General features: G+C 43.6%; 1 protein-coding gene across 1 annotated transcript; it reads right to left on the reverse strand.

Moving 5' to 3' along the window:
* Positions 1 to 559: 559 nt before the first annotated feature.
* Positions 560 to 50,680, reverse strand: LOC147426741 (uncharacterized). The gene is made up of 10 exons (XM_086497976.1): positions 50,521 to 50,680; positions 50,300 to 50,429; positions 3,840 to 3,978; positions 3,553 to 3,765; positions 3,329 to 3,467; positions 2,818 to 2,968; positions 2,619 to 2,725; positions 1,160 to 1,257; positions 973 to 1,042; positions 560 to 885 (listed from the first exon to the last, which is right to left on the reverse strand). Exons 1-10 carry the CDS (start codon positions 50,611 to 50,613, stop codon positions 796 to 798), a joined length of 1,230 nt encoding a protein of 409 aa, XP_086354102.1. The 5' UTR covers positions 50,614 to 50,680; the 3' UTR covers positions 560 to 795.
* Between the last annotated feature and the right edge of the window lie 21,409 nt (positions 50,681 to 72,089).

The following is a 72,089-nucleotide window of genomic DNA, read 5'->3' on the forward strand; positions in this document are numbered from 1 at the left end:
CCAAGCACATCATCAAAGAAGGTCCCACTAATGCAATAAAAAACATAACCAATTACATTGATAAGTCTAAAATGATACTTGGCACCGACACATCTAAAATTGTCATTACTATGGCCAGCCTACAATCAACGAGGGAGTCCTATCACCTTGACGACCACCAATCTGATGCCATGTCTTCATATTTTATTGCCACTTATCTCATCGCAGCATTTTTCTGGTGTTTAGCCCCGCCCATCTCTTTCCTTAACACGTAAGGGGTATGCATACACATCGCTTTCAACATCATTAAAGATCAATGGGATCTCCTTTGAAATAATTTAAAACCTTCTGCACACGATTAAGCAGCTGTATGATACTTGAAGGTAATAAGTCCTTTTAAAAGTTTGCACCCCTTATCTAGCACAATCTTAGTTGCACGTCACATGCCTTCAACAGAAAATGCCAATCAATTTCCCTTTGATCGTGCCGAGTACAAATCAACTGCTAGGCAATGCCATCAACAGAAGATGAAATCTAATGAAGAGGAAAATTGCTTCTCTCTGCACTTAGTGAATTGAAGGAAACGAAAAGAATAATTCCTCTACTATTGAAAACAGCTCGGTGTCAAAAAGGCACTGGAGTCTCAAGGATAGCACAGGCACTTAGAATACTTCTCTCGAACAAAATTCTTTGCTGATCAGCACACACTTGCATTTTGGGAAATACAACACATACGCATGCCTTGATACCATCCGCGAGTCCTCTGACCTCAAGGCAGCTCTAGGCCCAAAGATGTAATGCCAGAATCCCAAAGACCTAATGCATAGCTGCTACCAAGGCTTGAGGAATATCATTCCCAGCGGCTCTCGAGTTTTGGACCATTTTCACGACGTTACTGACATTATCCTGCCAATCCAGATTCATCATAAGCATCATCAACACCATAGGATAAATCACAATCCACAAGGAACCCTTCGAAATAACAAAGCTTACTCTCCAAACTCCTAGCTTTGAGTAGAGCTCTCTCCATTGAGCTACTCCAAAGACCCTTTCAGTGCACCGACTACAGTTGCCAAAAGATGATAAATTAGCAAACAAATCAATTAATGTTGGAATGTAGACACAAAGAAGCCCCTCACAATGAACAGCAACAAAGAGTTGGGCATGAGCAGGGTATCACCTTATTACTGCAACCTGCCGCATTTGATCCATCTTGGCATCAAGCAATTTTGAGCTTATTCCTCGCACAATCCAATACTCAACTTCTTCTTGCGGTATCTTTCAGTGTTCACAATTTAAAGACATCAGAAGAGCCATTGGTAATAACCAAAACAAAATCATTAGAAGGGCAGTGAGCAACTAGGCAACCCACAGCTAACAGACCAATCACAAAATACACAACCACAAGATAGCCAAATTCAAGGAGACTCACCAATGGTTTAGACCACCTCTTTAACAGTGGACAAAAAGCCGCATGACAATACCAACAATTCTTTAATGAAAAATCACACAGACTCAAAGAAATTCAGTATTAATTCAAAAAGCTTTTGGCACAGCCCTCAAGTCTTGGCATAGCATAACCCCAACAACCTGAGAGTTTATAAGAATTAAGGGGTAACATGTGAGGGATCATAGATGATATTATAGACCGAGCCAGGGAGGAAGAAGGTAAACACATACCCTCTTCGTGAGATCAAAAAAAGAACCTAAAATTATGGACTGTAAGAGGAGCTAAAACATCTGCAGAAACACAAAGTCAACACACAAATAGATAAAAACAAAACATTAGTTAGTTCAAAATGGCAGCCAAAAAAAAAAAGGTAAGCCTACTTGAATGAAAAATTTCAACAAGAACTCAACTTTAAAGACATCTACAACAAGGAGCGCAAAGACTTCATTCCTACATTCAGACACAAGATGAAAGAGAAAACTTCTACATCCTAATACAAATTTACCCAGCTGGAAAGACAACCAAATTAAACACGAGCTTGAAAAGTTGGCAATGCCCTTCACTTCACTGCTTGTCTGAGCAGAAAGAAGAAGCATAGCCTGGACAATAGCTATGGCATCCCCACTCACGTCATCAATGTCCAAGAGTAGGTGCATGTGCAGGTTTGTATAGAGTTAGTTCATGATTAGAACATACTCTATGAAGCCAATGCACGGATTAGCTCACCATTGACTTGCACCACAGCATCGATGTGTCAAATGTCCAAGAGTAAGTGCAGGCGCAGGTGCAGGTACAGGTACAGGTTTGTATAGAGTTAGTTCATAATTAGAACGTACTCTATAAAGCCAATGAGCGAATTAGCTCACTATTGACTCGCACCACGCCATTGCACCCCCTTGCTCTGTTCTATTTCTCATACCACCCTATGCAAGAACAGATTCATGCGAGTCCCCAAGACTTCTGGACGGTTTTTGGCAAAGTGAACCGAACCGAATGCTGCTCTTGATTACATATAAACAATATTGCCCCACTCAGTTCTTTACCAAAAAAGACTATATGCAAGGCTCATTTTAATTACTCCCATTCAACAAATCATGTTCCAAAATCACACAGAAACAATGGCATCAAAACCAGTAGGACACCAAGATTGTGTATCTGTTACTGTTTAAAGAGCAAGAATGAGCATTACCTTGAGAGTGTCTTGTACATGAGCATATGGTATTTCTTGCATTTGTGAAGCCAAATCACCCAATGACATCAGCCTCATCTTTGTAACACTCTCTTCATGAGAAATCCCTGGTGTGAGCAGAGGAGCCAAGAGAGCATCAATAAACCTGCGCTTGTCAAACCCTTGGTTTAAGTCACATTAGTTAAGAGTTACAAAATACCATAATTTGTCAAAAGAGAGGGATTTGCAGCTTGAAACTCAAGATATGAATCAAGTCGCCGTGTCAGAAAGATTTCAAGCAACGCATAAACAGATGCATACTTCGCATCTTGTTGAAGTTGGCGGACAGCCGGCAATTCCAACAGATCACACTGCAGCATCCAGCCAACCACAACATGATATCACAAGTTCACAACAACTTGAAGCACAAAAATTTGTGAAGTGTCAAAAAGTAAGCGAACTCTTGTTAATCTCCAAAATTCTGTTCATTTTTGTCATGCTTTCTACATACAGAAAATTCCACATTGATATAATCTTATAACATAATCTTATAACAGTTGCATTGTCCTAGCCTGTCAGATTCTCTTAAGCATCATAACCTGTGCACATGCAGGTACACTGTCTTCTAAGCCTCACACTTTCTCATAAATTGAATAGCCGTAACGTTCTATAGAGATATTGTTAATAATTCACAAATGTTATGATTCCAGCGTCCCAACAAAGCAGAATACCTGAAACATGTCAGGGGCTTTGACAAATTCAATAATTGCCCGCACTGCTTCCTCCTTGGCCTCACTTAATGTATGGGGATCTTCTTCTGCAAACGTTTCCAGGTACTTCATAAGAAAAGTAAACGACTCTTTTGTTGAGCTGCAAAAGGCATGAGTAATGAGAGGAAAATTAAAAGGACACTTAAATAAAACCTTTTCATATAAAGTGCAGGTAAATATGGTACCCTTTGACATCTTTTAAGATATTCGTCATTCCATGGTAAAGTTCTCGCCTTTCAGTTGCTCCTATGTTCCATTCCTTCAGGAAAGTGTCAATTCGCTTGAAGGAGGGAATAATCAACTCACTCACTTTGCCATTGATTGCCAACTTGAGAGCCCTCTTGTAAATCAAAAATTTACCATAAGGATTGCCAATGATATTGTAAAGGCTAAATAATCTGCAGAACAACTCTGGATTCAATAAAAACTCCCGAAGCTGGCAATGACTGTGATAAAATTAAACCTGCTTTACATTTTCAACTGAACCGCTGGCTTATCATTTGGATTGGCTGTAAGCTTTGTTGCAATTTGGTCTGCCATTGCTAAGGCCTCATCCGGGCTGCGAGCTTTGGACACAAGATTGCAAATTACAGCAAAAACGCACTCAAGATCTGCAATAAAAGGAATCAGAAGTCAAAAAAACGTACAGACATTATTCCCTACTTCCTCAATCCACCGATTATAAAACAATTGCTTAAACTAGCACCTGGCCCCCTACTGGCAGCTTCTTAAATTTATTCAATTCCTCCCAAGATTCTGAAAGATTCCCATACATTCCACTCAAGGATTAACTACCTTATCAGAAGGGAGCAACAGATTTGAACTTTCACCATCTATAGGTAAATCTTTAGAGCCGGTCCCATAACCACTCCAGCAGGCACGTCAAGTGCTCGTCCTAGCCACCTATGACAAAAACAAATAGTAGAAATCTGCCTCCGCCTGAGCATCCCTGCCCATCGCCCTTCCTCTCCGCGCTTTGCCCGTCGCCCTACCCCTGCTCGTCTCCCTGTCACCGGCACCTGTCTGCTCTGCGTGCCCCCTCCCCATCTGCCCACTCGTCTGCCCATCACCCTCAACCTGCTCATCTACCGGTCGCCTCGCCCATACACCCTCCTTGTTTCACTGTCACATCGCTGGACACAATTTCCCCTCGTATCTTAGTTGATTCCTTCTGATTCCCGATTTTATTTGATTGGGCCCCCCCTAATAGCACCTGGCACATGTATCAATAACTAAGGGGATCTTCAATTTTTAAAATAAGATGGTAGCATAAGCAAGTATTCCTAACATATTGTTGCATACCATTCAATTAGCACGCTTAAACACTTCTTGACTCCTCTCAACCATGCGAATAAGTCACAAAATTTAAAACTTAAACTTCTGCATCTTACATCCACGCAGCAGAGAGCTCTCAGCTAGCAACTACTGAATACTTGATAGTTAGAGCATATATAAGAATAATGAGACAGACTGAGGAAGAGAATATGAGAGAGAGAGAGAGAGAGAGAGAGAGAGAGAGAGAGGCGAGTTCCTCTCCCACGCAAACCCTGCTTATGGAAGAGCAGACCAAGAGAGAGTGTGCAAGAACAAACCAGCTTTCAAAAGAGATGGTGTGTGTGTGTGTGTAAACTGCCAAATGTCTTCGCTTTCCTCTTCTAACTAGGAATAAGAAAGTATGGACATGTGTCCACTTGCCCAGCTGCCATTGTCTATGTGAGGAGGCACCCTGGCTGAAAATGCCCTTTTCTTGGCTGTAGATAAGTCGCCCAGTCCAAGTGTGGTCGCATGTGCACTTGCCTTGCATGTGTGGCCACCTACCATGCATCTAGCCAAGCGTCCACCTGCCTTGCATGAGCCACATGTGAGTATCCACCAACTTGCTAAGTGCGACAGGGGGACCTATATGATCTTAAACTAAGCCTAGACATCCTCTTACTATACGAATTCCAGTGCCGATCCACTTCTCGTCTGCGGGTGAAACTACCGTTCACATTGGCCATACAATGTCTGACCATTTGCAACTTCAAAAAGAGGGTCTCAAAAATAAAACAAAAATCATTGCAAAGAAACCAACAACTAAGGTTAGCAGTTGCCACATCCTCATGACATAGTTAACAGTTGCCACGTCCTCGTGACAGAAGCCCAAAAATCGACGTCCCCTATGACTATGCTTGCAGGTCTATTGGCACTTCTTTTACAACAAGGAGTTGTTTTCACACTCAGTTCGAGACCTCCACACAGTATCTTTACCCTGTATCGGCAGAGTACAACATTTTGCTACACTGCATCTTACCGTGGAGATTTCTCGGAGGTTGGGACACCCTAGACTGTTGCTACACTCGCGAAGTTCGCCGGAGTCCTTCAATGGACATTGCAAGGACATCTTATCATTAGCCTCACATCTTCGGCTTCACGCGGTTTGTTCAGCATCAAGTGCTAAGAGGGGGTGTTAGATCTACACCAGTCTGCTGCTTCACATAGGTCTACGGCATACTTGTACTAGCCCTAGTATGTCTCCGGGCTAGCCACCCATGTATAGGTTGCACTTGTCCAGTCGCCGAGGTTTGGAGCGACCGTCCGCCCAGTATGGATTCCTTTGGGCACTCATATATATGGGGCCAAAGGGGTACCCATTAGATCATATAGATTGACTTTGTACTGGTTTTATGCTCTGGTAGTCAATGGGGGGTTGATCGCCCCCTCTTCCACACACCAGCGTCTCTCTCTCTCTCTCTCTCTCTCTCTCTCTCTCTCTCTCTCTCAGAGGCACGCACACACTTGCCACGAGCCATCTTCACGCGATACTCACGGTCACTGTCATGAGTGTGCAAGTGCACCTTCTGTACCAATTTTGCATCCACAAATTGTGTGAGCTTCCATTATCAAGGAGTACGGTCACGTCGTGACCATTGATCTTTCCAAGAAAAGAGAGAAGATCATGTTAATCAAACACTTTGGTACTAAAAGTACAATTAGTGCATGAACTATGTACTAAGTGATGGATTTCAACTTGAGAAACATCATAGTTACCTAAGATCTCGTGAATTTGAACTGAAGGGCAACCTTGCGGTTTCTTGGGCTTCTTCTAGGGACAGTCTTTAATTTGGTGGCCCGTCTAGCCACACCCGAAGCAAGCCTCCTTTTTCATTGCATCAGCAATAGTAGCATTCTTGGCTTTCTTCTTCTCTTGGGAAGGTCTCAACAGTGATTTGGACCCTTGCTAGAATCAAGGTCGCTTCCTCGAGATGCCCTCACCGGATTGGTGATCTGAACTTCTTTTCTTCTCATAATTCACTCTATTTATCAAATGGAACATCTTGGCCTTTGCCACAGCATTCTCGACGTCAGTCGGGGCTTTATCTTTTAACAAGGCCCAACGGGAGTCCTCATGTAAACCTATGCACAGCATGCGTGGAATCCACCTTGCAGAAGGTGAGCGCTTCCTTGAAAGCCGTTGTATACTTATCAAAAGACAGAGTTTTCATCAAAAGACTCAGTAATTTTGCATAAGCTTTCAAAGGGTCCATTTTGGCAAAATCTTTCTTGAACTTCACACAAAAATCGACCCACATCGTAGGCTTCTGTGTCATATCACGCCACGAGATAAGCGCCTTACTACGCAGATAGAGAGCAATCATCTGAATCCTCCGTTCATCGTGTTGCCCATGGAGATCAAAATACGTGGTCCACTGATGAAGCCAATTATTTATGGCCAACTTCGTACACTCCTCCTCTTCCCCTGAGAAATTGGTGGTTTTGTACACAATCATGGCGGTTGGACCACCTTGTGAGCACCCAAAAGCAGCAATCTGTGTCCGCAATTCCTGGAGATGGGTACCTTTCTTAAAAAGAAAGGAGCCGCATTTAAAGAAAGGAGCCGCATTTTCAAGAGCCGCAAAACGAGCATTAACCCTAGCACAACCCCTTCAAGAGAGGACAAGCGAATGTTCGTCTAAACATTGGTGTTTTCCAAGGGATATACGCTCGTCAAGACTCTCGGAAGTACCAGTGATCCATGTGTACAGAGCATGGTGAATGGAATTTGAATGTTACCTCGTGCTTCTTCATGTCGTGCATCAGAGCTAAAGGGATCCATAACAAAATCCGGTAAAAGACTTGAAATTTCATGCGAAAACAAGTCTCTTTCGCACTTTTCGATCGCGAAGGGGAGAGAAAACGGTTTTCAAGTTCTAGAAATGTTGGGTTAAAGGCCTAAATAACCCCTTTTTGTACATTTTTATATTTTGTCCAGGTTCAAATTGAACCTGGACACATTTTTTAAAGGTCGCTTATAATAAAAGTGAAAAAACCCAAAACTCACTTATTGAGTTTTCCCGAAAAACGTGAGCTCTCTCTCTTTCCCTTTTCGTTCTGCTAGCGCTTCCCTTCTGCAACACAGTGCTTCCGCTTCAAGCCTCAAGGCCTGCACATCTTCGCGTGCTCTATCACTTGCACACACCGCCGCGCGCTCAACAACTGTATCAGAGCCAGATTAGGGTTTCAGAAGCTTTGCGCAGGTGGCTGGACAGCAGGCGAAAGGCTTCTCTCGCGTCAAATTTCCGCTTTCATCGCGAAGCCCCTTGCTTCCGGGTCACCTAGGGTGATTAGGGTTCCCTAAACAACCTAAAACAAGCTGAAATTAGGTCAAAACAGGTAAAAACCAGAAAATTACAGGTCAAAACAGCAAAACGCAAGTGTTCTAAATCGATCCCGTGAATGCCCCTTGCTTTTCCCACTCAAAACAAGTCCATTTGATGCAAATTGATGCGCCATAACAGTAAATTTGCAGAAAATTCAGCATTGGACTGTTTTTATGTACACAAATTGAGGTTTATGTACGCCTTTTGTGGGTTTATGCAAGTACGCATTGGGGATACTTGTTAATTGCTGAAATTTTCAGCACATTGTATGCAACCTGCGGTACATTGTGATCAATGAAAATTTTTAGATTTTGTGTAGACACTTTCTGCTGCATTTTTATCCGTGCAAATGGCCTCTACTTCCTCGTCGTCTAATGCAAAGAGCTTGATGGAAATTAAGCGATTTGACGGTACAGGTTTCGACCTATGGCAGGACAGGATGCGAGGGATTTTGTTCCTCAGGGATTGTGAGGACGCCCTTTTGGCTGTAAAGGTTGAGGATATGCCGGATGAGGATTGGGCCAAGCTCAACAAGAGGGCAAAGGCCTACATCAAAATGGCTGTGACCGATGACATTCTGGTGGACATAAAGGGCTTGGACAGTGCACATGCAATTTGGCATAAGTTGAAGGCCACTTATGAGAATGCGAGCCTTGTGAATCAGGTGCATTTGATACGCAAACTGATGAACATGATGCTTGACGAAGCCAAGTCGGCTTCTGAGCACTGAAGTGCTTTCACCAGTGTTATAAGTCAGCTACAGGATACTGGGCTTCAACCTTTTGATGACAAGTTGAAAGCCATATTTTTGTTGATGACTTTGCCAGACTCTTGGGAAACGCTTGTGGTTTCTTTGAGTAATAGCCCCAACCTCACATATGATGGAGTGCGAGGCTCCATCTTAAATGAGGAAATTAGACGCAAGTCTAGTGGTGGGGAAGGTGGCAGTTCTGTTTACAATGCGAGAGGCAGAAGTCAGAAGCAAAATACAGGTACCAAGACTCAAAACAGGAGCAAAAGCAAGTCTAGGGATAAGGATGTGACTTGTTACCAGTGTGGCAGAAAAGACCATAAGAAGCCAGATTGCAGGTATTTCAAGAAAGAGCAGGAAAGAAAGAAGGAATCACAAGAGAAGAAGAAGACAGAGGATAAGAAAGGGGAAAAATCAGCAGGTACCTCCTCCAAGGATTCGGAGACTGTCAATGTATCCTCTAGTGTGGTTATCACAGAGTTATCCGACAGTGAGGAGATCTTGGTTGCAACTTCATACCCCTCAGATTTTGTTGTAGCAAATGCAGAAGACATGCTTATCTCACGTAGAGATGTCATTGATGCATTGCTAAGTGCAAATGATGGCCTTACACAGTCTTGGATAGTAGATTCCGGTGCCTCATTTCATGTGACTCCATCTGTGGAGTGTTTTGCTTCTTATCATGCAGGCAAGTATGGCAAGGTTTACCTTGGGGATAACCATGCTTGTGACATTGAAGGAATGGGCACTGTGCGCTTGGCATTAAACAATGGCCAAGAGTTTATGCTTAAAGATGTAAGGTATGTACCAAGCATCAAGAAGAGTCTATTGTCTGTTGGCCAGATGGATGCACATCGTTGTACAACCATTTTTGCTAGGGGTTCATGGAAGTTGCTTAAGGGATCAATCCTCATTGTCAAGGGATGCAAGAGTGGTACATTGTACTATTTACATGGCAAAGCTTTGCCTGGCAAGTTTCTTGCTGTGGCCGAAGTTGCTTCTCATTTGGAGTTGTGGCACAAAAGACTTGGCCATATGAGCCAGAAGGGACTTGATGTGCTCTCCTCTTTGAAGAGGGTTGATGTAAAGGGCACCAAGTTAGATTTTTGTAATGATTGTTTGTATGGTAAACAAAAGAAGTCTTCTTATTATTCTGGTGTCTCGCGCAAAGCTAATGCTCTTGATTTAATTCACTCCGATGTATGTTCAATGCCTGTTGAGTCTTTTGGTGGTGCATCATACTTTGTTACATTCATTGATGATTGCACTAGGAAAGGCTGGGCATATTTGTTAAAGAATAAGAATGAGACATTTAATGCATTTAAGAGGTTTCATGCTTTTGTGACCACGTAAAAGGGTAGTAAGCTTAAATGTCTGAGATCTGACAATGGGGGGAAGTACATGTCTGCTGAATTTCAGCGTTATTGCAAAGAATATGGGATTAAAAGGGAGTTGACAGCCCCTTATAATCCATCTTCTAATGGTGTGGCTGAGAGGTATATCCGTACTTTATGTGAGAGTGCGTTGCATGTTGTCCACGGCTAATCTCCCTCATGGGTTTTGGGGAGAGGCTTTGAAAACTGCAGTTCATGTACGCAATCGCTCTCCTAACAGTACACTAAAAAATGACATTCCAGAGGAGGTTTGGTCTGGCAAACCTGCCTCTTATGATCATTTGAGAGTGTTTGGCTGCGAGGCTTTTGTCCATGTTCGTAACGACTTGAGGACAAAGCTAGATGCCAAGTCCATCCAAGGACTCTTCCTAGGTTATGGGGAAGAGGGTGAAATGGGCTACAGGATATGGTTGCCTAAGTTTAAGAGGGTAGTACGAAGCCGAGATGTAGTGTTCAATGAGGCTAAATCGCTGAAAAATGCTACGTCTTCTGAAATTGACAAGAAATAGGTCAAATTTCAGCCTCTCTTGCCACCTATTGATGTTGAAAAAGAGCCTCAGGATGCATTACCGCAAGCTGAAATTGATAATCGGCCGGTTAACCTTGAGCCAGAAGAGGTAGGACATGATTTAGATGCTCCAAATGAGGATGGACAGCCACCTGTCATGGCTGAAAATGATTTTCAACAGCATGAGCAAGCTGAAAATGAGTTGCCTCCTGATGTAGAACCTGTGCCTGAGAATGTAGATCATTGGGTACGCACGTCTACTCGTGTCAGAAGGTTGATACAACGCTTTGAGCCCTCTTTGCATCATGTTATGTTGACAGATGAGGGAGAGCCTCTTACGTATAAAGAGGCAAAATCATGTGAGTTAAGCAGTAAGTGGGAGCTTGCGATGCAAGAGGAAATCAAATCTTTGCATGCAAACAATACTTGGGATCTTGTGCCATTGCCTAAAGGAAGAAAGGCTCTTCCTAACAAATGGGTTTACAAGGTCAAATGTGTTGATGGAAAGCCCAAGTATAAAGCAAGGTTAGTTGCCAAAGGGTATGCACAGAAAGAGGGGATTGACTTTCAAGATTTCTTTTCTCCTGTTGTAAAGCTTACGACATTGCGTGTCCTTTTTGCTCTCGCTGCAGTGCTTGACTTAGAATTGAATCAAATGGATGTAAAAACAGCTTTTCTTCATGGTGACATTGATGAAGATATCTACATGAAGCAAACTGAGGGTTTTGTAGTTCCTGATAGAAAGGAACTTGTATGCAAACTAAGAAGGGCACTGTTTGGCTTGAGGCAGTCATCACGTCAGTGGTACAAAAAGTTTGATACTTTTATGCTGTCTCAAGGCTTTAAACGCAGCCATTCAGACCATTGTTTGTATACAAAGAAGGATAATGATGGAAGTCCTATAATCCTTGTGCTATATGTAGATGATATGTTGATTGCTGGGAAGCATAAGTCTACCATTGATGCTCTTAAACGTCATCTGAATTCAGCTTTTGCAATGAAGGATTTAGGTGATGCTGAGCACATCTTGGGCATGAGAATCAAGAGAGATAGAAAGCTGAAATTTCTCTTCTTATCTCAAGAAAAGTACATTACTAAAGTACTTGACAGGTTTAACATGGTTGAAGCTAAGTCACTTGGAGTACCTTTACCTCCACACACAAAACTTAGCAAAGCCGATTGCCCAAAGGATGACGTGGCAATGAATGCTATGAAGGGAATCCCTTATGCATCAGCTTGTGGTTCTCTTATGTATGCTATGGTTGCCACTCGTCCTGACATTGCCCATGCGGTGGGAGTTGTTAGTAGATACATGTCCAATCCCGGCAAATCACATTGGGAAGCTGTAAAATGCATTCTGAGATACTTGTCAGGTACACAATCTAGGTGTATATGCTATGGCAAAAGTGACCTGAAGTTGCAGGGCTATTGTGATGCAGATATGGCAGGTGACTTGGATACCAGGAAGTCCACTAGTGGCTATGTGTTTGCTATTGCTGGTGGTGCTGTCTCTTGGTGTTCACGACTGCAGAAAATTGTGGCATTGAGTACTACTGAGGCTGAATATATTTTAGCCACAGAGGCTTCTAAAGAGGCCATATGGTTGGGCAGACTTGTCAAAGAGCTTGGTATGCCTGCTAGTACTCGTCTCTTGGGATGTGATAGCAAAAGTGTTGTCTATTTGGCCAAGAATGCCATGTTTCATGCACGGACAAAGCACATTGATGTGCGATACCACTTCATACGACAGATATTGGAGGATGGTCTAGTCGCCTTGACTAAGATTCACACACAGGATAACCCTGCAGATGTTCTCACCAAGAGTCTTGCTAAGGCTCAACATGAGCATTGCATACAGCTGGTGGGAGTTGGTTAACTTAAAGGCGTCATTTATGCCTTTAAGTGGGAGGTTGTTGGGTTAAAGGCCTAAATAACCCCTTTTTGTACATTTTTATACTTTATGAACCTGGACACATTTTTTAAAGGTCACTTATAATAAAAGTGGGAAAACCCAAAACTCACTTATTGAGTTTTCCCCAAAAACGTGAGCTCTCTCTCTCTCTCCCTCTTCGTTCTGCTAGCGCTTCCCTTCTGCAGCACAGTGCCTCTGCTTCAAGCCTCAAGGCCTGCACATCTTCGTGTGCTCTATCACTTGCACACACCGCCGCGCGCTCAACAAGAAAAACCTTCTCTATTTTAGAGAGAGAAAATGATTAAAAAATCAATGTTAGCAAGAAACAAATCCGCTCTCTAGAAAGAAAGAAGAATCTAAAATGCAACAGAAGGATTTTAAGGATTTAGCTTAGATCTAGTACTTCGCACAAACACAAGTGAAATGAACGAGGAGATAGGATCTCCCGGCTACACAGACCGCCTACAGATACGAGTCGGACGAACCACCCGACCATAGCCACCATCCGACAGCTCCCTCGTCCTGGGGCCAACGTCCGAGGACGTAGGCGTGCACCTATAAGACCGAGCGTCCCATACCACCCGGCCTCACCTCCTCGAGGTGACCTCATGCACTCCTAGCCTCACGGGCTAACCACTGGCACTCTACCAATGGGGTCGATAACCGTAAATGAGGCCTTGGCATCCCTTTTGTAATAATGGCCGACCACACTGGCCGTGTTCACACTACGTCCGCCCGGACAGTGGACGCCCATCCCGACGGCATCTGGGCTAGATCCCCTCTCCTGTGAGCGGGACATAACATACTTCCCCCCTTAAGAACCATTGATGTCCTCATCAATGAAGTGGGGATACTGAGCCTTCAAAGCTCTAACAAGTTCCTAAGTAGCAAACCTTTCAGATTGACCCTTCCATTTAATTAAGTACTCGTCATAAGCCTTTTGGCGCGAATGACGGGTATGATGATCCAAAACTGCTTCTGGTTCTCGAGAAATATACTCAGCTTGCATATCTTGCCACACATTTTCCTCGATAGGCACCACAACGTCGGCTTCGCCCAATCTCGCTTTAAGGTGGCTAACATGAAATACTGGATGTACACTAACAGCCGAAGGAAGAGCCAGCTTATAGGCAACTTGGCCAATTTTCTTTGTGATCAAGAACGGACCACAATATCTAGCTGAAAGCTTATAATGCTTTCCTGTTCGCATAGTCTTGGAATCCTTGGGTATCTTCAGATAAACCCATTGTCCCACATCTAGAGTCCTTGGAGATCTCTTTTGATTAGCATAAGTGGTGACTCGATCACGAGCCATTCTTATGCTATCCTTGGCCAATTCGAGCATTTCCTGCATGTCATACAAGAAATCAGGAGCTTGGCGTTCCTTGACTTTCTCTAAGCCAATAGCAATCGGGGATTTAGGCTCAAATCCATACATCAGCATGAACGGGCTAAATCCAGTAGCAGAATGCTTGCTACTATTATAGGCAAACTCTAACTGTGGAAGATACCTTTCCCAGTCAGACTGCCTATGAGAGACATAGGCTCTCAACAAGTCCTCTAACGTCTGATTCATCCTCTCAGTTTATCCGTCGGACTCAGGATGGTCAGAAGACGACATACTCAACTTCGTCTGAAGGTGAGCAAAGACATCTCGCCAAAATCGGCCAGTGAACTTAGTATCTCGATCACTGACGATATCTTCTGGGAGACCATACAACTTATAAAGCTGATCGACAAATAAAACCGCTAACTCATGGCTTTTTACTGTCGACTTCGTTGGTATAAACTTCGCCATTTTTGTGAGTCTATCGACCACAACCCAAATAGCGTCATTGCCCTGACTAGTATTAGGCAAACCAACGATGAAGTCCATGGAAATACTTTGCCACTTGGCATCTGGAATTTCCAATGGGTGTAGCAGGCCAGCTTTCCTAAGGCGCTCTGCCTTATTGACCTAACACTGAGCGCATCTCTTCACATAGCTCTCTATGTAAGAGCGCATTCTTGGCCAATAGAAATATCGCTTGACCAAAGCTAAAGTTCTTTGGATGCCTGGGTGCCCAGCGCTAGGAACATCATGGCATTCGCACAAAATCTTTTGTCGAAGCTCATCGATTTCCGGCACGCAGACTTTACCATTTCTAAACAATAGTCCACCTCTAATGGAATATTGTCGCTGTCTCGTCTCTCCAGCACGACTCACTTGGGTCTCCTGACCACCCAAGCCTGTATGCGAGTCATGCACCGCTTCGACCTCGTTCCATATCTTGCCAAAATGGCCATCGGAACGACATAGCCCTTGGAGAGAGAGATAGAAATCCATCGAGATTTCAGCCATAGACAAGGCATTAGCCTCAGGAATCCTGCTGAGTCAACAACTCGATTGCCGGATCCTTTTCTATAACGGATCTCACAGTCAAACTTTTGCATAAGCTCAACCCATCTGGCCTTCCGACCTCTAAGATCACCCTGATCACAGATATAGCGCAAGGAATGATGATTTGTCCATGCAACAAACGTACAGCCATACAAGTAGTGCCGCCATTTCCTCAGGGCGTGGACTACGGCGTAAAGCTCCTTCTCATACGTTGGATAACGCATCTCAGCGTCAAAAAGTTTCTTACTTTCAAACGCAACAGGACATTCATCCTGATATAATGCCACACCAATAGCATAATCACTAGCATCCATTTCAACCACAAACGGTTTGCTAGGATCCACAATGTGCAATATTGGCGCAGTAGTCACCAAGTGCTTTAGTGTCCGAAAGCTCTCGTCGAGACGCTCATTCCAAACAACAAGGGGATTACCTTTACGACGAGGACCCGAAGTCTTCGGCCCTTTCACCCCTCCTTTTAAAAGTTACGTAAGCGGAGCAGCAACTTTAGAGTAATCCTTGATAAACTTGCGAAAGAATCCAGTAAAGCCTAAAAAGGACTTTACTTAGCGCACATTCTTCAGAATGGGCCAATTTCGCACTTTATCCAATTTTTCAGGGTCGACGCGAATTCCATCGCGAGTAATGATGTGACCCAAGTACAGAAGCTCTTTCTTAAAGAATTCACACTTAGAAGCCTTAGCATAAAGCTTCTCAGTTCTCAGTACTTCGAGAATAGTGCGTATATGCACTAGGTGCTCAAACAAACTTCGGATCGAGAAATACAACAACGAAGTTGCCTAAAAATGGTCTCAGCAGATCATTCATCATCTGCTGAAACGTAGCTGGAGCATTGGTCAAACCAAAAGGCATGATCAAAAACTCGTAGTGACCGTAACGCGTATGGAAGCTTGTCTTAGGAATATCTTCCAATTTGATCCGTATCTGATGATAGCCTAATCGCAGGTCTATCTTCGTAAAATACAACGCTCCATGGAGCCGATCTATCAGATCGTCCATGCGCGGGAGCAGATACTTGTTCTTGACAGTGAGTTTATTCAACCCCTTGTAATCGACGCAGAAGCGCATAGTGTTATCCTTCTTTCGAGAAAGTAACACTGGCGCTCCCCACGGCGACTTACTTGGCCGAACAAAACCCCTGTCGAGATAATCCTTCAGCTGTCGCTGAATCTCGTCGTCCTCGGTTTTACTAAACCGATAGGGTTGCTTTGAGAAGGGCTGACTACCAGCCACCAACTCAATCCCATGATCTACTCCTCTCAAGGCGGCAAGCCAGGAGGTAGATCATCGGGAAAAACATCCTTGAAATCAGTCATGATTTCTCGGATAAGGTTGGATTCCTCAGAATCCCCAAGTTCAACAGAAGAACATGAAACATTTTTACGAAATTCAGTGACAGAAGTACCAAGCACTAATGAATCAAACCAAGCAGATGGTACATATTGATAAAAGTCAACATCAGAAGACTTTATTTCTTTATACATTTCCAAAGCAATAAAAACTAGTATTGCAAAACCATTATTTATAGACTTTTGATTACAAAGCGACACAAATACATGAGGCATGTTCTGCTTAACAAAAACAAGAGAGTGATGTACATAGTCTATATACAATGAGTCTTGTTTATCATAAAACCATGGAATTCCTAAAATAACGTCTGCGCTGTCCAGGCGCATGATGTGGAAGTCCAGGTTCTCTTTGTAATCAGCCAGCTCGAGCGACAAGTCTGGAACCATCCGATTCCATACATCCGTATCCACGCCACGAGCCATCTTCACGCGATACTCATGGTCACTATCCTGCGTCCGCACGTTCAGTTTCTGCACCAATTTTGCATCCACAAAATTGTGTGAGCTTCCATTATCAAGGAGTACGGTCAGGTCGTGACCATTGATCTTCCCGGGGAAACAGAAGAGATCGTGCTTACCAAACACTTTGGTGCTAAAAGTACAATTAGTGCATGAACTGTACGCTAAATGATGGATTTCAACTTGAACAACATCAGAGTTACCTGAGATCTCGTGAATCTGAACCGAAGGACGGCCTTGCGGTTTCTGCGTCTTTTTCTTCTGGGGGCAATCCTTGATTTGGTGACCCGTCTGGCCACATCAGAAGCAAGCCCCCTTCTTCACTGCATCAGCAACTGAAACATTTCTGGCTTTCTTCTTTTCCTTAGAAGATCTCGACGATGATTTGGACTTATGCTGGAATCGGGGTCGCTTCCTCGAAGCACCCTCACCGGATTGATGGTCTGCAATTCTTTTCTTCTCATCATTCGCTCCATTTATTAAATGGAACGTCCTGGCCTCTGCCACTGCATCCTCGACGTCAGTCGGGGCTTTGTCCTTGATCAAGGCCCAACGGTAATCTTCATGTAACCCCAGCAAGTACATGTGCACGGCATGCGTGGAATCCACCTTGCAAAAGGTGAGCGCCTCTTTGAAAGCTGTCGTATATTTATCAAAAGACAGAGTTTTCATCGAAAGACTCTGCAGTTTGGCATACGCTTTCAAAGGGTCCATTTTAGCGAAATCCTTCTTGAATTTCACGCAAAAATCAGTCAACGTCGTAGGCTTTTCTATCATATCACGCCACCAGGTAAGCGCCTTACTGCGCAGATAAAGAGGAATCGTCTGAATCCTCCGTTCATCATGCTCCCCATGGAGATCAAAGTATGTGGTCCACTGGTGCAGCCAGTTATTTACAGCCAATTCCGTACACTCCTTCTCTTCACCTGAGAAATTTGTAGTTTTATATGGAATTGTGGCAGTCGGACCACCCTGCGAACGCCCAAAAGCAGCAATCTGCGTCCGCAAATGCTGGAGATGGGTTTTGCCCTCGGAAAAACGCGCAGTCGTCGATTGAGCCATATTTTCGAGAGCAGAAAGTCGGGAACTGAGCCCCTGTACGACCCCTTCGAGAGAGGCTAAGCGAAGGTTCGTCTGAACACTCGCGTTTTCCAGAGCAGTAACACGTTGGTCGAAACTATGGAAAGTAGTTGTAATCCATGTATAGAGAGGATGCGTGAATGGAATTTGGATGTTACCTGGCACGTCGTCACGCTGCACATCAGAGCAAGAGGAATCCATGGAGAAGTGCGTGAAAAATTGGAAAATTCACGCAAAACCGAGCCTTTTCTGCACTTTTCGGTCGCGAAAATTCGAAGTTTGAAGAGCTCTATGCGTCGACGTGAGCGTCGGAACGCGAGCAGGTGATGGCAGGAGTGCGAGAGCGCGAGCAGGTGAGAGAGGAGTGGTGGGAGACAAGCAACATAGCCAAAAAGTGAGTTTCCTACCACTTATGAGTTTTTGTAAGTGAGCTTTTAATAAAACACAGGTTTCAGACTTGGTTTTTTTTTTAAACTTAAGTGTCCTGGCCCATTTTAAATTAAAAGGGTCACTTAAAATAAAAGTGACTTAATAAATTGGAGAGGGCAACGTAGAAATGAGTCCAGCGCTGGGAAAGAAAAAGGATGCGCTCAAGCTGCCGCGTGGAGATTTCACGAAGGAAAGGGCCCAATGTGTGGTTGCCCGTGGCCAGCACGCACAAGGGACGCCACATAGGAGCCAACTCTGCAAGAGAAATTCCACGCCAGCATTCCTTCCCTGCAAAGGAAATTCCACGCTACAGAGAAGGATACCTGCAGAGAAAGCCACTATAGACTCTCTCTCTCTCTCTCTCTCTCTCTCTCTCTCTCTCTCTCTCTCTCTCTCTCTCTCTCTCTCTCTCTCTCACCAGGAGGTGTATTTTTCCTGTTGCCTTCCGTAAATAAGTATTAGATATATTTATTTTATTTTTACTTGTTTGTCCCAAAACCCTTGAAAAGGTGCAAGTGGACATTGCATGGCCAGTGTGAAACGGCTGCAGCCAAATGGGTTTCTCACATCCGGGATCTAGGTCGGTCAGACAAGGACTGCCCGGGTATGGAAGCTCGTGTGCGCCAAACTGGAATTTGGGCCACTCGTCAAGTCACTACAACTTCATAAGTTGAAAGGAGCCAGTAAATTAACCCACATTGTAGATGGTGGTCAAATGGTAGTCTTCAATGATGGTCAGGAGACCGATAGGAACGCCATGGAAGCATCTCCTAAAATTTAGGGAACTACTATTTTTTACGAGAAAATGTGTTCGCGTCATTAGCTCTAGAATGACAAGGGGAACATTCTATTGCTCTGCTGCCAAGTCAACTGACGTACCAGTTGAGATATTTTTAGCAGGGAAAGCCCAAACTCGGAAACTGGGCGACGTGTCAGCCTGTGAGCGATTCTGCCACTCTAGGAGGCAAAAACGAGCTGCATATCAACAAAGGGGGCGCCATTTTCAGCCTCAGGTGGATTGTAGCAGGTACAGAAGCTATGGAATGCTTACCTTGCTCTCTATGCACAGTATGGTGACGGGAGTGATGCCCCGCACGCTACATACTGCTCTTTTTCTCCCCTACGTATAGTATGTTATGCCCCACTAGTGGGGTTCTCATTTGACCTATGTACAGTTCTGGGGGTTTATGCGCGTTTGCCAAGGCAAGAGCCTTCTGAACAAGAACCGGATTAGCTAATTGCTAATCCCCCACAGGTACGCACACTTCCATCACGAAAGATTGCGAGTTTGGAGAGTTTTCTCGCGTGAAAACTCGTCCAATTCACAGGGGAACTGTCCCATTGCGTGCGGGAGCCCTTGGGACACGCGTAGGCGTGTTCACTCCGCTAAAAACGATCCGAAACAGGGAATTACAGCCTGCTGTGTTTTTCTGCAGGTTTAGGGTTTCGCACCTAAACTGCAAGGGAACATCGGGGGAGCCTCGTGAGAGCCTTGGGATGCGTGTATAGGCTTTTGGGCTCCCGGCAGTGAAAAACAGAGAATTATAGCCCGCTGAATTTCTGTGACAGCTCACCAAAAAGCTTCCAGATATCGAGGGAATCCGTCCTAGACAAGTGTTTTTGACCTACAGGGGTTTTTGCGCCGTTATGCTGTCGAAATCCGGTCAAAAACCTGAGTTTTCAGCCCTCGACAGGTTTGGACAGCTTTGTGAAAGCTTGTGCGAAGTGGTCGGATCGTCTACTTTAATTTGAATAAAGAAATACCGAAAGGGGCGCCAGTCTTTGGGGCCTACAGGGTGTCGGTCTCGTGTGCGCAATGACATTCTAGTCGCTGGACGCAACTGTGTTCTCTTCCCTTCTCAGTGCTCTGTGTAAAGTTAACAGGTAATTGAAATAGTACCGCCCTCTACGTTGTATAGGCCGGTTATACTCTCTCTCTCTATGCTTCGCATAGAGAACTTACAGAGAGATTGAAAGAGTCACCAGATGCTGAATTTTAATACAAAACCAGCAAATTAGGGGTAAATATACTGATTTTCATCAAAAACCAGTAAATTCAATAAAAATCTTTTGATTTACAGCACCTCCCCCTTTTAAATCGCTGAATTTTATCAAAAATCAGCGAGCAGTTTGTTAAATTTCACCTGCAAACATGCTCAAGAGAAGAAAAATGACTAATTAAATAACTATTTCATCAAAAATTGCATGAAACAAGGACTATCCGACTCGAACATATCCGTAGGTGACACCAGCCTGTTAACTTCAAAAAGGGCGGTAGACTTTAGACTTAAACCTTATTTGCTTTCACCCATTTAATTTGTCGCCCACTTTACCTGTACTTTCAAGACACAACAAAGGGGAAAGGGATACAGGCTGCTAGATTGCACCTGTATGAGAAGACCGACACCAGATTGGCCCCTAACTTAGGCGCCCCTTTCGGTATTTCTTCATTGTTTAAAAGAGGGAATAAACGCTGTGGTTCCCTACAAGCTGCCCCGCACAAGCTTGGCTGAATTTCAACTGTTCCGACCCGATTTCGGCAATATAACTATACTAGGACACTTCACAGCCAGTATTCCCACGCATTGACTGACTCTCCCGACGCATACGGGCACTTTGCAAAACCTGGCAAGAATCTGCAGCACGCTGAATTCTCTGTTTTCAGCCCCGAAAATGTGCTAGATCACCTGTACAGCGGCCTCCTCGCGTCCCCGAACCTCCAGGGGGTATTAGGGTCCGTTTAGGGCCATAAACCTAAACCTGCAAAAATACACAGCAGGCTGTAATTCACTGTTTCGGGATCCGTTTTGCGTGCCAGTCGCATCCGTAGCAAGCCCTCGAGCTCCCGCACCTGTAGGGCTACTTGCCCTTTGAATCGGACAAGATTTTTGACGTGAAACCTCTCCGAATTCACCTGTACCTGCGGGGGATTAGCCACTAGCTAATCCAGTACCTGTGCAAGAGGCTCTTGCCTCGGCAATCGCGCATGAACCCACATAATTGTACATTGGTCAAATGAAAAGCCCACTAGTGGGGCATAACATACTGCCATAGGGGAGAGAGAGAGAGAGAGAGAGAGAGAGAGAGAGAGAGAGAGCAGTGCGTAGCGTGCAGGGCATCACTCTTGGCACCGCACTGTACATAAGAGGGAAAGGAAGCACTCCATTGAAGCTCTCAACCTGTGACAAAAGATGCAAATAAGCCCTCCTCCCTTCAAATTCAGCGCCACTTCTTCCTTAAGGAGGCAAGTGCACAAAAATGTGCCACTTGGCGCATTTACAAGCATTTTCCCGTTTCGGGTTCGTCGCTTGAAAATATCCTGACCGGTTGCCCAGTTGACTTCATGGCGGAGTAATAAAATGTTCCCCTTGTCATTCCGGAGGTAATGACGCGAATACATTTTCAGGTCCCAAAATAGCACTTCCCTAAATTTTAGGAGATGCTGCCATTGTATCTTTCTAGGTCATCCGACCCTCTTTGTACACTGCAGCCACATCAAAAACTGAAATGTAGCCTATGTAGCAAAGGATTCCACTTTGGCTAGTCAATGACCCCACTTTGGCTAACCATAGTCCTTGTCCAACCTTAGTGCTCTCTTGCCCTCAAGCCTGGACTCCCTCTGGACAGTTCCACACTAGCTATGCAATGCAAGGCAGTTAGATTTCTCGAGGGGTGCTTCCAAAAAGTGAAAATTAATAAATAATAAGAAAGAAATCAACAAAAGGATAGATAGTAGTCACACGTTGGTGACATACCCCCCTCTTGAAATCTCAAACGTCCTTGTTTGGATCTATTTCGTACATGCTCACAGTCAACACTGATGTATTCAACACCTGTCGACACATGTGTCACAAAGTGATGACGTGGCGGACAACAGAATCCCTAAAATTCCTGCAAACCCTAATTTCTGCCAAAAACCCTAATTTTCGAAAATCACGGAGGCCATTAAAAAAATAAAAAAATAAAAAATTTGAATTGATGAGTAACACGAATTTTACTTTTTTTAATATAAAAAAAGAAAAGACTCTCAAGAGAGAGAGAAAGGACTATTGCTTTTGATTTTAAAAGCTTTTGGGGCTCTGCTTTTGGGCATCCCTTGTACCTTTAAATATGTAGAGAGGGCTTCACTTCTCAGGGCATCTGGACGCAGAGTCTGAGAGTGAAACCCTAACCGCTCTCTTGTACTTTGATGATTGATTAATACAAAAAGAAATACCGAAAGGGGCGCCAGTCTTTGGGGCCAATATCTCTAGGCACGGAACTCCGCCGGGCCAGTGCAAATCTATTGTGATCTGTGAATTGTTTTGAAGTGGTTATTTGGTGCTGTCGCGGTTGATTCTTGACTTGGAGTGTCCAAGTCTGTTACAGTGGTATCAGAGCAGGCCCGATTTCTCTTCTACGGGAAATCCGATCCCCGAATTTTTTTCCGCAGCACCTATGGCTTCAGGCAATGATCAGTCGACTCCCTCTGCATCTGGAGATGCGGGCTGGGATCACAACGAAGATTCAGAAAGAGAGTATGGCCCGCCTCAGCCTACTCAGGCGGAAAAGAGAGATGGAGCATCGTCAATTGATTGGCGATGCAACAGAGATGATGCTCAATTTTGCCAAGGACCCAAAGATGGCAAAATATATGAACCAGACCTCTTTGGAAGAGGTACAGATGGAGTGGCAGAGAACCACAACACCACTCCCGAAACCCGCTCTCAAGAAACCTTCTGCCTCCAAGAAATATACAGAGAAGGAACTGGAGAACGTGGTTGATGCACGGATTGCTCAGCTTTTTGACGCGCAAAAGAAGGACAAAAAGCACGGCAAAAAAGCAGAAGAAAGGCACCAACTTCCTAGGATATTTGGGTCGTCGGTCGACATTTGACAAGGCAAAGAAACAGAAGAAGCGTGTTCGATTTGAAGGAGTACCCAGTTCTTCTTCTTCTGACAGTTCTTCTAGCTCTTCAGACTCGAGCGAAGAAGACAGAAAATGCAAAAAGCGAAGCAAGAAACAAAGCTTCGGAAAGGGCAAGAAAAAGGCAAAGAAGGCTACATCTCGCCCAGAGACTGACAGTTCTACTGAGGACTCGTGTACAGACAGCTCAGATTCCGATGACGGAAACTTTTATGCGAACAAGAAGAATTTTTACAAAGCTAACAAGTATGACTTTCTCGAAAATAAAAGCAAGAGAGTCCGAGAGTTTAAGGAAGGTGGCCACTTGATCAAGTTTGATACTTTTCAGGATACTCAGATGCTTCGAAGGCTTTGTCTTATACAGCAGTTTGACATCGCTTTCGCGGGAGGACGCTATTCAGACCACTCCAAGATTCGGAGAGCTGCCTCTTACTTTAAGGGGAATGCTCGTACTTGGTGGTCCACGCTTCTTTTAACAAGAGTGCGCCAGTTAAATGGCTGAAATTTAAGAAGTTTTTATTTCTTCTTGGTTGACGCAAGAATATGAACAAGATGTACGAGCTGCTTGGAACCATCTTCGGATGACCAAGAAAGATATAATCAATGCTTATTGTGAAAGATTCTGGAGCTCTTTTCTACCCGCCTCTTCATTCAAGAAGATCTCGTTCAAAGAACAGATTGAGCGGTTTACCTTGGGTCTACCTACAGAGATCCGAGATCACTGCTTGGAACAGAAGTCAGCTTCTATTCAGGAGTTGATGAGTCATGCGAAGCGGGGCTTTGCCATTCACTCTGGCAGTCTGACCTACCCCACAGATGAGGCCATGACACAACGAGCCGAGCAGACTTCTGGGAATGAAAGTAGAAAGAAAAAGAGCAACCCAGAGAAAAATGATGCACGACCCAACCTTACTCCTAAGGAGAGAGCTCACTTTATCAGAGAGGGGAAGTGCTTTGGATGCGGGAAACAGGGACATATCTCCGCAAAGTGCCCTAAAAAGGCACAGAAAGAACAAAATGATAAAGACGACGACAGGCCTGAGCGTTCGAGAGCAGCTGAGGAATGTGGCAGAAAAGGCAGATAGAAAAGCAGAACTAGTACCACATGGCGTGGGACCTGCACCGAATTTAATGAATGAAAGTACAAACTTTGCCACTTTTGGGGCAAAGTGAAGGATCAGGAAGCTCTTTTGAAGGAGCCAAGGCCAACTTCTTTTCACTTGGAATTGGCGACTCGATTTAAAATTATGCCCGACAGACTGACGCCACAGGCGGAGGTAGTTCGACTAGCACCCGGATGGGATGTTGCCATTACACCGAGCATTGGCAAACTTCGTTTGCAATGACAAGGGTGTTCAGGGCACGCGAGTGACGTTCTACTACTCGGGATCCCTTGGTAGCACAAGAACTACGTCGTGGTTGACTACCGGGCCGAGAAAGCGACTTTGATAAATGAAGGGCTTAGAGATTGTACTTGATGAACTTCAGTTTCTTACTCATTCCTTTGGGAGAGAACTGAACACTGGATAAAGGTTGAATATGTTTTGACCTGATCTAAAGAACGCCAAGATTTTTCTCCACACTCATGCCGATTGCTTTTCAGAGGGCCTCAAGATCATACCATTGATGTGATACCTGGAAGCACGTCACCGAACCGGCCACCCTACCATGTGAGCCGAGCACAGAATGAAGAGATTATGAACCAAGTGAAAGACCTCTTGGAAAAGGGTCTTGTCCAGCCTAGTACTTCACCGTATTGCTCTCCAGTGTTGTTGGTTTTGAAGAAAGACGGATCTTAGAGAATGTGCATCGATTATAGCACTCTCAACGAAATCACCATCAAGAACAGATTTCCGATTCCTAGGATCGATGATATACTCGACAGGTTACAGGGATCCTCGTGCTTTAGCAGGATTGACTTGAAGAGTGGATATCATCAGATAAGGATAGCGCCGAGAGATGTCTACAAGATAGCTTTTCGGACGACTTTTGGGTTATTTGAGTTTTTGGTGATGCCTTTTGGTTTAACCAATGCTCCTGCGACATTTAACCGGATGATGGACAGGATTTTTCGAGAGTACAGGCAATTTGCTGGCACTTTCTTTGACGACATCGTTGTTTTCTCCAAGAATGAGGCAGAACACAGAGATCATCTGCTTCAAGTCTTTCAGGCATTACGAGATCACACGTTAGTAATTAATGCAAAGAAAAGTGAATTTTTCCTAACAGAGATACACTTTTTGGGACACATTGTGTCAGCAGCAACAGGAGTGCAAATGGACCCAGTCGAGATAGAGACTATCCGTGATTGGCCCGATTTGAGGAATGTCCATGAAGCTAGAAGCTTCTTGGGATTGTGTTCGTACTACAGGCGGTTCATACCAAAGTTTGCAGAGGTTGCTTCCCCTTTGCATACCTTGACACAGAAAGGAGTACCTTTTTCGTGGGGACCCACAGAGGTGACTGCCTTTTGGACATTGAAAGAGAAATTGACTACGGGACCTATTTTGACTTTGCCATACTTGCAAAAGTCGTTTGAAGTATATTGTGATGCTTGTGGTCCTAGTCTGGGTGCGGTCTTGATGCAAGAAGGCCATGTCATAGCTTACGAGAGCCGTTTGTTCTCTAGGCCGGAGATGACAGCACAGATCTATGAGAAAGAGCTTTTGGCGCTTATCCATGCTCTTACTCAGTGGCGACGTTACCTACTCGGAGCGGATTTTACTGTCTTTACAGACCATGAGAGTTTGCGCTACTTCTTGTCACAGAAGCAGATTTCAGAAAAGCAAATGCGGTGGGCGAACATCTTGTCACAGTTCCACTTCCAGATTGTCCATGTGCAGGGACAGAAGAATGTGGTGGCAGATACTTTGTCTCGGAAACTGAAACCGGCCTGTAGGGCGGTAGGCGTTGGCTTTCACCTGAAATTCTTTACTTTAAACACACACACAAAGCACTTTGCAAAGGAGACCTGTAACGGAATTAACACTTAATCACACACACGGCTCGAAAGCTAGAATGCTCCGAGCAGACGCCGACAACCTGTAGGCCCCAAAATTGGCGCCCCTTTCGGTATTTCTTTATTCTTTAGGAGGGTAAATTACAAGGTAAGGTCCTGGGAATCCTTCACGTGTATCCACCTAGATACCATTTGATTTGGCCAAATTTCGGTAACATAACAACCCCAAAACTTGCGCGAAACCAATTCCCCTGCTAGAACTCACTTGCACTAGCGTATACCCTCTGATTCCTGCCCAAAAACAGTAAATTCAGCACGCTGTATTTACTGGTTTTTGCCCTGTTTTCAGCCCCAAACAGTCCCCTTACTGTCCTCCGCCAATGGGGCACGATTCCCAAGTGTCCTGGTGTCCGTATGGCTGAAAAACAGTCAAATTACAGCGCATACACAGCGCTGATTTTGCACCTGTATGATGAGGTTATGACCCTCACCAGTGCCTGCTTTGGAGTAGCAGCTAGCTACCCATGTTCCTGCTCAAGGAGGCTCTTGCCTCAGCACGAAAGCATGAACCCACACAGCTGTACATCAGTCAAATGAGGAGCCCTCTTGTGGGGCATCACATAACTGCACGTAGGGGAGAGAGAGAGAGCAATGTGTAGTGTGCAGGGCATCACTCCTAGCACCACACTGTACATGAGAGGGAAAGGAAGCACTCCATAGCTCTTAACCTGTGACAGATTGCATAATGAGGCCTTCCCAACTTAAAAATTCAGCGCCCATTTTTCTGGAAGAGGCAAGTGCATGAAAATGTGACACTTGGCGCATTCACAAGCATTTTCCCGTTTCGGGTTCGCCGCTTTAAAATATCCCAACCGACGCGTCAGTTGACTTCGCGGCAGAGTTATAAAGTGTTCCCTAGTCATACCGGAGGTAATGACGCGAACACATTTCGCGGCCCAAAATAGTAGTTCCCTAAATTTTAGGAGATGCTTCCATTGGGCTCCCACTGGTCTTCTGACCATCTATCCTCGTTGGGACCGCATCCAAAAGTGCAATGTGGCCCAACTATCGGATACTTTTTGTTGGTAGTCCCACCTTGACTTTACGCCTTAATTGAGTTCACTTCCTAGTATCCACCAACTTGCTAAGTGCGACAGGGGGACCTATATCATCTTGCTCTGAGCCTAGACATCCTCTTACCATACGAATTCCAATGCCGACCACTTCCCGTCTGCGGGTGAATCTACCGTTCACATTGGCCATACAATGTCCGACCGTTTGCTACTTCAAAAAGAGGGTCTCAAAACAAATAAAATAAACCCCATTGGAAAGAAACCAACAACCAAGGTTAGCAGTTGCCACATCCTTGTGACATGGTTAATAACTGCAACGTCCTCGTGACAGAAACCGTTGGTTCTGGCTATTTCTGCTATACATCATAGGAGCTTCGAGGATATGGTCGATTGGTATGCCACAGATACAGATTTTGCAGATATTTTTCACACGGATACGGGATGGGGAGACAATAGCTGGATACTCCCTTCGGGAAGGCTACTTGATGAGAAAGACTATGTTGTGCGTTACACAGCCGTTGAGGGATAAGATTATGACTGAATGCCACTGTCCACCTTTTACGGGTCACAGCAGCATTGCTACCACCATGAAAGGGGTAGAGAGATATTTCTTTTGGCCGAGACTCAAGAAAGATGTGGAAGAGTTTGTGCGCAGTTGCTTGGTATGCCAGAAGGTCAAGTTTGACAGGCATAAAGCACAGGGATTGTTACAGCCTTTACCCATACCCACCCGCCCCTGGGAAAATATTGAAATGGATTTCATTTTTGATCTCCCGAGAACACAGAATGATCACAATGATTTTCCGATACATGGCACGTCTGAGATGATTGTCTCCGACAGAGACCCCAGATTTATGAGTTTGTTTTGGAAGGCAATTTGGGAGAACATTGGCACGCAGTTGCAATTCTGGTCATAGTTCCACTTGCAGACTGACGGGCAATTTGAGATTGCTAATTCACTGATTTTAGATTTATTGAAGTCTTGTATCTCGGATCAGAAGACTCAATGGGAAAAGAACCTATCTTTGGTGGAATTTGCCTACGGGAACACGATACACTCTTCGACGGGGAAGACGCCATGTGAGATTGTTGAAAGTGCTGCGAAGGTTCCATCCTTCTTGAGCACGAAAGATTAGATATTTGAAGCGGATGAATATTCACGAGATTTGGATATGGCTTTTGCCAAGGTTCGCGAGACTTTGCAGGAGTCTCAAGAACGACAGAAAAAGGCGGCGGATCGCCATCATCGTGACTAAGGAGGATGATTGGATGCTCTTACTTTTGAGAAGGCACGCCTACGAAAGAAAAAGGGAAAGGAGAGGCTTTTTCCAAAGCTTAGTATGCGATACTACGGACCTTTCCAGATTACTGAAAAGATAAATGATGTCTCCTTCCGATTGAAACTGCCAGATACTGAGAGGATTCATAATGCATTGCATGTGAGTCTCTTGAAACCTGTTAAGGGTGATGTGCTGGATGATGGGGAGCCTGATGAGCAACCCGAAGTGGAAGAAAACGAGGAGATCCTTGTTCCTGAACAGATTTTGGCACATAACGATACAAAGAAAGGTAAAGTCCGAAGGCGGTTCTTGGTTTAGTTCAAGAACTTTCCTGCATTTGATGCGAAGTGGATGGAGGAGGAGCACCTAGCAGATACTCCTCGGATTGTGAAACTTTACCTCGATGCTTTGGTTTAGCATAGTCTATTCCAAACAGAACCCAGAATTTAACTTGGCCGGAGATATGGTGCAGTGGGATGCACAAGAGGGGAGTTACTCCACTCCTTTGTCAACAGATGCCTCGATTTTGATACTAAAGTCACTGATGTCTCTTTGAGCTTCAGGGATACTGAGAGCTGACAGTATTCTACTGGATGACTTTATGAAATGGAATTCCTGATTATGATACTAATTTGTTCTTGACTTCTTTTGAGTGCAGGAACTCATAGACGAAATGACTGCAGCATTTTGGTCTGATTGATCTCGAATAGACATGGTTGCAATAGGGGTTAGTCAATCGGACATCGATGAGGTCCCGATTGGACCTAGATGTGATTGCTAGCTACATTGCCGATAAATCATGGTCTAAGATCCGAATGAATGTTGAATGTCATGTGATGTCCTGTGATGTTTGGTGATGTCCTGTGATGTCGTGTGATGTGACTGTCGATTTTGTACATGTGCTAGATGTGTGTTCCTAGTACGTAGGTAATAACAGTCAGTGTCTGCTAAGACGGTTTATGGCTTTTATCGGTTTTGCAGGCGTAATTGCGGTCAATTACAATGCTTTCAAGAGGGGGGTATGTCACAAAGTGATGACGTGGCGGACAGCAAAAACCCTAATTTCTGCCAAAAACCCTAAAATTCCTGCAAACCCTAATTTCTGCCAAAAACCATAATTTCCGAAAATCGCGGAGGCTATTAAAAAAAATAAAAAATAAAAAAAATTGAAATGATGAAGATGAGCGACGTGAATTTTGCTTTTTTTTATATAAAAAAAGAAAAGACTCTCTTAAGAGAGAGAGAGGACTACTGCTTTTGATTTTAAAAGCTTTTGGGGCTCTGCTTTTAGACATCCCTTGTACCTTTAAATATGTGGAGAGGGCTTCACTTCTCAGGGCATCTGGACGCAGAGTCTGAGAGTGAAACCCTAATCGCTCTCTTGTACTTTGATGATTGATTAATACAAAAAGAAATACCGAAAGGGGCGCCAGTCTTTGGGGCCAATATCTCTAGGCACGGAACTCCGCCGGGCCAATGCAAATCTATTGTGATCTGTGAATTGTTTTGAAGTGGTTATTTGGTGCTGTCGCGGTTGATTCTTGACTTGGAGTGTCCAAGTCTGTTACACATGTACGACACATACATGCTCATTGTCAACCCTAGTGTATTCAACACCTCATCGACACATGTATTGCCTACGTGTGAACCCTGTCCCAATGACATAGTGGTAGCTTCGCACTCTGCCATTGCTTTGAGTCACTAACTTTCCAATGACAAAATGGTAGCTACATATTTTGCCACCGTCTTAGTACACGTTGGGCCCAGTAACACTTCTAGCATACCCAAACCAATAGTTTAAGAATGCAGTTACACATGTACTGTCACAAAGTGATAACGTGGTGGACAACAGAAACCCTAATTTCTGCCAAAAAAACCCTAAAAAACCTGCAAACCCTAATTTCTGCCACAAACCCTAATTTCCAAAAATCACGGAGGCTTTTTTTTTTTTTTTTGGGGAAATTTTGAGCGACGCAAATCTCAGCTTTTTGCTATGATTTGGGAGAAAGAGAGAGAAAAAGAGAACTTGCTTTTTACTGACTCTCATTGAGAGAGAGAGAGAGAGAGAGAGAGAGAGAGAGAGAGAGAGAGAGAGAGAGAGAATCTGCTTTTGCTTTCAAGCTTTTGGGGCTCTGCTTTGGGCATCCCTTGTAATCTTTAAATTAGTGGTGAGGGCCTCACTTCTCAGGGCATCTGGACGCAAAGTCTGAGAGTGAAACCCTAACCGCTCTCTTGTACTTTGATGATTGATTAATACAAAAAGAAATACCGAAAGGGGCGCCAATCTTTGGGGCCAATATCTCTAGGCACGGAACTCCGCCGGGCCAATGCAAATCTATTGTGATCTGTGAATTGTTTTGAAGTGGTTATTTGGTGCTGTCATGATTGATTCTTGACTTGGAGTGTCCAAGTTTGTTACATGTACCCTTTAATAGAAGCAATTACTGTATCCTTGACAACTGACAAGAAATACTCACTTCTATAGCACTAACCAAACTTTTGGACATTCCATAAGAGCAATTGTCAAACTAACAATCTGTACAGCTCTAACATTCATGTAACATGTACTTGATTTGAGCTCACTTTAAATACCATGTACATCATTTGTTTCAGAAGCCATTGTCACACTGACAATCCATGTAGCTTTGAAACTCATGTAGCTTTGAAACTCAAGGGGTCAAGGTAGGTTGCAAATCTAAGGCTTCAAGGTAAAGATAACACAGTTGGTGACTCTGCAAGTTCACCTTCTTCCATCCACTTAGCATCCATTGGTGGATAGTTTCTGAACTTTACCAAGTAACGCCTAGCAACCTTGCCTTTCACTTTTCTTTCTTTATGTGCCAAAATCTGTTCCGGGACCAAGATCTCATCAAGTTCCTCGACTTCCGGCTGATAATCAGCTGGCATATCCTCTGGCACATCACCCACATAGGGTCTGAGAAGACTCACATGAAACGCATTGTGAATCTTCCAACTCTCGGGCAATTTCAGCCTATATGCAACATCATTGATTATGTCGCATACTTGAAAAGGCCCATAGTAACGCATGCTGAGCTTTGGAAACAGTCTTTCCTTGCCCTTCATCTTCTTTAACCTTGCCTTTTCAAAGCGTAGAAGCACCCAATCACCAAGTGAAAATACCACTTCACGACGGTGACGATCAGCTGCTTTCTTTTGCTTTGCCTAAGTCTTTTCCAAGGCCACTTTGATCTTCTTGTACATTTCATCCATGTCTTGAACATACTTATCTGCTTCAAATATCTTGTCCTTTGTATGCAGTATGGGAGAAACTTTTTTGCCACCTTCAACTATCTCAAAAGGTGCCTTGCCAATTGATGAATGCACTGTATTATTGTATGCATACTCCACCAATGGCAAATACTGCTCCCACTTTCCTTTATGCTCTGACACGTAGCACTTTAGCAGATCTAAGATAGTAGAATTTGCCTCTTCTGACTGCCCATCTGTTTGAGGATGAAATGACGAAGAGAATTTGAGCATGGTGCCCATATTCTCAAACAAGCCTCTCCAGAACAAACTTGTCATGCGTGGATCACGGTCGTTATCAATCGACTGTGGCATGCCATGATACTTGAAAATATTGCTCATAAACAAGCGTGCCATCTGATCTGGCTTTATCTTCTTCCTGACCAAATAAAATGAGCCTGATTGCTGAATCTGCAAATGATGGTCCAAATACCATCGTTTCCTGTCTGCGTTCTCGAAAGATCAAAGACAAAATCCATAGCAATACTTTCCCATGATTTATCTCGAATAGGTAGTGGTTGCTGTCACCAGGAGGTGTATTTTTCCTGTTGCCTTCCGTAAATAAGTATTAGATATATTTATTTTATTTTTACTTGTTTGTCCCAAAACCCTTGAAAAGGTGCAAGTGGACATTGCATGGCCAGTGTGAAATGGCTGCAGCCAAATGGGTTTCTCACATCGGGGATCTAGGTCGGTCAAACAGGGACTGCCCGGGCCAGTTAGCACTGAATTCTGATGAGTATGGAAGCTCGTGTGCGCCAAACTGGAATTTGGGCCACTCGTCAAGTCACTACAACTTTATAAGTTGAAAGGGGCCAGTAAATTAACCCACATTGTAGATGTTGGTCAAATGGTAGTCTTCAATGATGGTCAGGAGACCGATAGGGACGCCATGGAAGCATCTCCTAAAATTTAGGGAACTGCTATTTTTGACCGGAAAATGTGTTCGCGTCATTAGCTCTGGAATGACAAGGGGAACATTCTATTGCTCTGCTACCAAGTCAACTGACGCACCAGTTGAGATATTTTTAGAAGGGAAAGCCCAAACTCGAAAACTGGGCGACGTGTCAACCTGTGAGCGATTCTACCACTCTGGGAGGCAAAAACGAGCTGCATATCAACAAAGGGGGAGCCATTTTCAGCCTCACGTGGATTGTAGCAGGTACAGAAGCTATGGAATGCTTACCTTGCCCTCTATGCACAGTATGGTGACGGGAGTGATGCCCCGCATGCTACATACTGCTCTCTTTCTTCCCTACGTACAGTATGTTATGCCCCACTAGTGGGGTTCTCATTTGACCTATGTACAATTATGGGGGTTTATGCGCGTTTGCCAAGGCAAGAGCCTTCTGAACAGGAACCGGATTAGCTAATTGCTAATCCCCCACAGGTACGCACAGTTCCATCACGAAAGATTGCGAGTTTGGAAAGTTTTCTCGTGTGAAAACTCGTCCAATTCACAGGGGAACTGTCCCACTGCGTGCGGGAGCCCTTGGGACACGCGTAGGCGTGTTCGCTCCGCTAAAAACGATCCGAAACAGGGAATTACAGCCTGCTGTGTTTTTCTGCAGGTTTAGGGTTTCGCACCTAAACTGCAAGGGAACATCAGGGGAGCCTCGTGAGAGCCTTGGGATGCGTGTACAGGCTTTTGGGCTCTCGGCAGTAAAAAAACAGAGAACTACAGCCCGCCGAATTTCTGTGACAGCTCACCAGAAAGCTTCCAGATATCGAGGGAATCCGTCCTAGACAGGTGTTTTTGACCTACAGGGGTTTTTGCGCAGTTATGCTGTCGAAATCCGGTCGAAAACCTGCGTTTTCAGCCCTCGCCAAGTTTGGACAGCTTTGTGAAAGCTTGTGCTAAGTGGTCGGATCGTCTACCTTAATTTGAATAAAGAAATACCGAAAGGGGCGCCAGTCTTTGGGGCCTACAGGGTGTCGGTCTCGTGTGCGCAGTGACATTCTAGTCGTTGGACGCAACTGTGTTCTCTTCCCTTCTCAGTGCTCTGTGTAAAGTTAACAGGTGATTGAAATAGTACCGCCATCTACGTTGTACCGGCCGGTTATATGGTTCCATCGACGGGATAGTCACTTTTTCTTCAAAAAGTGCAGCGTGGATTGTTGTGGGTGAAAGCAACACAGAGCTTGTCGATATGGCAGAGAAGAGAGACCAAGTACCTGAAGAGGGGTCTTCCTCACATGGCACAAAGAAAATTCCTTCAACTCTTCAAGAAGAGGATAGGTTGTTTAGAACTCAACTGCGTTGTTGCATGGACATGTTTCAGCAGTTGGCTAACAACCCAAGGATGCAAGAATTCTTGCAGGCTCCGACACAGGGTTTTCAGCCTCCTACACAGGGCATGACTGAGCCGTTGCAGGAAAAGGAGATTTCCAATGCGCAGAGGACTCATGATGCTCGAGGGAAAGCCCACGTGGTTGAGCAACTAGCGGTGTCCAATGATCCAAAGCAACTTGCTTTAGCTGGACAGGAACCGTTTGTGAATGGTCAAGGGAGCAATGAACAGGCTATGCGTCAGACCCTTCCATTACCTAACACTTATCCTGGTTATTTTGGAGGTGGTTCAGTGTTTCAAGCTATGGCTGGACCTTCCACAGGTTATATGCCAGGGAATGTGTTCGGGACAATGCAAACAGGAATGGGTAACCCTATGTACGCGAACATGGGTGTCCAACCAGGTTTTCAGGGTGCCTATGGCCAGTTTCGAGTGCCTGGAACACAATTTGGTATGGCTGGTTTTTCGCAGCCATGCGTACAAAATGCAGATATGACAGGGAAAACAATTGATGCGAGTGCTCGAATGAACACTCATGGAGCACCATTGTTACAGGCACCTGTTTATGATAATGTGGCTCCTTTGAGTCAGCTTAAGGATTACAAGGAAGGTGGGCAGGGAGTGAAGTTTGAAACTTTCAGAGGAACTGAGGACCAATTGAAGGCTTTGACCTTCATACAACAGTTCGATGCAGCTTATGCTGGAGGCAACTTCACGGAATCTTCAAAGATACGCAAGGCTGCCACTTTCTTGAAAGGGAATGCGCTTCAATGATGGACCGCATTGTTGAACCAGGGTCAAGCCCCAACAACGTGGGTCCAATTCAAACAACTTTTTGCGCCTGCATGGTTGACAAACACTTTTGAAGTGGATGTAATGGCGGAATGGCACGAGTTGAATGCTAAACAGTGTGCGGATCTGGAAGAGTACAATAAACGGTTTTGGGCCGCACTGTTGCCAGTCACCTCTTACAAGTTTGTGCCTTTGTCAGAACAAATTGAGAAGTACTGTTGCGGATTGCCCAACAAAACCAGGGACTACTGCACAAAGACTACTGTCATGAATATGTTTCAATTGATAGAGAATGCAAGAGTGGCCAGCAATCTGTCGAAGGGAGATTCCGATGGATTTAATAGCCACAAGAAAGGGGCCCAGGGCAAACAGTTTTCAGCCAAGGGCAATGTTGCAGCAAAGCCTTTTGAGTCTCCTGCAAAGAAGCCCTCCACTCAAGAAGCTGATACGTCCAAGAAGCAGTCTAAATCTTCTTCGGAACGAGGACAAGGACAAAAAAGGCATTTTTCTGGCAAAACTTTTCAAGAAAGGAAAGCTCTTAGGGAGGCCAAGAAATGCTACATTTGTGAACAGGAAGGACACTTTGCAAATGAGTGCCCACAGAAGAAGTCACACGATAAGGATGACAAGTCAGACCATAAAGGGAAGAAGTCAAAGCCGAGTGCAGGACTTGTTCCAGATTTGGTTGGAGATCAGCCAAACACAGATGCCACAGAGTTGTGCAGAGCTTGGGGCAAAGTTAGAGACTAGACAGTGCTGGTTTTCTTTGATCCAGGAGCCCGTGCAAATTTCATATCACCAGAATTGGCATCAAAGTTGGGCATTCGTGCAGAGGAGATGGGTATGACAGGCGAAGCAGGTTTGGCATGCCCAAGACATTCAGAGCCTGTTACTCCCAGTCTGGGAAAGCTTCGTCTGCATGTGCATGGTTCATGGCGCATGTGCATTGACTATCGCGCCTTCAATAAGAATACTATCAAGAACAGGTTCCTTATACCGAGGATAGATGACATTCTTGATCGGCTTGAGGGAGCGTCATTGTTTACAAGAATAGACCTAAAGAGCGGGTATCATCAGATACGCATTAGACCAGAAGATGTCCATAAGACTGCGTTCAGGACAACATTTGGTCTCTATGAGTTTCTTGTCATGCCATTTGGTCTCACAAATGCTCCTGCCACATTTAATAGAATGATGGACAGAATTTTTAGACCACATAGAAACTTCGTGGGTACCTTCTTTGATGACATGATTGTCTACTCAAAGTCTGAAGGGGAGCATAGGGATCACTTGACCGCAGTTTTCAATGAGCTACGCAAGAATAGGCTACTCATTAATGCGAAGAAAAGTGAGTTCTTTTTGCAAGAGATTCACTTCCTTGGGCACATTGTTTCAAAGGATGGGGTACGCATGTATCCCGCTAAAGTGGAAGCAATTAGGTCATGGCCAAACTTGAAGTCCATACATGACATTCGAAGCTTTATAGGCTTATGTTCCTATTACAGGAGGTTCATCCGAAATTTTGCTGAGATTGCTTCTCCACCCCATGCACTGCAAGGAAAAGGAGTTACTTTCAAGTGGACAGCCAAGGAAATTTTAGCGTTCAAACACTTGAAAGAGAAGCTGACTTCAGATCCGGTAATTATTTTGCCAGATCTTTCTAAACCTTTTGTGGTTCAATGTGATGCGTGTGGCCATAGTCTTGGTGCAGTTTTAATGCAGAATGGCCGAGTAGTCGCATATGAGAGCAGAATTCTTTTGAAGACTGAAAGGAACTCGCAAGTCTATGAGAAAGAATTGCTGGCAATAATTCATGCTCTCACTAGTTGGAAACACTATTTGCTAGGGGCTGATTTTGTTGTCCAAACGGATCATCAAACCTTGCGATATTTTCTTACACAGACGAAGTTGTCTGAGAAGCACATGTGATGGGCAAACATCTTGACAATGTTCCATTTTCAGATTGTGCATGTGCAAGGGAAAAAGAACGTGGTGGCTGATGCGTTGTCACGAAAGCCCCAAATTTCAGCAGTGTCAATTCCGTACCATTGTGAACTAGACGAAATGAAGACAATATGCTGAAGATTCAGATTTTGCAAGGATCTATGACCAGCTTGTTGATGGGCAACATCATGAGCACTATATGCTTAAGAATGACTTTCTCATGATGCATGGAAAGTTATACGTTACTAAACAGTTACGGCCAAAGATTTTGATGGAAAGTCATGCTCCACCTTATGCTGGGCATCGTGGAATTGATGCGACAGGGAAAGGGGTTGAGGCATTCTTCTATTGGCCAGCTTTAAGTCAAGATGTTGACACATTTGTAAGATCATGCTTAGTATGCCAAAAAGTCAAATTTGACAGACAAAAGCAACCGGGATTGTTGCAGCCATTGCCGATCCCTGATAGGCCATGGGAAAGTATAGCAATGGACTTTATCTTTGATCTTCCAAGGACGCAAACAAGAAATGATGGGATTTGGACTATCATTTGTAGGTTCAGTAAGCAGGCCCATTTCATTCCTGTTAGGAAGAAGATAAAGCCACAACACATCATGAGCAATATCTTTAAATATCATGAGATGCCTCAGTCAATTGTCAGTGACGGGGATCCACGTATGACGAGTCTTTTCTGGAAGGCATTGTTTGAGAACATGGGCACTACGCTCAAGTTCTCTTCTTCGTTTCATCCGCAAACTGATGGACAGTCAGAAGAGGCAAATTCTACTGTCTTGGACCTACTCAAATGTTATGTCTCAGAGCACAAGGCAACTTGGGAACACCATCTCCCATTGGTTGAATATGCTTACAATAACACTGTGCATACATCAACAGGTAAGGCACCATTTGAGATAGTGGAAGGAGGAAAGAAAGTCCCACCCATTTTGCAGACTAAGGACAAGATATTTGAGGCAGACAAGTATGTGCAAGATATGGATAAAACATACAGGAAGATAAAGATTGCTCTTGAGAAGACTCAGGCTGCTGATCGTCACCGTCGTGAACTTGTATTTTCACTTGGTGATTGGGTACTTTTGCGCTTTGAAAAGGTCAGGTTAAGGAAAAGGAAAGGCAAGGAACGCTTGTTTCCTAAGCTCAGTATGCGATATTATGGTCCTTTTCAGATTTCAGAAAAGATCAGCGATGTAGCTTACAGGTTAAAGCTACCAGAAGGCTGGAAAATACATAATGCTTTTCATGTTAGCCTTCGAAGGCCCTTTGTTGGTGATGTGCCAGAGAATATGCTTGATGAGGAACAACCCGAAGTGGAAGAATTGGATGAAATCCTTGTTCCTGAACAGATATTGGCACATAAAGAAAGAAAGGTTAGAGGAAAGGTTCCAAGACACTATTTGGTGAAGTTCAAGAACTATCCATCATTAGATGCCAAATGGATGGAAGAGTCTGAATTGCTTGATTCACCTCAGCTATTGCAATTGTATCTTGAAGCCTTTCAAATGGAACCCACAGTGACTTGATGCAACCTTTTTGGAGCAAGGCAAGAGCATGGTTCATGATGCTCAAGAGAGTAGTTAAGCAATTGTATCTACTCTTTCCATACAGAATTTAGCTAGAGAAGTTTGTGCTCAAGAGTACACTAGAAGACTTCTATGCTTCATATATGTGTCGTAGCCAGGTTGGTGGGATTGTTTAATCGTCCAACTCTACATTTCCGGAAGCATGTATATCTTGGATTCCCATCATAGAATATATGTGATATCAGGAGATATCTACATGTATTATTGGCATGCAAGCGAGGTCGCTTGCAGTATTTCAAAGGTGGGGTGTGTCACCAGGAGGTTTATTTTTCCTGTTGCCTTCCGTAAATAAGTATTAGATATATTTATTTTATTTTTACTTGTTTGTCCCAAAACCCTTGAAAAGGTGCAAGTGGACATTGCATGGCCAGTGTGAAACGGCTGCAGCCAAATGGGTTTCTCACATCGGGGATCTAGGTCGGTCAGACAGGGACTGCCCGGGCCAGTTAGCACTGAATTCTGATGAGTATGGAAGCTCGTGTGCGCCAAACTGGAATTTGGGCCACTCGTCAAGTCACTACAACTTTATAAGTTGAAAGGGGCCAGTAAATTGACCCACATTGTAGATGTTGGTCAAATGGTAGTCTTCAATGATGGTCAGGAGACCGATAGGGACGCCATGGAAGCATCTCCTAAAATTTAGGGAACTGCTATTTTTGACCGGAAAATGTGTTCGCGTCATTAGCTCTGGAATGACAAGGGGAACATTCTATTGCTCTGCTGCCAAGTCAACTGACGCACCAGTTGAGATATTTTTAGCAGGGAAAGCCCAAACTCGGAAACTGGGCGACGTGTCAACCTGTGAGCGATTCTGCCACTCTGGGAGGCAAAAACGAGCTGCATATCAACAAAGGGGGAGCCATTTTCAGCCTCACGTGGATTGTAGCAGGTACAGAAGCTATGGAATGCTTACCTTGCCCTCTATGCACAGTATGGTGACGGGAGTGATGCCCCGCACGCTACATACTGCTCTCTTTCTTCCCTACGTACAGTATGTTATGCCCCACTAGTGGGGTTCTCATTTGACCTATGTACAGTTATGGGGGTTTATGCGCGTTTGCCAAGGCAAGAGCCTTCTGAACAGGAACCGGATTAGCTAATTGCTAATCCCCCACAGGTACGCACAGTTCCATCACGAAAGATTGCGAGTTTGGAGAGTTTTCTCGCGTGAAAACTCGTCCAATTCACAGGGGAACTGTCCCACTGCGTGCGGGAGCCCTTGGGACACGCGTAGGCGTGTTCGCTCCGCTAAAAACGATCCGAAACAGGGAATTACAGCCTGCTGTGTTTTTCTGCAGGTTTAGGGTTTCGTACCTAAACTGCAAGGGAACATCGGGGGAGCCTCGTGAGAGCCTTGGGATGCGTGTACAGGCTTTTGGGCTCTCAGCAGTAAAAAAACAGAGAACTACAGCCCGCTGAATTTCTGTGAAACTCACCAGAAAGCTTCCAGATATCGAGGGAATCCGTCCTAGACAAGTGTTTTTGACCTACAGGGGTTTTTGCGCAGTTATGCTGTCGAAATCCGGTCGAAGACCTGCGTTTTCAGCCCTCGCCAAGTTTGGACAGCTTTGTGAAAGCTTGTGCTAAGTGGTCGGATCGTCTACCTTAATTTGAATAAAGAAATACCGAAAGGGGTGCCAGTCTTTGGGGCCTACAGGGTGTCGGTCTCGTGTGCGCAGTGACATTCTAGTCGCTGGACGCAACTGTGTTCTCTTCCCTTCTCAGTGCTCTGTGTAAAGTTAACAGGTAATTGAAATAGTACCGCCCTCTACGTTGTACGGGCCGGTTATAGTTGCAATAACCCTGGTGCCTTTTGCCTGTCAAACTTGACCTTCTGGCAAATTAGGCATTCTCGCACAAAGGCATCCACATCTCTTCTCAATGTAGGCTAGTAGAAGAATGTCTCAACCGCTTTAACTGTAGCATCGATACCACGATGCCTTGCATACGGTGGGACATGACTCTTCCATAACTTTGCATCGCAATGGCTTTGTGACACACAATCTGCCATGCATCATCATGAACCCATCTTTGAGAAGATAGTGTTCATGACGTTGTCCATCCATTAGTTGCTCGAAGACCCTTGCAAAATCTTCATCATTTGCATATTGTTTCCTCATATGATCAAGTTCATGATGATAAGGAATTGACACAGCTGAAATTTGTGGCTTCCTTGACAAGGCATCAGCCACAACGTTCTTCTTGCCTTCCACATGCACAATCTGAAAGTGGAACATGGACAAGATATTTGCCCATCGCATATGCTTTTCAGACAACTTTGCCTGTGTCAAGAAGTATCGCAAGGTCTGATGGTCCGTTTGGACAACAAAGTCTGCACCTAGCAGGTAGTGTTTCCAACTTAAGAGCGCATGAATAACGGCTGCAGTTCTTTTTCATGAACTTGCATAGTCTTTTCTGGCCCTTGCAAGATTCTACTCTCATAGGCTACTACCCTGCCATCTTGCATTAGCACTGCACCAATGCTACTACCGCAGGCGTCGCACTGGACCACAAATGACTTCCTAAGATCTGGCAACACAATGACTGGATCTGAAGTCATCTTTTCCTTTAAGAGATTAAAAGCTGAAATCTCTTTCTGTGTCCATCTAAAGGTGACTGCCTTCTTTTGAAGGGCATATAAAGGTGAAGCAATCTCAGCGAAATTTCGGATAAACCTTCTGTAATAGGAGCATAGTCCCAAGAAACTTCGGACATCATGCACCGTCTTCAAATCTAGCCATGACTTGATCGCTTCAACTTTTGCAGGATCCATTCTGACACCATCCTTTGAGACAATGTGTCCCAGAAAGTGAATCTCTTCCAAAAAAAATTCACTTTTCTTCGCATTGATGAGCAACCTATGACTGCGTAGCTCTTTGAACACATGGCCAAGTGATGCGTATGCTCCTCTTCATTCTTTGAGATGTCATCAAAGAATGTACCAACAAATTGTTGGTGTGGACGGAAAATTCTGTCCATCATCCTATTGAACGTAGGAGGAGCATTTGTGAGACCAAAGGGCATCACTAAAAATTCGTAAAGGCCAAACGTCGTTCTAAAAGCAATCTTGTGCACATCCTCTGATCTAATGCGGATCTGATGGTACCCACTCTTTAGATCTATCCTGCTAAACATAGCTGCTGCTCCTAATTTGTCCAGAATATCATCAATTCTAGGTATAGGGAACCTATTCTTGATGGTATTCTTGTTCAGTGTACGGTAGTCGATGCACATACGCCATGAGCCATCCTTTTTCTGCACCAACAACACTGGAGAACAGAATGGGGATGAACTAGGCTGAATCAGCCCCTTTTCTAACAGCTCTTGTACTTGGCTCATTATATCTTTCTGTTGAGCCGCACTAACCCAGTACGGAGGCTTATTTGGTGGGCTACTGCCTGGCACCAAATCTATCGCATGGTCCTCGGGTCTCTCTGGTGGTAATTGAGACGGTAATGAATCGGAAAAACAGTCACTATACTGTTGTAAAAACATTGACCTTTCTTTATCTAGCACAGATAAATTTGATTCATCACAATCTGACACTTCACGTGCAAAAACCAAGTACGCAGAAAGATGCTTTTTCATTACAGAAGTAATAGCAGAAGCTGATACAGTGGGAATAGACTCCCCTTTAAGCTTTACATCCAGAATGTGAGTCTTTCCCCTGCACTGTACGGTGATCTTTTTGTTGTAGGTATCCATAATTCCCTGTCAGCGAAACCGCGAAACGCGTTTCAACATGCCTGAAACGCGAAACGGGTGAAATGGCCGAAACGTTTCACCTGCACGGTGAAACGACCGGAGTGAAACGCCTTTTTTTTTAAAAATCCCTTTTGAGAATTTGGGCATTAAATAATTATTTATTTATTATGTATATGCTATTTCAAGGTTAACATAGCATGTGTCTTTACTCACTGCACTGTGAACACCTATTTTGTCTATACATAACACTATATACACACAAAATTGCCGTTTTGGTCTGACGTTTCAGTGAGGCCTTAGCCTAGGGTGAAATGTTTCGGGGTGAAACGGCACGTTTCGGGGTGAAACGTTTCGGATATGAAACGATTCGCGGTTACGTTGTTCCCTGTACACAAAATAACCAAGGAATACCTAACAACACATCACATCCGTCCAATGGCATGATGTAAAATTCTTCAGCATCTACATAGGACTGGATATGTAGGCGCAACTTTCCGATGATGGGTGTCACAGCCTCTATATGGCCAGGACATGCCAAACCTGCTGAAACCGGCCCGTAGGGCGATGGGCGTTGGCTTTCACCCGAAATTCTTTACTTTAAACACACACACAAAGCACTTTGCAAAGGAGACCTGTAACGTGAATTAACACTTAATCACACACACGGCTTGGAAGCTGGAATGCTCCGAGCAGACGCCGACAACCTGTAGGCCCCAAAATTGGCGCCCCTTTCGGTATTTCTTTATACTTTGAGACGGTAAATTTACAAAGTAGAGTCCTGGGAATCCTTTACCTGTATCCAGCTAGATACCACATGATTTGGCCAAATTTCGGCAACATAACAACCCCAAAACTTGCGCAAAACCAATTGCCCTGTTGGAACTCACTTCCACTGGCATAAACCCTCTGATTCCTGCCAAAAAACAGTAAATTCAGCACGCTGTATTAACTGGTTTTTGCCCTGTTTTCAGCCCCAAACAGTCCCCTCACTGTCCTCTGCCAATAAGGCACTATTCCCAATGGTTATGGCATCCATATGGCTGAAAAACAGTCAATTTACAGCGCATACACAGCGCTGAAAACGCACCTGTATGGTGAGGTTATGACCCTCACCGGTGCCTGCTTTGGAGTAGCAGTTAGCTACCCCTGTTCCTGCTCAAGGAGGCTCTTGCCTCAACACAAAAGCATGAAACCACACAGCTGTACATCAGTCAAATGAAGAGCCCTCTTGTGGGGCATCACATAACTGCACATAGGGGAGAGAGAGCAGTGTGTATTGTGCAGGGCATCACTCCTAGCACCACATTGTACATGAGAGGGAAAGGAAGCACTCCATAGCTCTTAACCTGTGAGACAAGCTCTCAATGAAGCATCCCCCCAGCATAAATCGAGCGCCCTCTCTTCTGCCCTTGACCTGTAATGCATCTGTGAACAAATAGATGCAAAAAGGAGAAGATTTCCATGGTTGCCAAAACCTGCGTATCGCTGAAAACGCAACAAAACAACCCTGTAAACACACATCTGATGCCTTCCAATGTTGAAAATGAGCTCCTTGGACCTAGGCAAAATCATGGGAAGCTCAAAAATGGAGAGAAATGGCTGAAAATCAAAGTTAACAACCTCCAAAACTGCTCCCAAAAGTCAGTTACGGGTTCTGTTCTCCCAGACTTGGTAAATTGACCAAAAAGTGCCACTTGGCACTCATACATGCAAAATCCCCGCATTGGGCTTCCTGCTTAAAAATCTCTCAACTGGTGCATCAGTTGACTTTGCAGCAAAGTAATAAAATGTTTTCTTGGTCATACCGAAGGTAATGACACGAACACATTTCACAGCCCAAAATAGCAGTTCCCTAAATTTTAGGAGATGCTTCCGTTGGGCTCCCGCTGGTCTTCTGACCATCTATCCTCATTGGGACCGCATCCAAAAGTGCAATGTGGCCCAACTGTCGGATACTTTTTGTTGGTAGTACCACCTTGACTTTACGCCTTAATTGAGTTCACTTCCTAGTATCCACCAACTTGCTAAGTGCGACACGGGGACCTACATGATCTTGCTCTGAGCCTAGACATCCTCTTACTTTACGAATTCCAGTGCCGACCAACTTCTCGTCTGCGGGTGAAACTACCGTTCACATTGGCCATACAATGTCCGACCATTTGCAACTTCAAAAAGAGGGTCTCGAAAATTAAACAAAAATCATTAGAAAGAAACCAACAACTAAGGTTAGAAGTTGCCACGTCCTCGTGACATACCCCCCTCTTGAAATCGCAAACGTCCTCGATTGCATACCATAAATACATGCCACTGATGATTTTGTGTTGTTAGCACTCTTTTATCATCGCATGTATCCGCAAGAAAGACTGTCAAAACATGTGTACAAATGACTTAATGAGGCCTTCATACTTTTGTCAAATTGTACACTGCTGTTGCACTGAATCCATGAGTACATTTGATATGCTAGCTCTATCATTACCCCTCCTTTGCAAACATTGGGTTGGGGCATACGTAGGCTGTAACCCAAAGGCCTCAAGGTAAAGCTACAATACATTTGGTGACTCTGACAGTTCATGCTCTTCCATCCACTTTGCATCCATAGGCGGATAGGTCTTGAACTTCACCACATAGCATCTTGCAACCTGTCCCTTAACTTTAACGTGTTGCAAAAGGCTCTGTTTCTGCAAACGAGCATAATTCCACAACACTGACGTACCACCCACAACCAAGCAAGCTCAAATTTCAAGATGATTTACCAATGCGTCATAGAATCCAAGCAATCGCCTCAGAGAATCGGTAAGCAGCGTGTCACCTGGCAGACCCACATCACTTCCGCAGGAGATCTAGTGGCCAATCTACCACCGTGAGACCTCTCCCTATCTCATCTTGGTTCATACTTGCAAACCCAAAAAACGCAGCAAAAAATCAACCCTAATTTGACCACTTTTTAGCAAGGTGTACATGCGGAATTTCATGTCTGTCCTGTGAAGAGGAAACCTCTTCCATAAAGCCCTTCACTTTGTCGGCCATAGTGTAATCCCGCGTTCCTGTACTCTGTGTCTTTACCCAAAACAATCCAGGCTCACTCTTTAAGGAAAAAGTGATTGATATCCCGGCGAGGGAACCATGAAACCGGCCCGTAGGGCAGTAGGCGTTGGCTTTCACCCGAAATTCTTTACTTTAAACACACACACAGAGCACTTTGCAAAGGAGACCTGTAACGTGAATTAACACTTAATCACACACAGCTCGGAAGCTGGAATGCTCCGAGCAGACGCTGACAACCTGTAGGCCCCAAAATTGGCGCCCCTTTCGGTATTTCTTTATACTTTGAGACGGTAAATTTACAAAGTAGAGTCCTGGGAATCCTTTACTTGTATCCAGCTAGATACCACATGATTTGGCCAAATTTCGGCAGCATAACAACCCCAAAACTTGCGCGAAACCAATTCCCCTATTGGAACTCACTTCCATTGGCATAAACCCTCTGATTCCTGCCAAAAAAACAGTAAATTCAGCACGCTGTATTTACTGGTTTTTGCCCTGTTTTCAGCCCCAAACAGTCCCCTCACTGTCCTTTGCCAATGGGGCACTATTCCCAATGGTTTCGGCATCCATATGGCTGAAAAACAATCAATTTACAGCGCATACACAGCGCTGAAAATGCACCTGTATGGTGAGGTTATGACCCTCACCGGTGCCTGCTTTGGAGTAGCAGTTAGCTACCCCTGTTCCTGCTCAAGGAGGCTCTTGCCTCAGCACAAAAGCATGAAACCACACAGCTGTACAACAATCAAATGAAGAGCCCTCTTGTGGGGCATCACATAACTGCACGTAGGGGAGAGAAAGAGCAGTGTGTATTGTTCAGGGCATCACTCCTAGCACCACACTGTACATGAGAGGGAAAGGAAGAACTCCATAGCTCTTAACCTGTGACAGGCTCTCAATGAAGCATCCCCCCAACATAAATCGAGCGCCCTCTCTTCTGTCCTTGACCTGTAATGCATCTGTGAACAAATAGATGCAAAAAGGAGAAGATTTCCATGGTTGCCAAAACCTGCGTATCCTTGGGCACAGGTTGTGGAGACTGCATTTTCTCCATCAAGTGAACAGGTGTTTCCATTGACTGTGCAATATGAATCACCTGTGCTCGAGCCTTAACAGGCTTTTGAATATGATCCAGTGACCCAACTTGCTGAGACGGAAGAGAAGGTTGCACAAAGGCTAAAAACCTCGGGTTCTGCATTACTTGTGTGAACATAGCCACAGCAGTAGCCAACTGGGTCCTGAATATATCATCATCCGTCTTTGGTGGTCTTGAAGACTCACCCACTTCATGTGTCTGTTGACCCTGTGAAGAGGAAACTTCTTCAGTCACATCATTTGGTCTGTCAGCCATAATTGCAATTCCCTGTGTCTGGTCTATGATCCCCTGTGTCTTCAAGCCCAAACTGACCAAAGCTCACTTCTATGGGAAAAAGTGATTTAATATCGACGATGGAACCATGAAACCGGCCTGTTAACTTCAAAAAGGACGGTAGACTTTAGACTTAAACCTTATTTGCTTTCACCCATTTAATTTGTCGCCCACTGTACCTGTACTTTCAAGACACAACAAAGGGGAAAGGGACACAAGCTGCTAGATTGCACCTGTATGAGAAGACCGACACTAGACTGGGCCCTAACTTAGGCGCCCCTTTCGATATTTCTTTATTGTTTAAAAGAGGGAATAAACGATGTGGTTTCCTACAAGCTTGGCTGAATTTCAACTGTTCTGGCCCGATTTCGGCAACATAACTGTACTAGGACCCTTCACAGCAAGTATTCCCACGCATTGACTGACTCTCCCGACGCATACGGGCACTTTGCACAACCTGGAGAGAATCTGCAGCACGCTGAATTCTCTGTTTTCAGCCCCGAAAATGCGCTAGATCACCTGTACAGCGGTCCCCTCGCGTCCCCGAACCTCTTGGGGGTATTAGGGTCCGTTTAGGGCCAAAATCCTAAACCTGCAAAAATACACAGCAGGCTGTAATTCACTGTTTCGGGCTCCGTTTTACGTGCCGGTCGCATTTGTAGCAAGCCCTCGAGCTCCCGCACCTGTAGGGCTACTTGCCCTTTGAATCGGACGAGATTTCTGACGTGAAACCTCTCCGAATTCACATGTACCTGCGGGGGATTAGCCGCTAGCTAATCGAGTACCTGTGCAAGAGGCTCTTGCCTCGACAATCGCGCATGAACCCACATAACTGTACATTGGTCAAATGAAAAGCCGACTAGTGGGACATAACATACTGCCATAGGGGAGAGAGAGAGCAGTGCGTAGCGTGCAGGGCATCACTCCTAGCACCGCACTATACATAAGAGGGAAAGGAAGCACTCCATTGAAGCTCTTAACCTGTGAATGACAGAAGCTGCAAATGAGCCCTCCTCCCTTCAAATTCAGTGCCACTTCTTCCTTGAGGAGGCAAGTACACAAAAATGTGCCACTTGGCGCATTTACAAGCATTTTCCCGTTTCGGGTTCATCGCTTAAAAAAATCCTGACCCAGTTGACTTCACGGCAGAGTAATAAAATGTTCCCCTTGTCATTCCGGAGGTAATGATGCGAATACATTTTCAGGTCCCAAAATAGCAGTTCCCTAAATTTTAGGAGATGCTGCCATTGTATCTTTCTAGGTCATCCGACCCTCTTTGTACACTGCACCGCCACATCAAAAACTGAAATGTAGCCTATGTAGCAAAGGATTCCACTTTGGCTAGTCAATGACCCCACTTTGGCTAACCATAGTCCTTGTCCAACCTTAGTGCTCTCTTGCCTTCAGGCCTAGACTCCCTCTTGACAGTTCCACACTAGCTATGCAATACGGGCAGTTAGATTTCTCGAGGGGTGCTTCCAAAAAGTGAAAATAAATAAATAATAAGAAATAAATCAACAAAAAGGATAGATAGTAGTCACACGCTGGTGACAGTAGGTGTGCACACGGTCCTTCGTGCAACCAAGCCGGCTCTGATACCATGAAACGAACGAGGAGATATGATCTCCCGGCTACACAGACCGCCTACACATACGCGTCGGACGAACCACCCGACCATAGCCACCATCCGACAGCTTACCCGTGCTGGGCCAGCGTCCGAGGACGTAGGCATGCACCTGTAAGACCGAGCGTCCCATACCACCTGGCCTCACCTCCTCGAGGTGACCTCGTGCACTCCTAGCCTCACGGACTAACCACTGGCACTCTGTCAGTGGGGTCGATAACCATAAATGAGGCCTTGGCCTCCCTTTTATAATAATGGCCGGCCATACTGGCAGTGTTCACACTACGTCCGCCCGGACACTGGACGCCCATCCCGACGGCATCTGACTAGATCCCCCTCTTGTGAGCGGGACATAACAACAAGGCTACTTTACTTCACTTGAGAGAGTTGAACACAATGAAAGAGAGACGCGCGCGCGCGCGCGCACACACACACACACACACACAGAGAAAAGAGAGACCACACCGCTTCCAACCACCCTTGCTCTATTGCTAGAAGAAGTACTTGCTTTAGATTATGTACACAATGTTGGTACAATGGCTAAATGATGGATACTAAGTACTTCATGTTGAGGCTTATCTAATACAAAAACGTTAGGGCTGAATACTGATGCAAAAAAGCTAAGGATGGATACTGACACAAAACGCTGATGATGCTAGGGTATTGGCGATGAAAACGTTAGGTGCTATGGGTGTTGAATACCCTTGCATGTATTGAGTTTTGATATCCTAGAAATTGAATGCCAAAATGACTCTTTATAGGTTTTTAGTCATTTGCCCTACCTACTTTTTTATAAATGTCATGCCAAAGTCACTTATTAAAATGACTTAAGTGGTTGTTCAAATGTCTATATGCTTAAGTGATTGTATTGTGCAAGTGAGGATATGCAACTATGACTTGCCTAATCATGCACATCCTTCTAGAGGCTCACAAAGTGCCAAGCTAGATCCCTAACTAAGACTGACGCAATAGCTTATCCACATGGCTCAAAGTGCGATGTGCAGTGACATCCCTTGTTAAAGGTGAGACACGACTGCTAAACTTCTTATGTAAGCTTTTTGTACTTCTGATCTTGAATGCTTTTGATGCTTGTGGATGCATAACCGATGAAAACTCCTCCAAACCAGTGGGTACTATGGAGCTATGATGTAAACATCAACCATAGGAGTTACTAGGGAGCTTTTACTACTCTCGCTGAATATCAGCCTTGATGTTGACTCTGCGTTGCAAGTAAGTACAATTACTCGAGTAGTCCTGTATTGCGGGTGAAGCTCGAAGGTAAGGGTGCTTGAAGGTAATTTCAATGGTTTAAAGTGGATGCGCGCTACATGCGAATGCGAATGCAAAAGAGAGTAATGGGATCCATTCTCCAACTCCTTTCATATCCATATGCGAGGCAAGCAGATCTTGGTACTCAAGATCTAGAACTTCGTGTATCCGATGGTTATCTTTGTTCATGATGAAGAGGTTATGCCTTAAGGGTATCCAAGACATAGCAATGAGGCTGGGAGCATGCCCGATGCATGATGGACTAAGGGTGGAAGTGGCTATTAAATCCGGGGCAAGGACACCTTGAGTTCGCAAATGCCGAAGCATGTCGGAGCTTTGATACCAATGTCAAGTGCAACGGAAGGGTTCTAAGGGCAGCACGGGTGACATATGAGAGGACCAGACATCTAGTAAAGACAGTCAAGTAGAGCACTTGCAATTCTATAAATCTCAAGCAGCCGCCGTAGTCGGAAGTACGGTGGTTGCTTAAGGTGGGGAGCAATTCGTCTCAGTGCAAAATCTCTCTCTCTCTCTCTCTCTCTCTCTCTCTCTCTCATCACAAGGGGCACATGAACACTCTCATCATCCTGAAGCAAATCGCTTCGGTAACAATTCCCTTTTCATTTTTGCTGTGAGACAAAATTAGTCTACAACAATGAACATTACTCTGCATGGTTGCTTCAACACTCACTACTTGATCCAAACCCCTTTTCACATCAAGTTATTTCAAATACTCTACAATGGAAAAAGATAAAAATAGGCATGCAAACACTACGTCAAAAAGAGCTGATAACAGCTATCCATTTGCAAGTAAGTGGAACAATTCTGACACAAAGCCCACACCACTACTGACGAGCAAGGAAGGACAAAGAGGCAGCAGCTGTGCACCTTTTTCTTGCGCATTGGCGAACACTAAATCAAAAGAGGTGAGAAGCAATGAGACCAAGTCTGACCATCGTCCTTCCTGCATCAGATTATCTGCTTCCACGCAGATGCGAGCTACTTGGGCCTCTGCGATCTGCGCAAATAAAGGAGGAGAAATTCAGAGAGTTTCCTTACTGTAAAAGACAAACCTAAAGATATTGGGATCAGGGCTTATAGCAGGGTACATCAGGTCCGGCTTGAGCCCAAGCCATCTCTCCAGTGAAGCGAGCGACCGCGAGAGTGGGATCCTCATCAGATGTAGGAACGACGATCGACATTTTCACGCTGCAGCACCTCCGCCGTTCTCCTAGCTTCTGGGGTTTAGGAGGAGAGCGTTTTCCCAGCGAAAAGAGCTTGGTAAAGTGGTGAACCCTTGAAATCAATTGTGGACCGTTGGATACAGCTAGTGGATTTCTGCCACATGGCAAAGCTTTTTTTTAAGAGAATTACCCACAACTTTGAAATCACAACCCACACACCCAACCCCCCAAGGTGGAGGCAGCCAGACTCTTAAAGTGAGTCTTCGAGGTAGGATAAGGTTGGCCAAACCACACGAGGAACGCCCCTTATAAGGGCTAGACCATGTCTTCAAGCTAGAAGGGGTGTTGAATCCACCACCTTTGAACTCATAGGCTATTACTCTTCCAATCGAGCTAGCACTCATTGACACATGGCAAAGTTATTGGTTACACCTCAATGACGAAGCGCCTACGATTGAGCAAACTCCTGTTTTCACCTGGGAATCGACGCAGATCCTAGTAAGGATTCTAGAGAAGATTGTATGGAAAGGACGCATGCATCAGTAGAAGAAAAACAAGTGGTTGGAGGTCGGCATGCAAACTATCTGAAAATCAGTGTGAGAAAGAGAGAGAGAGAGAGAGAGAGAGAGAGAGAGAGAGAGAGAGAGAGAGAGAGAGAGAGAGGCCCTAAGAGCAGGAGGTGACAATACCATGCATGTAGGACTACCCTGTGAGTAAGAGGTAACGAGGCCTTAGTTAGAGGTGGGTTGTGCTACAGTGGCAATCTGCAAACCAAAGGGTACTAACAACCGGTATGGGTGGAGGTTGTGGGCGGCAAGGAGTGGACAATCCAAGGTTGCAAGGTGAGGAGGGGAGGTATGACGGTGAGGAAGGGGAGGTTGGAGGCAGTGAAGGCAGCGAGCAGCAAGGCGATGACTCGCGAGGGGAGGGACTGGAGGGAATCTGAGAAATGAATTAGTCCATCTAATAGATTTTTATTTTAGGTGAGCCAATAGAGTGTTCATCTTGAGAAGTAGTGAGTATGTTTACACATTTTGAAAAAGGATTAGTAGGGTGAATCACAAAAGATGCGCATTTTGTGCAGATTGCCAATGTCGGAGCGTGGCCTGGGCAGGTGGCGAGTACGAGGAGCACCGTGTATAAGGCAAGAAAGGGAGGCGAGTTCAGACACGCGACAGTTGAGCAATGCATAGGCATGAAAACGAGCATGTGCAAATAGGGGCATGTCCAGAGTAGAGGAGAATAGACACAGTTCTTTTTTTCTATATTGAGCAGGTGATAATTCCATGAGCGACAATAGCCTGATTTGATGGTTAGCGCATGCATATCTATTTCGGATCTGGCCATCAGAGATTAAATCCAATCAAATCATGGTGACATTTGCTTGATTTGAGGTGATTGATTTGGGGAATCTACCCAAAAAAGGTTGGAAATAGGAGGAATCTTGATAATGATTGAATAAAATAGGAGTCTCCCCCCCCCCCCCCCCCCCCCCCCCCCCCGCCTAGGTTGATTATTCAAAAATGTTGAGAATTCAATAATATTCCCTCGAAGGATTTGGAAGCTACAAGTAGGAGACCGTCTCCCACCCCCCCCCCCCTCCTGCCTGGGTTGATTATTCAAAAATGTTGAAGAATTCAAGAATATTTCGTTGGTATGCTTTTTCTATGGCATAATTTGTAGAAACGTTATTTCTAGAGCAGTTTTTAGACATTCTTTTCAATGATGTGTTTAATTTTAGAGGAGAAAAGGCGAGCTTCATACTCTACACAGATTGCAGCAGATTAGCAAGTAAGATCTCTCTCTCTCTCTCTCTCTCTCTCTCTCTCTCTCTCTCTCTCTCTCTCTCTGCACATGATGCGCTCTCATGAGGGTGTGCTTGTTAGACATGTGAGCCCCACCCCTTGCAAGAGCCATGAGGAGAGGGGAGACATGGTGAGGCAAGTGCAGTCTTGAGGGGATGGAGGCATGGGCAGAGGTAGCTAGTAGGAGGGCAAGGCAAAGTGCAAGGGGAAGGGGGGGGGGGGGGGGGGGGGGGAGTTGTTTTCTCAGAGCAAGGTTTTGAGTGTAGCAAGGAATCAAGATATCCACTAGGAATTATAATTTTTTTTAAAATCCTACCAGTAGTAGTACAATAGGTCTTGACAATTAGGTGTATAATTGAATATTTACCATGTTTTTCTAAGAGCCTTTTAGTGAATACTAGAACTTGAGCTATCCACGTCAACTAGAGAGATGAGAGAGTTTTTGTGAATGCTCTAATATTTGCAGCTGAAATGCAAGACAAATAAAGCCAAAGTGAATGCAACAATTGGCACGATGGTAGAAGTTGCATAAGAGATGATGATGGTGCTCGCTGTAGACATGATTGACATGATGATTAAGATTGTGATAGAAATGATTGACATGATAGAAGGTATGAAAAGAAGAGACCATGGTTGAGAGGATCGCGGTAGAAATGATTGACATGAGAGAATGTATGAGAGACGAAGCGACCATGACAAAGAGGATGAATATAGAAAGGATCGTAGCCACAAGGATGGTGATCAAAGGACTCGTATAGAGCATGATGATCGCAGGGATAGATACAATAGATATGTTGGTAGTGATGATGATGATGAACGTAGAGACCAGAATAGGCGAAGAGATGATGCTAGAGATCGCAGTAGACATGATCAACGTGACGATGCAGATGGCACAAGACATGATCAACATGAAAGAAGGTATGAAAGACAAAGAGAGCGTCATTGAGAGGATTGTCTTATACTCTCTCATGGAGCCTTAAGTGTGGGCAATGGTAGTAGTGAACATGGTTGCTTGCCTCTATCATATTTCACTTTTTGGCACATCGTTCATTGTGAAACATAACTTGAAGTATGTAAGTATAGCAAATGAGTTCACCAAAAGGGGTATTTTATATTTCAAAGAGTTACAGAATTACACGTACAAGAGGGGCTTAAAAATGGAAAAGTGACAAAAAGTTACAGGTTTAGGAAGGAAGGGGAGTCTTTTAAGTCATGGTGAAGCGTATGTGTAGAGGGCTTTATAAATGCCTCTTGAACTCATGTGCTATATGTATTTTTGAAACATGGACCCCTTGGGCAACATAATCATGAATATCCTTTTTTATCGATGTCTCTATAGCATGAGTGATAGCTGCTATTTTATGATGTTCTACATAAGGAGGAGCGTCTTATTCTTGCATTACTTTTTCATGTATAGATGGTGTAGTGTATAGTCTATTGCAATAGGGAATAAATTCATCTCTTTAGTGTAAATGGATCTTATGTTCTTCCATTGATCAATGAAGGCATAACATCATCATAAGTTGAATCTATAGCATATTGATTTATCATTGTGCTAAGATCATTGCGATATGCAATAGATACAATACTAGCTTTAGGTCTACAAGAAAGTGCATCTGCTACTTGACAATGCTTGCCAAGAATGTGAGAAATATAAAAACAAATTGCAAAAGAAAATTTGCTCACCTTATTTGTTTGTTAGATAGCTTCGTTTGAGTCATGGACTAGATAATTTGATGGTTTGTGTGAATAATAAATGGGTTACCCAAAAGATAATGCTTCCGTGAGTTAAGAGTATGCATTACCGAGAGAAGTTCTTTTTCATATATGCCAAGAATATGCTCATTCTAATGAGGCCGGTGACCTTTATGGGCTATAGCATGACCCTCTTCTAGTAGGATGACACATAAACTCACAATGGATCTCAAAGGACTTGGAGAGATCAAGGAGTATCAACATGGGTTAAGTGATAAGATTTAGCTTAAGAGTATTAAAAGCTTCTTGTCTGTCTGTGTCCATTGGTATTTAACCTTTCTCTTGGTTAAATCATGTAATGGCCCTGATAGTGCCAAAAGCTTCTCTATAAATCTCCTACAATAGGAGCACACACCTAAGAAACTCTGGAACTCATGGAGGTCTTTGAAATAGGTCATTCCTCTATGACCTTAAGTTTTTGTGAATCTATCCATTTACCATCTTTGGGAACGATATGATCCAAATACTACATCTCTTGCACAAAAATTCATTTATCTTCTCAAAAAATTGCTCTTAAGTGATCTTTACAATCATCGAGTTTTGAAAAGATTATGATGTCATAAAAGAAGACATGTGTCAGCTCGATGCTTACAAAATAGCCTATTGATCATCGAGTTAAACGTAGTCGTGTAATAGTGGGACCGACAAGGCATCACTGTATATTCATATAAACCAAAAGTGGTTCTAAATGCGGTCTTATGAATGTCTTTCTGCACTATTCACACTTGGTGATAACTGCATTTAAGGTCAATGCTACTGTAGTAGAAAGAGCCTTGATGTTTGTCAAACAAACCTTCAATCCTTGGGATTGGAAAACAATTCTTCACAGCAATTTTATGTAGTGCATAATAATCCACATACATTTGGTATGAACCATCCTTTTTCTGCACTAAAAGATTCTGCGGGCAAAAAGGGGATGAGCTTGGTCAAATCATTTCCTTCTCTAATAAGTCATTGACCCATTATCTCTTCTTATTGTGCATAAGGGACATGATAAGGGGTTTGCTAGGGGGAGAACTCCCAGTAAAAAATTCAATTTTGTGGTGTGCTTCACCTTTAGAAGGAGGTAGTTCCCTTAGAATAGTGTCTAGTGAAGTCAATTGGTGGTGTCCTCCAAGCTTGGTGTAGGGTCCTTCTCCATAAGCACTATGACGATTTGTCCAAAGATCTTGTCCTGCCAAGGGTAGGACCGGGCAGGGCCAAGGGCCAGGACGGACTTGCAGTCAAGGGGGTCTCTATGTTTAGCAGGCCAAGGTCCTATATAGAGCATGGCTAGGTGGAGATTAGCATGTTGCAGTCCCCTCGGCCTTTCACTGGTATCAGAGCTAGGGAGAGGAGAGCTATGGAGGAAGGCTTGTCGCATGTCTTCTCTCTCTCTCTCTCTCTCTCTCTCTCTCTCTCTCTCTCTCTATCCTTCTAGAGGATATGAGACTCTTCATCCATGGTGTTATCCTAGGGTTTGCTTTCACCCTTTGCAATCATTGACTACGAAAAAATATCTCACCTATTTGGAATATATCTTGCTCTCATAGAGCTTCCAACCACAACATTTGTGGATTAGGAGGGAAAGGCCTCTCTCTCTCTCTATCTCTCTCTCTCTCTCTCTCTCTCTCTCTCTCTCTCTCTCTCTCTCTCTCTCTCTCTCTCTCTCTCTCTCTCTCTACATCCTGTTAGAGTCTATCAGACTTTCTATCCTGAATTATCATTCTGTTTCTCTCAGGTTGCTTTCAACCTTGATTAAATATCTCTTTCTCTCTCTCTTGCTCTTTCTCCCTCTCTCTGTATCTGGTTATCCCTCTAGAAATAATCGGACTCTGTAGCTAGTATTGCCATAGTGTATCACTTGGATATACTTTGACCCTTGGCAATCATGGAGTTGCTTGGTTTTCCAACTATACATAATACATTGTGCTCTCCTTGGGGATAGAAACTGCTATCTACTAGTTACCCCATTAAATGGGTCTTTTGCATGAACTACCGCTTAGTTAAAATGACCTTGGAATAGATTTTTTTCATTATGGGTTTTTTGATTTAACCTTTGATAGTGGATCTGGTCGACGTGTATACTTGATTTCTCTGACGATCTGAACGTGGGTGAGTTTACTGTCTTTTTCTCCCATTTTTGACGCGCTCTATTTGGGGAGGATGGTAGCCTGGATGCCGCGCGATGCTTGAGGAAGTCGGTGGCGAGTTAAAGCCTCTCTACTGCTGCGTGAGCTTCTCCCGAATATAGGTCTACTGAGCCGATCCAAAGTGGTTGCGTAGCCCTATAAGGTGAGCCACATGCTCATTTAGTTTTCATTCTGCAAGAAAGTGTGTGTGTGTGTGTGTGTGTGTGTGTGTGTGTGTGTGTGTGTGTGTGTCCTCTCATTGTGTGCATAACCCTTCACTAAATACATTCTTCAAGCAACACCTGAGGCTCCGAAGCATGGCCCCCAACAGGAAATCCGTGGTGGATTTTACTGAGGTTAAAACAAGGTTTTTTGATGCAAAAATATTATAATGTTTTTTTGTGCTCTCCCAAATGGAGGATGTCTGGTTTGAATTTAACATCTTTAACTATGGGCATTGGTTAAATGAACACATAAACTTTCAAACAGATTGAAGGGAATTTATTAAGCACTTATAGTTGGGAATTGAGGCAGAGTTGCTCACTGGTTTTTCTTATGAAGGTTTGAGTTGCATAAACTCGTAGGGTTGGGATTGAATTTGCCAGCTATTGGCTAATGTTTTGACCTCATACTGCTGCTCTTGGAAATTCTGTTCGGATTGAGTTGTTATTTCATGAAGTTGTTTTAATGGGGTTAGATGAGCCAACTAAGCTGGCACCGATTACAGTTTGCACAACCTATTAGCTACTGCTGTATACAGGCCGATTGTAAGGGATTTTTTCCGGATCTCGGGTCGTATTATGATGTACTATCTGCTAGCATGGATACTTTGAATACTGGGAACTGTTTTGAGGATGGTTCTGGGTGGTTTTGGACAGTCAATGTCGTAGGTATTGATGACATAAGGGTTGGTATGACCGGCTAAAGCTGCTCTTACTGCTCCTATTTGGGTAGATCTAGTTAAGGCTTGGCTTAGCTTGACTTTGGGAAATGACGGTGTAAAATCTTGCCAATGCTCTTCTGGTATGAGTCTTCTTAGCAATCTAATGATTGATGTGCTAGCTGGTCTTCATGGGCAGCTAGCTTGCATGGTATAAACATTTTTTTGCCTTTATCTTTATGGGTTTGTCTCCCCCTCTTTGCTAAGATGAGTAGAACGTGGTACTAATAGAATGTAATGGCTGGGAATTGAAACTGTAAGTAGGTTGCATAAAGCATCATATGGTTGAACCTTGTTTTGCTGGTTAATCCATGGATCTCTCACTAATGATTCTACTGGTTCTGTTCTCTATGGATTAGTACTGGTCATAAAGTATCTATTGAGCATAAGCATTAAGAATTGTTGAGAAATGTTCTCTTATTGCTGCTTCTGGCTTTCGTCTGAGAATTTGAGGCATATGATTGGGCTGGTTACGATTAGACATGCCGACCGATTCATTACCGGTTATTGGTATTGGGATGCACGACCTTATGGAGGGGAATGATAACTCCTTTTCTGGTTTCTGATGAAGTTAGGAGAAAAGACCAGCTTATTTGCATATTTTTTTACTGGCTTGAAAATTGCCTAATTATATCCTATTGCATGCAATGATGGGCTCGAATTACGGTTCAAAATTTAACACACCTAGCTAATTAAAAGTAATTTTGCATATACTTTGGATAGGTTTCCTGTCTATACCGGTTGACTAGCCGATCTTGTTGCATTATCCCACCTGGTTTTTACAGGTACTTGAGAAGGTATGGTCTTTCACTGATTGGTTTTGGGAAAAAGAATGTGGTGACATGAATGTACATAGGTAAAATTGGATTTGCCGATTAAATTCATTGACAAATGCAAATTTTATCTCTCATTAATGGTATTCTGATATTGTTCCTATTGGAATGGTACTGGTCTTCGACTTGGATAGATAATCTTGCTAGTACGGGACTTCTACAGTACTGCTACTGGTTCTCTCTTTTTTCGTGTACAGAATATGGTAAGAAAACTGTAGGGATAGTGTGGCTTATGAGAGCAGATTTTTATTTCAAAATTGCATCTCACTTGAGAATACCCATCACTTACCCTAATCATAGTTGGCTTTCGATCTGTTTGTCGGGCAGTAGATACGGGATATTGGTTGATTTTTTGTATAGGATTGTACAAATTGTTGCTTAGGATACTAATAACAAACACTTTTTGTTTTGGTTTTGACTACATTTGGCTGCACGTAGGGCTGATATGCAGTAATCGGCCTTGATTTTATGGACCTAGTATCCAGCTAATTCGGTGGAATTGACACAACAATAGGCTGTTGTTGTTTCTTTCTACTCTAAGGTGTACAGGAACGTTATAGACCATATATACATTAGGATTCACCTCTTCTCTATGTAAATATACCGTTGGAGTACTTCTGGTTGGTATATACCGCCTGTATATATCAAAGACTTCTTGATTTGGGCTATAGGGGCTCGTAATCAACCACGGTTTGGTTTTAGACTTTTGTTAAGCTGTTGGGTTTTGCTTTGGTGCATCTAACTTCGGAGTATGCTAATGGTTGGTGTGTTGCAGATTTGTTGGCTTTATTGACTCACACTATTGATGGGAAAATGCATCTATTGTCTTGGTCTTTTGAGAGATTCTCTGAAGGGCTGCGCTTTATTGGGGGATTACGGTTTACTGTTTTTTGGCATGTAGTAATGTATCATCTGGTTCGAGCCCTGTCGATCCCGGGATACGATTGCCTGATACTAAAACTTGACTGATACAATTCTAAAAATTGATAAATTGTTGAACGATTGCTGATCTAAGGAAGATTTTGACTTCAAAATTTGCATTAAACTTACTTTTTTTGAAAAGCTTTAACCTTATTTAGATAATGGTAAGGAACAATTGGAAAAACCTTTTTCATACTTCATTTTACACTTCAAATTAATAGAGGGATGCACAATGCAAAAGAGTTGACCTAACACTTTGATAATCTTGTTTTTTTTGCATTATGGAAACTGTTACACATCACTTATATCTAAACAACATGGCTTTCTTCTTAGGCTAGTACCAGGGTGACATGGATGACAACTAGGTCACCCCAATTACCTGTTATGCGGTCTGAAAACTAACGAATAGTTTGTTTTCTTACTTTGGATGCAGGTAAGGGTGTCCTTTCCTTGGCTGCTATTTGAGAGGATGAAATGTTGTACACTTATACTATAACATTAATCAGGACCTTCTTTCCCTAATATGGCCTAATACTGAGATGTATTTTTTTGAATATTCAGTTGAAAGGAATACATGATTTTGTACTATGGACTGTAGACATTGGTCTTTGTAGTTTGTCTCATGTGTTATGTATATTGTAAATAGATTAAACTCTCTCTCTCTCTCTCTCTCTCTCTCTCTCTCTCTCTCTCTCTCTCTCTCTCTCTCTCTCTCTCTCTCTCTCTCTAGGCTTGGAACTCCTGGAAGCCGTGGGCATGGCCCCTTGAAGACACGAAGCCGACGAGGATGAAGTCGAGGCCGGCACAGGGTTGTGGGAGTGGCTATTTGCATGGAGTAGGAGCCTCGACATGCCAAGCAACACGAGCAGCACCCTTACAATCATGAGGCGGTCAAAGGCGACCTACACGAAAGCGGAAAATCCCTCTCTCTCTCTCTCTCTCTCTCTCTCTCTCTCTCTCTCTCTCTCTCTCTCTCTCTCTCTCTCTCTGGTTTCATCATGGCCCAAGCGATAAAAAACGCTTATGCATCGTCTTCATTCAACTAACAGGCAAGCCTCTTCGGCCTCTTTTCCCTCAGCGCTGCTCTGATGCAGTTCATCACCATTGCGTCCTTCCTTTATTTCACATTTTGAAACACAAAGGGCGCCCTAAATTGGGCACCCTCCCCAAACAAGGGCCGTAGCCTACAACTGAACACATGAGTACAAATTTGCACATCCTAGAGCTTTGGCAAGGCAAGACAAAAGCAGCAAGGCTTGCAGCAATTCAGAGAATCGAGATTTTTTATTATTCAAGACATGCAGAAATTAAAAAAATTCTACACACGGCATGCCAATGGTCGGCAAATCGTGAAAGCCCTCAACTCCTACGGACTCTGGCCAAGGCATGGTGGAGATTGTGGTGACAATCCAGACGCCTCTACAAGTTATATTTATGAGGCTTCCAAGGGCTTTTGCCTGGCGTCCTTGCATGGATACGTCTTCCTTCATGCAACCACAAATTATAAGATCAACAAGGTGCCGAAAGCCAAAGCCAAGGTACCATGGGGCAAGCACAGATGACAACAAATTGCGATAAAAGGTGTTGGTTTGGGGCCATAAGGTTGGTCACAACACATAGGCTATGCTTGCTTTTGGCGCATGCACAAGCATTGACTACCAAAGGACAAAAGGACAACCTTAGTTGGTCAACAAGGTTACAGGAGCAAGGCTCTATCCAAAGACGCTCATGAGCACGGTTTGTGTAACCCAACTCTCATATTGACGTTTTCACAAGCTTTCAATTCAACTGCAAATCGGACAAGGCCCTCGACAACAAGAAGTAGAGCAGCTATTGAACCGAGCAACGATATCTGGCAAAATATTTCTTGATTTTCTTCTTGCTTGCAACTCATTCGATTATTACAACAGCAAGACCCGTTAGAAGGCGTATATCATGAGGTACATATTTAATTTTTGTTTATTGAGCATGTGCTTGATAGCTATGATATGCAATGGATGTGTGTGAATGATCAACTGTCATCAAGCCAAGCAGGTACAAGTTGCATAACTTGCACGTCTTGTTCTGCTTCTCCATAAGATCTACGAGTAAAAGTATCTATAGCTATGACCAAGGGTAGCGTCCAACGTGGGTTTAATGTGAAGTATCATGGAAAGATACGACTTTCCACATTTGGACTATGCTAGGAGCATGCGAAACTTGGGGGAGACTTGCCAAGGTGTCTACCGGGTATTACATCCCAAGAAGGCATACATGGTACATCTAATAACTCACTCAAGAGTAGATATGGCTATGAGCCATACTAGAGCGAGTTTTTTTTTTAAACTTATACGTTACCAACCACCTACCTCCATGCGGGCGACAAGGTTAGTAACTTTCACGTTATGCTTGTTTCTTTTGTAGTTGTGAATACGATTCCAACTTTAGAGGACCTCCTATTTTATCTTTAGCACTACGTGGATATAAGCTCACAGGCAACGTTGCACTGTGATGTATCCATCCGAGTGTAATAGTGCACGACACGTTGTCGTGCTGTGACACGTACATAGTGGGAGCGCATGCTACAAGATCTATCTTGTATTTTTTTAGATACATAATTATATTTCCTATAGTGTACATATGCATATTTAAGTACAATAATAAGCCTTCTATCTCATCCTATTATTTTTCTCAAGGGTAACATATCCTTACTTTAGCATCAGAAAATACTATGGGAAAAGCATCAATAGCTCCGCCTCTTTAAGTTGGGGCAAAAAGCATTGATTCTTTATTTCTACTATTTCATTATCATCTCACACCCTAGCCAGATCCTATATCTAGGGTAAACTCCAATATATATATATTCTATGTATTTTTTATACTTTTCTTATATTTCTTTTTAAATAGCTACCAGGAGAGAATCAAATCCTAGTGGGACACTAGGTGGCATGATTTCAAAGATACACTTATTTTAATGCATTATTGCAAGCATGATTACAAAACTTTGTCAAGGAGCAATGTCATGCTTTCATATGGCATGAGGTGTCCTTTGGAATTAAATGCAAGTCTAGGCTAAGGAGACCACATGAAGACTTTTGCTGCCATAAATGGATGCTATTTTGATGAATTTTTTACACAAGGTTCCAGTCCGAATTGGAAAACGATTTTAAAATGAAAATCGTAGCTAATGAGCTGAAGTTTCTGCCCATATTTTTACTTTTTTATTTGGAGCCACGGTTGAGGAGATATGATCAAAATACTGAACCCCAGTCTGCCCACATCATGCAGGGACAGCTCATTTCCAACTTTTCCAATTCTTGTTCACACTGGCTCCTCTCTTCTTGTGTAAACCCTTGTGGGTTCCCTTCACCTATAAAAGGGGACCTCTTCTTCCTTGGAAAGAACTCAAGCATTCAAGCCATTGATGAGAGGAATTCTCGAGGGAGTGAGTAGTAATGCCTAATTGTACTTAGCCATTAACATAAGCCAAGCCTACACTTTCTCCTAGAGGGAGACTAGCCATTCTTGCAACAAGCTAACCTTGGAAGATCAACTCTAATCAAAGAAGGTCTTGCACTTGGTGTATCAATCAAAGTGGAATTATCCACTCTTCTTCTCTCTTCCATCAATAATGGTGCCGAAGGGTTTCAAGTAAGATGTGTTCTACATTGATGTTTTCTTGATTTCTTGTTGTTTTCATTTTCATCTCTAATCCAACATATATATATGTATCTAATCTCATCTCCTTAACCAAACCTATCTCTCTCATTCTTAGTAATTCATCCTCTCTAGGTTCTCTTTGCTACAGGTACATTTCTCCCCGCAGTATCCTTATTGCCTACGGGCAAGAATAGGGCTTGGGAGGGAAACTTCTCATCTCTTCACTTCTCTCATATCTACATTTCTCACATACTATCCTAAATGAATAACCCACATGATGATCATTTCTATCGCTTTCACTCTGTACGATCTATTAGAATTAACGTATGGATTAGCCGTAAAATACACTTTCAACAACGTATAGTGTTTCTCTTCGGCCCTGAAAGGCTCAATGAAATACTTCTATCACCGGATCCCATCATACTACCTCTCATAGACTATAATTTTTCTTTTGATGTAAGCGTAGTTATCTTGCTATGAACCAAGAGGATTTGTACACACAATTAATCCCAATCACTAGACAAAATATATATATTATGGTAAGCACAAAACTACAATTCCAAAGAACAATTCGTAGCCTATTTGGTCAGCCAAGATTGAATGCCATTAACTCATCCATTAACCCTTTCATATTACCCATGATACGATATGACCATAGCCTTGATGTTTTCATCTTCTTATTGTTTTGACATTCTCTTTTGCGTTCTTTCTTTGTGTGTGTGTGAGTGCAAGAGAGAAAGAGTGAGTCTTCTTTGATTGCACTTCTTTCCAAACCCTATTCTTCATGGCATCTATGGTTTAACTCCTTCATATAGTTTTTGTTGAGTTCTCTCACAAACTCTCACAGCCATAAGCCCGGTGCTTTCCTGGCAAGACCGCAAATTTCACGACAACGTATACCAACGACTCACATGGTTGAGGTTGCCATTGAAGCCAAGGACTACTTATTCTATTTTTTGCTTTGTATGCATGGCATACTCGTACAATGGTCGTATAACAGCCATCATTGCATCCACTTTTGCTCTACCACTAACTACTCTGTCAAGGACAAGGTTAGTGACTGATTTCTTCAAACATTTTTTATGTTTACTCACATGAAAAGTGCTACAATCACCTTGATATAGTCAAGATCACATACACGGTAAGTGGGTCAAGACGTGACATGGTACCTCTCTCTCTATGAGGGCGTGGTACAAGTACACTGTTGTATGCTTATAGGATCGGCTACGACACATACATGGTCTGCGTTGGATCCTCAGTCTAGCATTCTCTCTCTCTCTCCCTCCTAATTCTCTACGAGAAAGGTGAACCTAGGCATGGTTTCTCTCAAATCTTTCTATGTTGATATGGTACTAGGAAAGGCTAAGAGCCATCTTTTTTTGAAGGGCTAAGAGCCAACTCTTTTGGAATGGCTAAGAGCCATCTGTTCGTAATCCATACATGATCGAACAAATCTATTCAGTTGAGTTCCCCATTGATTTAAATGGCTAAGCAAGCATCTTGCCATTACTAATTCTTTGGGTGTTATTTTAGCACTACACACTTTGAGTGTGAGGATCAAGTTGAGTTTTTGAAAGTCTCAAACTCGAAAATGCGTCTCTCTACCAAGGTGTATAGATGCACCAAGAAATTTAGACAACACACCTGTTCACAAAACTCCTAGATTGTGGATTTTTGGGTCCGGAAAAGATCTAGTTGTGAATACGATTCCAACTTCAGTGGACCTCCTATTTTATCTCTAGCACTACAAGTGTCTATATAAGTCCAGTTTTGGGGTAAGACCCAACTCGTGATTACTAAATCACTTATTAAGTGTGATGGTCAATTCTTGGAATCTTCACACTTGCCCTTTCAAGGAAAGAAGTCCATAAGCTGCCAAGGGCTCGTGGATAATTTCAACTTTCACAGTTGAATTAAGATACTATTGGCTGCTAGTTGAGCAGTTTTCCTGCAACGTCTAACCAAGGGCTTTGACAATGCTGATTTTACCCAAGGGGTCTAGTTGGAAAGGCACCACCCACGGTTACATGTGCAGTACTATTTGCATTTCACTAATTTTCCATTAGTGTTCCTAGGCCTTTGCCAGCGAGAAATTTGAGCAAGTGCTTTTCACTCCGGATAAGTGGACACTATGTTTAACCTACATGTACGCATCTGTTTTTTGTTAAATGTTTCTTTTGGTTTTCTTTTCAATGTAGGATGCATAAACTATGTTTGCTCTTCCGAGAAATGACAAGGTCATGTAAGAGCCAAGCAATTTTCTTTTGGTTTTCTTTTCAATGCAGGATGCATAAACTATGTTTGCTCTTCCGAGAAATGACAAGGTCATGTAAGAGCCAAGCAATTTGGGTTGTAGTGTCCAAAATAAGTTTCTGCATTATGCAGTTATAGACACACTTGTAGGGTTTATTTGGCACATGTTGTCACATGGGATGCAACATGGTCTAGGAACTCACAGAGTTCAGTTTATCCAGTGTGGAGCAAGGCTAATGAGGATCCCTCTCACTCCCGTCGTAGAGTGTTTGCAGTTACCTCCACGCACAAGTACATCTTGTACTTCAAGGATGATCCTTTTTTAAACATCCTAACATGAAACATATGTGGAGTATACGAGTCTCTGGGACTGACACTGGCGCTACTATTTCAAGTATGTGTCACGACAAAGTCCTTAGGTGCTGGTCAAATCTATTTTCTAGACCATTTTCAACACGACATATCAGGAGCAATTTCAGTGGCCAAAAATTATCGGATACTTAGAATGACTTGTTAAGGTACAAGTACTACTAAACAACATAACATATGGTTGTTTATACATATAGCAATGATATGAGTTGTTAATGAAAAAGTTTCATTGTTTGTCCCTAGAAGTGATCAATGTTTTACCTTCTATTATGGTTCACATGTTCAGCAAGGCTTGCAAATGATTGCAGCAGCAAGTATTTAGTTTCTTTTCAGAACTATTTACATTCCTCTTTAATGTGTGCTAAGAGCATCACATTCGCCATAAGTACTGGCAAAGCTGATCATGGATATACAGGTTCGAATCTATTTTTGCTAAATGTATGCACACCAGGTGTTATGGGTCCTAGTGTTTAGCAAAGGCTGATTTGGAGCGGCATGCATATTTATCATCTTAGTTTCTTATAAAGCATTTTTGCACTCTATGTGCCGTATCTCTATGAGATTACTTTTGGGTTTACCAATCATCAATAGAGGTCATGGCTTGGTTTGTGTGTTTGTGGATCTTTCAAGTTAACCAAGATGGTTAATTAGGACATTATTGATTCCTCAGCAATGTTGTAAGATATTGTGATCCCCGTTTACCAGTCATCTAGGAAGACTGTTTGTAAACCGTGGGAAAAAAACACCTCAGTACTGTCCGTTATCCAAGGGGATAGGCAGGCTAAAGGATATGCAAAGTGCGTACATTAGCACCAAGCAATCCAATTAGTAAGAATTTACTCCTCTACTTGGAGTTTGCTTACCATAACTTAAAGCATGTTGGCGACTAGGTTTAGTCTCTTCATGTATAAGTCATGTCCTCAACCTTGAACACTAGTTATGGTGGGGTTGTTTACTGATGCAAATTGCGAACAAGTCAAGGACTTAAACTTGACTGATGCGTTGCATTAGCAAGTTAATTTTAGGGAAATTGAAAAGAGATACTCTTTCGGGTACATCTTTATTGTGATAACTCGTTTAGCATACTCATGTGCGTTCTAAATGGAGTCTACACACTATGATTGGATAGGAACCGGTAACACAAGATGGTTGCAAATTGACAATAATGTGGAAAATCAAGATGTTACTCTTGGTTTCATTGAACCTCCTACTGAACACTGTTCCGGTCACGCACACAACTGGATCCATAAAGGATGCCATTGTGGAAAACATTAGTGTATTATTACTCTTGTTTTCGAGGACGAAAATGCTTCTCCAAGGGGGGAGTAATGTCATGCCAAGGGTAGGACCGGGCAGGGCCAAGGGCCAGGACGGACATGCAGTCAAGGGGTTCTCTATGTTTAGCAAGCCAAGGTCCTAGATAGAGCATGGCTAGGTGGAGATTAGCATGTTGCAGTCCCCTCGGTCTTTCAGACCTTGTGTGGTATTTCCTTGAGTAGAACTTCCACTTGATCTTCTTCACCAATTGGGCTCTTGGTGTAGGTGAGTGGGGTGAAAATGCTCTTTAACAGATTAGAAAATGAAGCTATATCTTCAGAAGTCTCCATGGTGAGACCATATAATTGCATTTTTCAATGCTATTTTGGACATTTTGGCTTTGGCACCAAAGTGGCTCTCCAAGGTGGTCCAAGCTCGCAATGCCAAGTTGCAATCATCCAAATACTAAAGGTAATTTTTGTCGACAGAACTAAGGAGAATGCCATAGGCTTTTTCGTCCTTCTCTTGATATTTGGCATGGATAGCCCTAGTTCTACACTCTCATTCTCAGCTCGGGGTTTCACTTTTGACCATAGGTTCTTCTTCATATGGCATCCTTTCACCGGGTTATACAAATTGACGAGCGAGTATTTTCGAGCAACAAAATAATCGAGCAAGTCCCTATGGATCTCTCTCTCAAGCACAGATATCCAAGCACAAAGCAACTGGCATGGGATTGTTATATGGCAGAGCCATCGGTGCTTGCAACAAGCCGAGGGCACCTAACGTCTGTTGTTCTAACACTTTCCACCTGTATTATCCACTTGGAATACATTTCCATTATAGTCTCCAAAATTCGTCCAAGGGCACTTTCCCAACTTATCAATTGACTCACAAGTGCATACCACATAGAGGTCCTTAAGTTGTTCATAAAAAGTCGGGCATATTTAATGCAATAGGGTAAGTGGGACTGGGATCTATTATCTTGGTTGAGAAGGACTTAGTTCAAGGTACACCATTGGGAACTATAGTCTTAATAATGGAGCCTCTCAGGGCTTACCTTTGGCTTTACCATTATTGAGCTACGAGCAAGATCAATAGGAACCATAATCAACTGAGCAATGTTAGACCCTCTCCACTAGTCTTTGCAATTAACAGTGTCTAAACCATGGGTGTGGTTGCTTGAGAAGTGATTTTCAAAGGTAAAGAGGAGTAACGACTAAGATTTTTGAGGGTACTAAAGCACAAAGTAATCTATACATAAGTTTAATTAGCATGGCTGACAATAACCAAGAGAATAGAATGAAAATTGATAGCTTTGATTTTGAACATGAAGGTGCTAATGATGATGCCCACATGTTTGTCAATTATCTTGTTACTAGGTTGCAACAAGCTATGGGCAACCCTGCTTTGCAAGCCAAAGTTACCCAACAACTTTGTGCTTATGGGATTTCCCTTCCTCTCCAAGACGAGAGAGACCTTAGGAGGCCTCTTGATGAGACCCCCAAAAGAAGACTTTGTCTCATATGAGAGGAGGACTCCAAAGAGCGAGAAAGTAATGAATCCCTAAGTTCCTCCGAAGATGTGGCTCCACAAAGATGGTGGTCTAGACGGTCGCCAACTCCTCCCAAGAGGAAACGATCAACCCACAGTCCTTCTCCTCGTCACCTCAAAAGGGAAGAGAGGAAACAAAGGAAGAAAAGGGCAAGAAAGAGGTCACCCTCTTCTCCTTTTTCTTCACCTTCCTCATCTTTCGATGAAAGCTATGGCTATTCTCCTAGAGAATACAAGAGGGGAGGACTTTGCAAATCTTACCCTACATGGCGAAGGTCACAAAAGCTCAAGAAGTTCAAAGAAGGAGGAAAGAGTATGTATTTTCTTACCTATGGTTGCACCTTTGGTGCTACCAAAAATGTATTGGCCTCCATCCAACAATTTGATGCGGCCTTTGGAGACGAGGGCTTCACAGAATCCTCCAAGCTACACCATGTAGCTATGCACTTCCAAAAATCTACTCGTCAATGGTGGGCTAGCCTTTGTGGCAATGGTGAATCCCCAAAGACATGGAAAACTCTATCAGTTTCCATCATGAAGCAATTCCTTGCGAGTGAGGCAAAGGAAAAAGTGCTTACCGAATGGTGGAGTTTGAAGCTTCTCTCACAAATACGTGGACAAGTTTTGGGATTTACATCTCAAGGCTACTGTCTTCCAAAAGATAGAATTCACCGAGCAAAAGCAAAAATTCTATGCGGGATTACCCAAAGAGATGGCCAAGTACATAATTTACTAACGGCCTGGTTCAATTACCAAAGTAATCCACCACACTATGGTTGCTTCACGCATCAATTTCCAACAAGGGGCTAGACAGAATGTCAAGCCCATATAAAGCAAAGACAAAAGTGATGCAAAGAGGAAAACCAATGCCCAAAATTCTTCCCAAAGTAATTCCAACAACAACAACAAGAACAACAATCGGTCCAAGGAGAAGGGAGTTTACAAAGGTAAAAATAAACTCTCTCCTGAAGAGCTTGAGGCTTTTGGTAAAGACCACAAATGTTTTAAGTGTGGGGAGCAAAGACATGGCTATCGTTCTTGCCCCAAGAGAAAAGCTCGCAATGAGACTCCTAGAGCTTCACCATCGAAGCTCCAAAAGAGGATGCTCAGTGCAAAGGATCACCTCTCTACTATGCTTGGGAAAAGGTAAGGGAGCATGATGCCTTCATCTTGTTTGACCTTGGCTCTACTCACAACTTCATATCAATGGAGTTGGCCACCAAGTTGGGCATTCAAGCTTTTGAGATGGGAGATACTGTAACTACCAATACCGCTTTCAAGGGACCGCAAGCCTCCGTTACTCCCTTGATTGGGAAGTTGAGGCTTCATGTCCAAAGCTATGTCCACAAATAAGACTTTTTAATCTCTCCTCTTCAACATGAGGATGCTATCCTAGGGGCACCATGGTTCACAACATGGCTGCCAACATGAAGTTCCCTGAAAGGAGAATCTACTTCACCTGTAGGAAACAAAAAATGTAAATAGATGCTAGTGAGTTTGGTTGTACTATACCACTTGTAAATTCTCCTTCCTTTGATAAATCAAGGAAGAGCTCAGTTTCCGCATACATGATTTTTATCAAAGAGTCCGTAAAAGATCCTAATGTTTCATCAAATGTAAACAGTAGGAATCAAGAAGAGCTAGACTTGTTTTCTAAAAGGATTCCAAGATGTGTTCATCGAAGATATCCCTATTGACTTACCTCCAAAACAAGGGGATGATGACCATCAAATTGAGCTCCTACCAGGAAGGTCACCGCCTAGCAAGCCTGCTTATCGTATTTTCCAAGCTCAATAAGAGGAGATCATTAGGCAAGTACAAGAATTGGTAGACAAAGGGATGGTGAGGCCTTGCTCCTCTCCCTTTTGTTCTCCAGTCCTTTTAGTGCAAAAGAAAGATGGTACATACCGCATGTGTAAGGACTATAGAGCACTAAACCATATCACTATCAAAAACAAATTTCCTATGCCTTTGTGGGACACATGTCTAACCTCACCATCCTATCTTATTGCAGTATTAGCGAGAACCACGATTAATATGTCAAACCATGGGACGAAGCTGACTCGACTAGTGCATAGAGGCTACAAGAGGTTGTCAATCTCTCAGAAAACAACTAGCAACTCGCATCTAACTCAAGCTACACTCAATGACTGAAATCACCAAAAGCCAATCACTCATCGGCAAGCAAATCACATCCGTTTACAGCATCAAATAACATCCAAACGCAACAAAACTTCTAGGACAAGTTTATAAGACCTAAGCACACATGCCTATGGTCTTAAACCCCACTTTAGGTCAAGTTCCAAAATCGCGATTATTAACAGTAGTGGATTTTTGACTTACTCGTTTTCAACCCAGAATGCATCTAAATACTTAGCAATGATGCCCCAATACCCCGCCTATGCTTAGTTTTCGATTTAAAAGTGTAAATTCCTAGTTATGATAAAATTAGGTCGCAGGTCGGCAACGACAAAAGCTACAAATGCTGTGAATGGCTTACGTCAATGCATAAAGCTCTTACCTGCGGTTGTAATGCAACAAGCACAATCGCAATGTGACAACCGGGGAGGGAGTAGGAAGCGCGAGAAGGAGAGAAGTGAGCGCCGTTAGCTCACCCTGTGTATTTCTTATCCAAAAACTTATAAAAAACTTACAAAAATTGGCTTTTATACCTTAGCCAAGATTTTTGGGTGGTCAAAACTAATAATCTGGGGTTCTACCAAAGCCAGGAAATGACTGTCTGATACAATCTGGAAGCTTGTAGCCCCGGCTCATTAATTACAAAGTTTATCCGAGAAAATAGGAGTTACAATATTCCCGATTTATCAAAATAATAATTGTTTTACAAAGAGAACTCCGAAAAATGGTGTCCATGTTAGCTTGCTGCTTACATTCCCCCCCTCCTCGCCTGTGTCGTCCCTTGACACAACTTTATGGGCTGAAGTAGTCTTCGGGTTGACAGCGGGCGAGGTGGTCTTTAAGCGCGTTTAGTGCCTTCTGGTATTTGATTCTTCGTTCTTTGTCGGACACTTGCAGAAATTGCACGGTGACTTGATTCTTCAGCTCCACCGCTGAGTAGCCTACAAACCTGGATGTTAGGTTGCTTATCATCGACGCAAATATCTTCGTTCGCCAGGTGAAGAATCCAGTGTAGAATGCTTCTTCAAAGGCTAGCATATTATTCGAGGGCAGGAACATGCATCTGGCATAGAATCCGTAAAGAATTTCTTCTGAAGGTTGCCCACTCAGATCGTAGCATAAGCCTTTGTTTCCTTCCAAGAATGAGAGCCATGGGCCTCCTGTTTGCTCAGGCTCATTAAAAACTTGTGTACATGTGAGTAGCATCATGCATATATTATATAACATTGCACATGAGAGATTTGGAAGACTCTTGAAGAAAGACATGGCGCTCGTTAGGGTTTTCACCATGTATTCCTCCATCGCTTGGCCTCTCTCTGGAGCTAGCAGCTTGGGGAAGTTGAGCGAAGTTGGCCTCTTCTTTTGTAGTACTTCATGCGCTTGCCATGTCCTTCCTCTGGGTACATGACAGAATGTTGGATCTCTTTATAGGGCTGCAGGTGCTCTTGTGAACAGAATCAGGTATCTCGGATTCTTGTTCAGCCAGCTTAACCTCCACTTTGGGTGGTCTTTATCTGCGCCATCTTCTTACATATCCTTGTACATCCTTTCTTTCACCTGTAATAGTTCTACTTTGATGAGAGGATACGGCAGGGATTGTTGGTGCCATTAAGCGTTGATCTGATTGGGAGTGAGTTGAGTGACGTTGACAGAGTGTAAAACTCTCAACTCCCAATCCATAGCGGCCTTCCACTGCTCATCCACCTCTAAGGTGATCTTCTCCTTCAATGCGTCTTCTTCAGCTTTTGACAGTTGGACCATTGGCACTGTGTCTGCATCTGTGATGTGAACCTAAAAATCTTCATCACCACTCGGCTCTGTTGTGGACTGCGTCTCAAACTCAGCAAATGAGACCGAGGGTATGTCTATCTGTGGCGGTTCTGAAGTGCCTGCCTCTTTCTGTGTGTCTGGCTTTCCA

Source organism: Adiantum capillus-veneris, chromosome 24, assembly GCF_014529385.1.
Source record: "Adiantum capillus-veneris isolate H3 chromosome 24, ASM1452938v2, whole genome shotgun sequence".
Classification (NCBI taxonomy): domain Eukaryota; kingdom Viridiplantae; phylum Streptophyta; class Polypodiopsida; order Polypodiales; family Pteridaceae; genus Adiantum; species Adiantum capillus-veneris.

Bases quoted from the DNA above. Each gene is read 5' to 3' on its own strand.
- LOC147426741 (XM_086497976.1), bottom strand. From the start codon at position 50,613: ATGTCGATCGTCGTTCCTACATCTGATGAGGATCCCACTCTCGCGGTC. The intron at 3,766-3,839 runs GTAAAGCAGGTT...GTTGTTCTGCAG, and splicing joins CCAGCGGTTCAGTTGAAAAT to ATTATTTAGCCTTTACAATA. The intron at 1,043-1,159 runs GTGATACCCTGC...TGGCAACTGTAG, and splicing joins CGGCAGGTTGCAGTAATAAG to TCGGTGCACTGAAAGGGTCT.